This window comes from Marmota flaviventris, chromosome 12 (genome assembly GCF_047511675.1).
Source record: "Marmota flaviventris isolate mMarFla1 chromosome 12, mMarFla1.hap1, whole genome shotgun sequence".
In the NCBI taxonomy this organism is placed as follows: Eukaryota; Metazoa; Chordata; class Mammalia; order Rodentia; family Sciuridae; genus Marmota; species Marmota flaviventris.
In genome coordinates this window covers 97,376,914-97,443,827 of record NC_092509.1, presented here as the reverse complement: position 1 = coordinate 97,443,827, position 66,914 = coordinate 97,376,914, and the positions used below count along the sequence as shown (strand labels likewise).

General features: G+C 48.0%; 1 protein-coding gene, 1 non-coding gene and 1 pseudogene across 2 annotated transcripts; 2 read left to right on the top strand and 1 right to left on the bottom strand.

Annotated features, from left to right (window-relative positions):
• Nucleotides 1-284: 284 nt before the first annotated feature.
• On the bottom strand, nucleotides 285-386 carry LOC114092497 (U6 spliceosomal RNA). Its single transcript, XR_003582752.2, has one exon. It is a non-coding gene; the product is annotated as a U6 spliceosomal RNA (small nuclear RNA).
• Nucleotides 387-18,286: 17,900 nt separating this feature from the next.
• Nucleotides 18,287-56,114, top strand: Qsox1 (quiescin sulfhydryl oxidase 1). Its single transcript, XM_027934879.2, has 12 exons — nucleotides 18,287-18,608; nucleotides 27,068-27,168; nucleotides 36,672-36,717; nucleotides 37,214-37,316; nucleotides 40,206-40,296; nucleotides 41,975-42,120; nucleotides 43,656-43,790; nucleotides 45,956-46,085; nucleotides 48,720-48,842; nucleotides 49,532-49,679; nucleotides 52,293-52,472; nucleotides 54,310-56,114. The coding sequence occupies exons 1-12, from the start codon at nucleotides 18,338-18,340 to the stop codon at nucleotides 55,071-55,073; spliced, it is 2,238 nt and encodes a 745-aa protein (XP_027790680.2). The 5' UTR covers nucleotides 18,287-18,337; the 3' UTR covers nucleotides 55,074-56,114.
• Nucleotides 32,885-35,855, top strand: LOC114092306 (large ribosomal subunit protein uL4-like; annotated as a pseudogene).
• Nucleotides 56,115-66,914: the final 10,800 nt, after the last annotated feature.

The window sequence follows — 66,914 nt, the reverse complement described above, 5'->3', positions numbered from 1 at the left end:
GTGCCGGGAAGCCGGGAGGGGAGCAGGAGCTCCTCAGAAGGAGGGTGGGGAAGGCCTTTCTGGAACACAGCACTCAACCTGAATGATCTGAGATGGTCTGAGGGAAGAACGTTCCAGGTAGAGGGAGCGGCATGATGAAAGAGGACCAGGGAGCAAGGGAGCGGGAGGAGCAGGGACTGCCCTGTACAGCTGGGCCCCAGAGGCCCCGTGACAGCTTGGGATTTATTGAGGTACCTGCCACCTTGGAGTGGGAGAGTGACGTGACCAAGCTGGGTGCAGAATGATTTTTTTTTTTTAACTTCACGAATTTGCATGTCATCCCTGCTCAGGGGCCGTGCTCATTTTCTCTGAATCGTTCCCTTTTTAGTGTATGTGCTGCCGAGCAAGGGGCGAGTGTGAAGCAGACAGAGTCGGGAAGCCGTTGCTGGAGAGGCAGTGACATGGCTGGGTGAGCTGTAAAAGCAGGGGTGTGGACGGTCACCGGTGTCTTCAGAGTCGGGGTCACCGACCTGCTGTTGGGATTGGGCGGTGAGGGAAAGGACTTTGGCCTGGGTTCAGTGGCCTGTGTGCCGCCGACAGAGACGGGAAAGCCGGGTTGGACTGCCTCACGACGTTTGTAGATCCAGGAAATTGGCAGCAAGAAGACAACTGCAGCCTGTGGTGCTAAAGAACCTTCCAAAAGGGGGCCTGGGAGGGTGACCGTGCCAAGGGGAAAAGGAGCAACCCTGAGGCAGGCGCCAGCGGGAAAGACTGCGGAGAAGGGAAGAGACCACATTATGGGCATTTAGACCTCACTGAAGACATGTTCCTCTTGTCAGTTCTTTGGCAATGACGTGGCCATCATGCTGGCCTGAGTGAGTGGCAGGAGGCAGGTGCCTCTGGTGAAGGTCCACTGGCCCCTGTGGAGAAGCCTCCCTGGGAGGCATGAACTAATTGAGGCACTTTATCAGAGGCTGCTCCTGTCCTGATAGGTTTAGGAACTGTAAGGTATCTATCTACCACTGAGCTACCACCCCAGCCTGGAGCTGAGTCTTGAGGGACATTTCACCCAGGCATGGTGGGTCTCAAAAGTCTCTCTTCCCTCTTGTGCCTGGATTACCCCATTCTCATTCAGCCTCTCCCTCCTGGACACTGCTGACCTCACCACTCCAGGTTTGCTTCTCAGACTCCCCAACAGAAGCACTAGCAAGAGAGGCTACTCGACCAGCCCTGGGTTGCTGCATGCTAAGCGCTTTGCACACACAGGTTAATCCTCAGGTGGTAGACTCCACCTTTCAGGGGAGGGAACTGAGGTTTAAAAAGCTCAGGAGCAGCAGAGAGCTCTTGAGTGACACACCTGGACTCACCTGGGTCTGTTGCCTCTCAAAGCCAGGTTATTCTTCAGAAGCCTTTTGTCCTGTGTTTATTATTGTCCCCTCTCATAGAATCCTGTCCTCGGGACTCAGTACATGTTCTGGCCTGTACAGCTGGGCCTCAGTATTTTGAGGATAACCTCAGTTCTCAGATCGCCACATCCTAAATAAGACCCCAAGAACCCTCTACAGCAAAATTAAAGTCTTTAAATATCTCCCGTTGGTTCTGATTAGACCCAAATCCCTTAGCACAGGCTGCAAGGTCCCACACTCTGGCCGGTGTCCTTACCACACACCTACACTGTGGCCAGCATCAGGAGCACTTGGGCAGGTATTAAAAATGAACATGTTGGCTGGGGATGTGGCTCAAGCGGTAGCACGCTCGCCTGGCCTGCGCGTGGCTCTGGGTTCGATCCTCAGCACCACATACAAATAAAGATGTTGTGTCCGCCGAGAACTAAAAAATAAATATTAAAAAATCCTCTCTCTCTCTCTCTCTCTCTCTCTTTAAAATACATTAAAAAAAAAAAAAAAAGAACATGTGGAGCCACTATTTTCCCCAGCCTCTGGCCCGATCCCTTTGGGATGATTAGTAGTGATGATAAGCAACATGACTATTTACTCTTGCTAGTCACAGTTCTAAGTGTTTTACATGTTCACTTAACTCACAAATTACTACCATATGAAACAGATACTATTAGTAGACCTATTTAAGAGATGAGATGATTGAAGCCCAGTACGGGTAATTAACTTGCCCAATATCATCAGCAAGTAAGTGGTGGAGCTGGATTTGAATCCAGACGATCAGATGGAGAGCTGAAGGTTGTGTCTATCCACAGAGGTCCCCTGGCATTAGTTCTCAGGTCCTGAATTTGGGGGCTTGCTTCCTGCTGAACACAGGCTACCAAAGCCTGACTTCTAGGTGTTGCAGCAGAGAACAGAGAAAACCAAGTCTGGACCAGGACCTTCAGAGACTGTCAGCCCAGTTCAGACTGTGCAAGTGCAGGTGCAGTGCTGGTTTGGTCCCACCCCTGGAATTCCCTCCCCACCTCTGCCCAGGTAGAGCAAGGGAGGAACGTCAGCTTCAACATCCGGTCATTTAGAAATCCCCGGTGATTTCCTCCTCAGCCCCACCCACTGTAACCTCTTGGCAGAGATGGATTTCATAATCAGTTGAAAGGAATCTTTATTTCTCAATATGAAAAATTAAACTCTTGTCAAGGAACAGTCTATATATAGCCACTAAAAAGTACCTAACCTAAAACAATTTGCATGTCTGTGAATTTGTGTGTCTGATGGGTGGTGTGATTATTATTAGCAAAGGGGGAAGTGGCAGATGGCACCAGTTGCAGGTGGAAGAATTTTAAAGAGGAGCAGAGAATTTTGAAGGTGGCAGCTTGGCCTGCCACGTTCCAGGTCTGCTTCATGAATCTGGCTAGGGGTATTGCAGGCAGAAGTTGCCAGTTATCCCTTCCAATTCAACTCTGCCCAGGACCCAGCACTTACCATTAGGAGTTATTTGCTCTTGTTTTGGTACCTATTCATGCCGGGTTTTATGCGTAGGGAGAGAGACCCAGGTTTGCTGGAAATGATGGAGATGACTAATAATGGAGCCCCCAGGGAGGAGCAGTCAGAAGTCTGACTAGGAGTGGACAACCACTGGGCAGAGCCTCATCTGGGAAGGGACATGTGACCAGAACACAGAGCTCCCCAGGTATACCATGGCAAATGAACCCCGAGCCAGGCTGCCTAGGCCCACACCCTAGCTCAGACCCACCCCAACATGTGTGGGGTCTAGGGTAGGACAGATGGAGGCCACAGCCATCTGTCTAACTAAGGCATTTAGGAAATCTTACTTATCAAGCAAGCCGAGAAACTGTTAAGTAAAACATGTTTTACCCTCCTGCCTTGACACACGTGCCTCATAATGACATGGAAGACCAGGTTTAAATTAAAAGTTCTGGCACTCCGCTGAGCTCTGGGCCTGTCTGAAGGGTATTGGAATGTGGGCTCTGGCCCATGGCCTATGAAAGCCTTGCTAGGTCGCTCTTTGAAGACACCCTGCCCACAGTGTGGACATGAGGCCTGCATATCTAAGCTCTGTTCCCACCTTTCAGAAAAGCTTTCTGGTGGCCACTGTTCAGACCCATTCAGATGGTGCCATCCACCCACAGGAAGATGGCTTCGGGCAAGAGACAGACTCAGGGCCATCTGGGTTGGCAGTTCCACAGCCCCCAGTTCCAAGTGTGGCCTGAGGGACAAGGGCTCTCCCTTGGCCCTGAGGGGAAGTACTCCACCTAGAAGGCTGGAGAAGGCCTCTTTCTAAAGCTTGAGGCCCAGGGCAGGAGCCCTCCTGACTGGGTCTAGGTAGGTTATGGCTGCCACTTCCTTATTGTGAAACTTTGAACTAGTTAATTAATCTGTCTGCACCATGCTTTCCTTGTCTGTAAAATCAAGATAATTATGGTAAGGAATAACTGAGGAATAAGTGAGCTTATTCAGTATGGGTGAAGTGTCTAGAACAGTACTTGGCAAACAGTAAATGTTACATAATGCAGCAATTAAGTGTGATTATTATTTGGGTTTAGGCATCTTTAAAGATGTTAACAGATTGAGAACTAAAAAAGATTCATTTCTTGACTAATGATGGGCAAAAACTCTTCCTGGAGACCCAGAAAATTCTTTCCTCAGGCCAGAAACTGGAAGGGAGTGGGATAGAGGGAAGGCGGACACTCACTGCTAACCCAGTTGCTGGGCAGGTGCTTTTCTAGATTCCAGGTAAGGAGAGTGAAGAAGACAGACAAAGCCAGAATGCAGGTGATTTCTAGAAAGTGGCAATGACCCTCAGCTGACAACCTGCCAAGACACAGGACCTCAGTCCTATAACTACAGGGACTGAATTCTTCTAGCAGCCTGAATGAGCAAGGAAATGGGTTTTCCCCTGTAGAGTCTCCAGATGGGATCCCAGCACTGCTAACATTGTGATTTTAGCCCAGTGAGACCCACGTTGGATTTCTGACCCATAGAACTGAGAGAGTAAATATGCATTGTTTTAAGCCACCACATTTGTGGAAATTTGTTACTGAAGCAAAAGCCAGTGAATACATGTAGTTTCATCTCAAAGCCAAAGAAAGTGCCTCAAGGAGGAGGGGCCCTCAGTCAGGTCCCAGCTGCTTGAGGTTGAGTAAGAGGAAGGCAGATGTGAATAACCACGTGATGGGGCAACACCGAGAGTGCTGTCACCTTGAAGAGCAGTTTCAGTGGAGCGGTGAGGTCAGAAGCCACAGTGGAGTAGGGTGATTAAGTGGAAGCAGGATGCAGATGACCCGACATAAAGCTTTGTTATGAGAAGTGGGGGACAGAGAAAGTTCATCCAGGGTTTCCCATTGTTTGTTTCAGTGGGAGACAGAGCATATCTGTTTGCTAAAGGAATTGATCTTGCAGGGATCATGCTGGGTTTTATTCACAGGATGGGGGTCAGGAGTAAAGTCTTGTGATGCAAGAGGGACAGGAACCCAGAGCACCGTGGAGGGGTTGATGGGGTCGCACTGGTGGGAGGAAGGAACTGGCGGAAGACAAGGAAGGTGAAGGAGCCCAGGCGTGTGAGGTTCATAGAGTGCTGGCTGAAGGAAAGAAAAGGAGTTCCTGCCTGGGGGCTTCTGTTTTGTATTCAAAATGACAAAAGTGAGTGTGGAGAAGGGCTCTGGGGAGAGCTCAAGTATGTGGGAGTTTTGAGGAGAGAAAGATGTGAAATGGTTGATCTTGGGGCATGGGAGACAGCCTGGGGACAGAAATGGAGCAGTACTGCAGCTGGAAGGAAGTGGCCTTTGTTGTCTCTCTTCTCTCCATGGCCAGGACTACAAGTGGTCTGTTGGGTCCAGGTCAGGCTCTGGAGGATGTCACCTACTGGACATGTAACCCAGAGCAACTTGCTTAGCCTGCCAGAACCTCAGTGTCTTCAGCTGACTTCCTCAGGCCGGGCATGCTTGCCCCACCCACTCCCATCAAAGGTGCACATGTGCCAGAGGGGTTCTTGAACTGTCAAGCATTGTCCTAGAGGGGGTCATGATTTTCTATGGATGGGGTCCATCCTGTAACACCAACTCAAGGAAGGTGCCGATTCCCAGAAGGCTGGAGATGAGTGCAGAGGCAGAGCATCTGTATAGCTGGCCACAGCAGCCTCTGCATTCTAAGATCACTGCTTCCAAAGCATGAGCAATAACTTCCACCTCCGCCCAGTCCCCAGGAGGCCTGAGAAACTCCCTGTTTGAGTTTCTTCTCCCAATACCTGGGCGAAGGTAACACAGATCTGCATTAGGCTCGCTCTCCCTCGGGACCTCCTCCAGCCATAACATGTGCAGCTGTTACCTGGCTAGACAAAAGAAGGGGAACACAGAGCTGGATCCTGCTCCACCACTGGCTGAATGTCTGCCCTCCAGGGTTGCCCTGGATCCGGCAGTATGTCCTCCAACTTAGATTCCCTGCAAAGGCTCTCTGGTGGTTAGGTCTTGTTGTGTGGATAGCGTAGGAAAGAATTTTACAGAAACTAGATGAATAAGCCACTCTGTGATCAAAGAGAGGTAGCATTCTTCCAGTGGAAAATAGGGATTGGAGAGTTGAGTTCTTTGTCCAAGGTCTGACACAGGTCAGCTGAGGACCTGGGCACATTCAGGTCTGTATGACTCCAGTCTGTGGTTTTTCCTCCATTCAGCACTGCCTCTCTGGTCCAGCCAGCCTGCCTACTGACTAGGAAAGGGAAAAGGAGGGAAGGACCAGCACTTCCTGAATGCTGGTTTTCCAGGGCTCGTGGTCTTTCAGGATGTCGGGGGAAGGTGTCCCTCTGGGCTGAGTGTCTCTCAGCTTAATAGTGAGAGGCTGTTCCATATAAACCCCTGACACTCAGAGATCAACAGGAAGTGGGTAAGATCTGGCTAGAAGTCATGCTGAGTTCAACATTTGATCTGGTCACTAAAGACCGAAGGACCAAGAAAGTAACACAGGAGCAGACACCACGTTCTCCTTTCCAAACACTTTCTCTCCTCTTCTCAATCCTCTAAGTCCATGAATTAATCTCATTTCTCCCCCAAATGGGAAGGAGTAGATAAAAGAAAATTATCCAGGGATGAAAGTGCAATAGAACTCCTGGCAACTTCAACTTCAGTGTTCTAACTGGGACATTGAAATGATGAAGAAAAGCATGCAGAACAAACTGGATATGGGCTAGAAAGAGAACTAAGCACACATCCCTTCCGATATGTTTTCCACAAACACTTTGCTTCTATGGTTTACCACATGTTGTATTTCTTCACACATAAGCTGGCTCTGTGGCACCTGTGTGGACTTGTTATAGTGTTCAATGCCAAGGTTCTCAAAAGGAGCTAGGGAGGAACAGAATATTGAGTCAGAACTTTTCTCTGACATAAAACTTTATGTTTGAATTTTAATAAATGAGAACAGAGACTGCATTGATAATATTTCTTTGTATTCATGGTGGGATCTCTGGTAGAGGTGTTGGTTCTCTTTCAAAAAAATTGTACATTTGTGTATAGCTATGGTCATATAAATTGGCACAGTACTTTGGGAAAGTACAATGAATGTCATGAACTACAAATTGTTTTATACCTTTTGACCTAATGAAGTTTTTGAGGACAGAAATACAAATACTAAAAATATGCATAAGTGTTTTTTGTGCGGAGAGGGTGCTGGGGTGCTCAAACCTAGGGCCTTGTGCATGCTAGGCAAGAGCTCTCCCGACCAGCCATACCCCAGCCCTGCATGTGTTTATGACAATGAAACATTGAAAGCCATTACAATATTCAATGTCTGGAAATAACTGAGTAATCTGTTATCCATTCATAGAATGAGATATTATACAACTACTATAATTAGTGGTGTGCTGAAGCCAGTACACACTAGCTTGAGAGAGTCAATGGCGAACATTCTTCCCAAATCCACATTCAATAATGTCATGTCAGTAGCATGAAATCAGCCATGGCTGGAGCATTAACACCAGGGAAATTGGCAAACATTACCAATTAGGGTTCGCTCCCATCCCCAGAGAGCAAGCTGTTAAACATTTTCCAGCACACCACTGGTTATAGGATACAAAGTTATATGTATATTATTGTCATAATAATGTTAAAAAGGATATGCATAAATATGAGCTATAGAAGGGAATATATATATAAATTATAAAAAGATTATCGTGAAAAAAATTTTTTCTTTTGTTATAGCTCTGTTTATTGCTATAGTCTTACTTATATAAAAACAAATTTTAAAATGTTTAAAGCTGGACTTCTGCTTTTATTCTGAGCAAGTAAAATAATGTGGATTCATCTTCTTATAATCTTGGGCTGGGACTGTAGCTTAGTGGCAGAGCACTTGCTTAGCATGTGTGAGGCACTGGGTTCAATCCTTAGCACCGAATAAAAAACTAAACAAATAAAGGCATGCTGTTCATCTACAACTATAAAAAAAATTAAAAAAAGAACTATAATCTCCAAGAGTGCAGGGAATGACCTACATTAAAGAACTGCATACAGACGCTGGAGAGTTAAAAAGACATCCGGATTCTGGGGAAAATCAACACTTGGAAGAGAGAAACAATATGTAATAAATACCCATTGTTATAACAGTTGGTTTGAGGGCAGGATGGACTTGGCACCATGTGAAGAGTAGCTAAAACTTTGATAGAAAATCAGGTATTTTCTGTCCTGATGATCAGGGGACAAAGGTTAGGGTGCCTAAAGCCATTGGAGAATGATGACAGAACTCCAGAAAATCAAGAAGGGAATCCCAAATTTTGTGTGTAAACTCTGCCCAAATCTCTGGCTGCCTCTGAACCACACATATGTGTTGCAGATTCAAACCAGATTGGGCTAGAGATGATAGAAGAAACAAACTGATTTAGGGAAGACAATGTGAGGCACAGGGAGAAGCCACCTCAAGCCAAGGAATGTCTGAGACTGACAGAGCCTGAGCTAAGAGACAGGCCTGTAACACCTTCTCCATCACAGCCCTCTGAAGGAACCCACTTGTGGCCTCCAGACTGAGGCTGTAAGTTCCTGTGGCTGAAACCACTTTGTAGGTGGTTCTTTATTACAGCAGCCCTAGGAGACTACTTCAGTAAGTAAACAAGGAGAAAGAGCATTGGGACTCCGTTTCTTGACTCTTTTCAAGGTACCACAGGGAAAGCATATGAGAAGAAAGAGTAGCATGAACAGAAGCCTGCAGTAGGAACCAGCATGGCTTTACCCCTTGGGCATTGTAGCAGGCGCACCCTGGCCAATGGGCTTTTCTAGATCTTAAAATAATACCTGCAGATGGGGGTGGGAGGAGATCCACAAAATTAATATTAATAAATGTTTACTTATTTATTTAGTTTTTCAACTGAATTATTTTTAAAGGCATTTTTTTGGTTTTCATTTTTTTATTCTGTTATATATGACAGCAGAATGTATTACAATTCATACTACACATATAGAGCACAATTTTTCATATGTCTGGTTGTATATAAAGTATATTCACACCATTTGTGTATTCATAGATGTATTTAGGGTAATGATGTCCATCTCATTCCACCATCTTTTTTATCCCCTCCCTTCCCCTCTCACCCCTTGTCCTATCTAGAGTTCGTCTATTCCTCCCATGCTCCCCGTTCCAACCCCACTATGAATCAGACTCCTTATTTCAGAGAAAACATTCAGCATTTGTTTTTTTGGGATTGGCTAACTTCACTTAGTATAATATTCTCCAACTCCATCCATTTACCTGAAAATGCCATGGTTTTCTTCTCTTTTATTGCTGAGTAATATGCCACATTTTCTTTATCCATTCATCTACTGAGAGGCATCTAGGTTGGTTCCACAATTTAGCTACTGTGTACTGTGCTGCTACAAACCTTGATGTGATAAATATCTATTTAAATGGTATAAATATAATTACCTGTTAAATTTATTCATCATAAAAGTTGATTATATTTGAAGGTGATTCATTGGTTAGCCTTTCTCACTTTTGATATGTACAATAGTTGCTGGGAAATCACAGCCAATTTTAAAGGAATCAATTTCCAAAACAAAATTCTAAACATTGCTTCCAAAGTTTTTATTCAGAAAAAAAATAAAAAGACTTGAAAGACATTTGGCACATTTAAATGTGGTCGATATGACATGAAGAGGGGCTTCAAAATTAGGGCCAGTAAAGTCTTAACATAGCCTGGGTGGGCACAGTAACAATACTCCCTATTCTTGGAAAATCGCCCCTTTTTCCTTCAACCATGTAGTTCTGGTTGGGACTGCCATTTACATTGCTCCTCCTGCCTCCTGTGGAAATGGGCACTTTGCTTGGGATGAGCCAATCATGACATCCCATCTCCGTGACTAAGGAAAGACACATAACCCAAGCAGGCTTTTTTTTTTTCCCACTGTTTTTGTAACTAGGGTCAGGAGAGGCGTTCTGCCTTTTCTCTCTGACCTCAAAGATGAAAACATACGACCAGAGTATTAGCCTTTTGGAAGCAGCCAGGCTGACAGGATAAAGCCAATGTAGAGAAACTAGAAACAGAGAGAAATATGGCATCACGGTGCAAGTCTAGGTACAGCTTTCCACCACCTTAGATTTGGTTCTTTGAGGCAGTCGATACCCCTTTCCTGCTTTAGTTAGTTCATTTAGAATCTTGTTGATATGAGTCCTGCCAAAGGTGCTCCTTTAGTTAGACAAATCCCAGAACCTTAGGGAAACTTTGCAACTGACCAAGAGGCTCAGATCCTGTTCCCCTGAGTTTGTAAATCCCCTTGAAGTTCTCTTGCTTCCTCCACCCTCTGTCACACTGGCTCCAGCTTAAAACTCTGGATCTAACATCCATGATAGCATTACTAGGATAGGGTAAATGTCAAAGACTTAGCCAGAATTCCATATAATAGCAAGGAAACAACATCAGATAATAAATTACAAAACAAACAAACTTCTGCAGAGTAGAAGTCTTCGGCTAGTTGGCTTCAGGCCCCCAGGCCTGTTCTATTGCATGAGTTATCTTGACATTACTTCATTCTAATCCTGAAGATGTGGCAAAAACTTTTAGCAATCCAACCTGGATTCCTTGCTTCCTACCCATTAGTCTGACCCTGCATGGAAGCATTTTTTCCTAAAATCATTTTTTAATAAAAATTAAAATGAAGCATATGAAATTGATCTATAGAAGCCACATAATCCTAATCAAAATCCCAGTAGGTTTCAAAAATTATTTTTTGACTTAAGAAGTAGACAAGCTGATTCTAAATTTTTTACGGAAATACAAAGAACTAGACTAGACAAAATGAACTTGAGAGAAACAAAATATGGGATTTCTACTAATTAAAGAATTACTATAGCAGTTACTCAAAAAGTTAACCAGAGTTACCCTATGACCCAGAAATTCCAATTCTAGGAATATTTTCAAGAGAATTTAAAATGTATGTTCATACAAAAAACTTGTACATGAATGTTCACAGCAGCATTATTCATAATAACTAAAAGGTGAAAACAACCCAAAAGTCTACCAATTGATGAATGGATAAACAAAATGTGGTTTGTTTATTTCATGTAATACTAATTAGCCATATAAAGGAATGAAATACTGATACATGCTACCTCATGGATGAACACTGAAAACATGATAAGCTAAGTGCAGTGGTGTGTACCTGTAATCCCACCTACTTGGGAGGCTGAGGCAGGAGGATCATGAGTTCCTGGGCAACTTAGCAAGATACCATGACATCATCTCAAAAAAATTTTTGATGAGTGAAAGAATCCAAACACACAAGGCCACATATTCTATGATTTTAAGTATATAAAATATCCAAAATAGGCAAATCCATTGAAACTGAAATTGGATCAATGGTTTCCAAGGACAGGGAGAGAGGGATAAGGGTAGTGATTGCAGATGGACATGGGGTTTCTTTTTGGGGTCATGAAAAAGTCTGGAATTAGGAAGTGGTATTGATTATACAACTCTGTGAATATACTAAGACCCTCTGGTTTTATTGTATACTTCACAAGGGTGAATTTTATTGCATTTGAATTCTATCTCAATTTAAAAAGAATAACCAAGTTGGGATGTGGTGCATGCCTATAATCCCGGCGACTCGGGAGACTGAGGCAGGAGGATCACAAGTTCAAGGTTAGCCTCAGCAATTTAGCAAGGCCCTAAGCAACTTAGTGAGACCATGTCTCAAAATAAAAAGGGCTGGGGGGCTGGAGCTGTATTTAGCTCAGTGGCAGAGCGCTTGCCTGGCAGGTGTGAGGCACTGGGTTCGATCTCTAACACCACATTAAAAAATAAGTAAATAAAACTAAACAAATAAAGCCATGCTGTCCATCTACAACTATAATTTTTTTTAAAGGGCTGGGGATATGGCTCAGTAGTTAAGACTCCTGGATTCAATCCCCAGTACCAATAAATAAATAAAATAAAAATAATTACATATAGCTACAGTAATTAAAACAATATCATATTGGTATAGGGATACCAACACACACACACACACACACACAAAAAAAAAAAATCTATTTTAATGGGATAGATCAATATTACAAAAATAGACCTATACAACATGGTAAATTGATTTTTAAAAAATCTGTAAGGTAATTCAGTTACATAAAGGTAACCTTTTCAACAAATGTTGCTAAAACAACTGGATATTTGTATGCAGAAAAATGGACTCTGACTCCTACTCTCATACACAAAAATTAACCACAAATGGATCAAAGACCTAAATGTAGAAGGTAAAACTAACAGATAAGAAAGTCTTTGTGGCCTCAAAGTAGGTAAAAATTTCTTAGGACACAAAAAGCACAAAACATAAAAGAAAAAAGCTGATAAGTGTGACCTCATAAAAATGAAAAACTTTTTTTTAAAGAGACACCATTAACAACAAATCAAAGAGCATTCTTCTGTCATGTATAACTGATTAGAAGAACAAAGAAAAGAGACACCATTAAGAAAATAAATATGCAAGCTGTTAGCTGATAGAAAATGTTTGCTGAATATATATCTAACAAGGACTTGCATCTTGCATATATATGTATATGTGTATATGTACATATGTAAATAGAACTTTCAAGTTAATAACAAGATAACCCAATTTTTAAAAACAAGCAAAAGATATTTAACAAACAACAACAACAAAAAGATTTAAGAATAACCATGAAAGGATGTTCAACCATTAGTTATCATAAAGATACAAATTAAAACCCAGCTGAGATGCCACTCCCAACCTACCAGATGGATAAACATTTTAAATGATTGACCACAACAAATACTGGCAAGCATGTAATATAAGCAGGACTCTTATACAGTGTTAGTATGAGAACTTCAAGAAAAGATCTGGCAACTTCTAATATTAAATTCACACCAACCCATGACCTAGAAATTCCACCCCTGAGTATTTTTACAAGAGAAATATAATATACTTTTATTATATAAAAATAATATATATTGTTAAAATATATACTCATATATTGTTAAAAAATGTAAAAAATATATACTTACATATTATATAAAAACAGATGTAGAGGAATAGTCATATGATAGCCCCAAACTGGACATAGTTCAGATGTCCACAGGAGAATGGATAAACTGTTGTGTATTCACGTAGTGGAATTCTGTGCAATAAAAAAGAAAAGAATTACTCTATCGGTTCCTCAAAAAACTAAACATAAAGTTACCAAATAACTCAGCAATTCTATTCCTAGGAATGTACTCAAGAGAAATGGAACTTATGTTCACACACAGCCACAGGCACACAAACTTGTATGTGAATATTCCAGCAGCATTATTCACAATAGCCAACAGCCCAAGTGCACAGCAGTTGATGAATGCGTAAATGCTAGCATAGTTTTTTGAGGAACTGCAACAAGGAGAATCTCAGAAATATTATGCTGAGCAAAAATGGCTAGACATAAAAAAAGATCTAGAAGAGACAAAACTAAACTATAAAGATAAAAGGCAGGTCACTGTTTGCCTGGTGACTTGGGGAGGAAGGAAGGTGTTCTCCTCCCAGCCTCAGTTGACTGCCCACTTCCAACCTGTGTCTGCCCCCACCATACACACAGGCAGAGTACAGTTTCTGACATGGACTGACATCATTAATACCTACCTTTTCTTCAAGCCATTTCTGAGAGTGCTCTTATGAAAAGAAAACAGTTTATAAATTCTATCCTTCACAGAAATAGTGCTATACTTAAATTATATGTGTGTATGTATTTGTCACATGAGGACCATAGTATATACTGTGTCTTGGCAGGAAATACTCTAAATGAGGACACCTACCCCAGAAGCCTAAAGTTCTCACAAAGAAATCTCACAGTATCACACTGTTGGCAAGGTCTCTAGGGAAGATTGGGCACTCGTCACTCCAGCAACTCAGCAAAGTGGCCATCTTGCCTTTGCCTTCAGGCCCCATTTGGTGATGTATAGGTTCCCAAAAGGCTCTGCCCCTGCCCCTGGCCAAAAATCCCAGACAACAGGCCTTGAGCTTATACCTTTTTTAAAAATATATTTTTGAGTTGTTGATGGACTTTATTTTGTTTATTTGTATGTGATACTGAGAATCAAACTCAGTGCCTCACACATGCTAGGCAATCGCTCTTCCACTGAGCTACAACCCCAGCCCAAGCTTGTACCTTTGTACCATCATTCCACTCTAAATAATTATCTTCCTTGTGTGTGGGTGGGAGTGAGGGATGCCTAGTCCCTCTGACTTGTCATAAGGTGACCTGGGGCAGGGAAGCTCTACCTGAACATGGGCTCTGTCTTAAACATTCCTTTCACAGACATCCCCTTCTCAATACTTGTTCAATGGCTATGCCATTCCCTTGTTGTGTGGCCTTAAACAATTCCCTCTACTTTCCTGGGCTTCAGTTTCCTCTACAGATATAGAATAAGGCAATCAGACTAAGTGTGAACAGGAAAGAATGAGGAGCTGGGAAGGAACTGCATAGTTACCTTCTGCTTGCTCTCTTGGGTGGTCAAGTAGATGTCAAGCCTCCCCCCAGCCTCACCCCAGGAGAATCACAGAAGGATGTTCAGAAGTGTCTGTCTTCCACTCTTGTTTCTAAGGCCTTGAGGACCCATGTTTAGGAACTCTAGGTACTGTATTCTCCATTCTCACCTCCTCTAACCTGCATAGCAGACGCCACCTGCTATGGATAAAATCAGAGCCCCCTCACCCTCTGCCTTTGATTGGGCTTGGCCAGTGGAGGCACTGGTGAGAGATCAGAAGACTGGAGGAGAAAGAGCTGGAAGTTATACTTTCCTGGTCCCTCCCTGCTGACCTGTGCTTCTGGCAGCGATGGCATTTTGTGGTTACAGCTCTATCTGGGTGGCCCTCTTTGCTCCAGTTCTCATTGGTTTTCATTGGTTCCCTTCCTTTTTCTCCTCTGGTCTGGAAATGCTAAAAGGACTTTTTGCTGTTGCCAGTACCCAGGTCAGTTCCCTTTATCCTGCACATGCCTCTAATTATCCTTCCATCAAACCCCTTTCAGTAAACCCTTTGAAGCATTCTCTTTCCTGCCACACTGATACCAACTCCACTTCTTTTCCAACTTTGAGAATTAGGATTCTAACTGTTCCCAGCTAAGAAAAGTGCTATGGTTAAGGTATGGTTTGTATTCAAAGTTTCGTGTGTTGAAATTTAACCCCCAATCAATCTATGGTGTTGGAGTGGAGCCTTTGGAAGGTGATGGGAATTAGATAAGATCATTAGGGTGGAGCCCCCATGATTGAATCCTGGTACGTTTATAAGAGGGAGAGGGACCAGAAAAGATATGCAAACATGTTTCCTGTCTCTCTCCATGTGATGCCCTGTGCCACCTCAGTACTCTGCCAGCAAGAAGGCCATCACCACATGTGGCCCCTGGATCTTGGACCTCTGGAACCAAGAGCCAAAATAGACCTTTTCTTTATATCTTACCCAGTCTATGGCACTGTGTTATTAGCAACAACCAAAAAAGGATTTTTTTTTTAAGTTTCATCTGGAAGACTCAGAAGACAGTGCCTTCTCTGTTGCTGGGTGCTTTCCTCCAGAGGCACCCCCACCCAAGGCTCTTTCTTTGTGCAAATGAGTAAGCGAGTCATCTAATACTCTGATACCTGGTGACATATTTTACCAAATATTCCTCTGTTACTCATCCCAATTATCTGTATTTATGTACATGCTGCATTCCTCTTATCATCTATCTTATTTTTCTGGGGTGGCAGATTTCCAAAGTCCCTCTCTTATTCATGCATCACACATGGATGATTCACAAGTGGGAAAGTCAACAGGGTTCCTGCCACCTCAGTCTCATCTGTAAAATGGGATAACATCAACCTCATAGAGTCAGCGAGAGGACTAAATGAGTAACATCTGTAGTGCTTACAGTGGCAGGTGCAAAGTATTGGCTAAGGCTGTTATTATTCTCTCACCAGAGTCATCTTGGCTGGCTTTCCTAAGATTTGTGTGTAGTAAAGGAGAAAAGAGGGCCTGGGTAGGAATTTGTACTTTTCCTCTTCTGTTCCCAAAGCTTTCCTTAGCACCCCATCCCCTTCTCCACACTCATTCCTTGTAGATTTCCTTTTTGTCACTCCTTCAATCCAAGAGGCTCCAAAAAGGACAATCAGGATAAGCTGAGATTCTTCTGCAAATTCTAGCCCAATGGTTTTGTTGGCCCTGGGAGCATGGAGTTTCCAAGAAACCCCATATACCACAGAACGTGGGTGTTACTCTAGGCCACCCGTTGGCTTGCTCTTATCTGTTTAAGCTTCCTTTCAGGACTGTTTGAATAAAGGCTTCCAAGACTTTAAAAAGTTAAAAATCCCTGATGAGGTATTAAAACTTCAGAATTTACAACGCTTCATTCTAATCTTCTTTGGTTCTTCCGCCAAGGAACTTTCTCTACTCCATTCAAATAGTCTGTGTTATTTTACATTTCTGATGCTCCGATAGAGACATGTGAACAAGCAAATCTTTGTGTACTTATCTGGTATCTTTCCAAGGCACTCAGCCTGTTCAGGAGACAGTTTTCTTAATTTTAGGCCCCCAGGGAAGCAACTACAACACCGTTTAACAAGAGTCATTCAAAGGTACTTTTTACTGGCAACTGATCCCAGCTCCTGCATTACTTCCAAGTCCTAGAATATAAAGTTACTAGTTACTAAATGACCTTGGGCCAGGCCTGGTCCCAGTGGCTGCCAGGAACAAGGGAAGTAAGGCCACGGAAGCTATACAGGAACTAAGTCCTGGGGAGGGAGCTGGAGAACCCAGCAACTGCAATTGGCTTGAGGAGTTGGAGAGGTACAAACACTCCAAATGTTATAATTTTTTAAAACTGAGGTAAGAGGAACCCTTTGGGGTGATTTGTTCCCCTTCTATCAATGCCACTCTCTATAGGGCAAAAAGCCCATGGGCCAAGGGTATGCACACACCCAAAGCTCTTGTCCCTCACTCCTCCTTAGAGCATACTATAGGTACCTGAGGCCCTAAAACTCATTGCCTCTATAGCCCACAGGCCAGCATCAGGAAAACAGCCTGCATTGGCCTTTTCCCAAGGTCTAGCTTCTTAAAGAGTAGACAAGGAGGGGATTGTTGTGGGAGGTGTGGGTGAAGCTCAGATATACAAACAGGATGTTCTAGGTGTGAATAGAAGTGTCCTTGAAGTATGTAAGAGCCGGATGCAAAGGAGAGGAGGAAGGTTGAAGGTCAGAAACTAGTTACCCCCAAAGCCACCATATCAAGTGTACATCTCGGAGGAGTCCAAGAAATCTAAACTTTTATTTGGCTTTCCAGATTATTTGCAAAGTATGGATGTCAAGATAAAAGGATAGAAATTTTACATAAGTTGAGTTTGGTTTATAGTTTTTAAATGTGTAGACATATAATATGTAGGTCTCTATTTGTAATACTGACTCAGTTCCTGCAAATATTAAGGGTGGGCCTTGACCACCCTAAAATGGCACCTCTTTTGTCACTCCATTCTTTCCCAATAGTGTATTTCCTCATTACATTTGTCATCATCCGACCTTCATTGACTTGCTATTCATCTCTTTATCCCCAGTGTACTGTAAGTTCCACGCCCCGAGAGTCTCTTCTGCTCCTGGCCTTATTCTTGGCACCAAGACAGCACTCATAAACGTGGAAGAGATGAACAGTAAATCTAGTCTCAGGACTTATGGGTGAGGTGGGCAACCAGCAGACAGGGAAAGGTCACTAGCGACAACCCTGAGGGGCACCTGCTCTTCTCAAAAACTCATAATAAATCCGCTGACCACGCAAACCCCTGGCACTCAGGAACATAGGTTAGAGCTCCCGTTACTTGTGAAGGAGCAGCTGAGTGTGGGGAGGTCTGAGCGGGGTGAAGGGACGGGCGCGGGGTTCCAGGGCAATGGGCCAGCGCAGCGCGGGGAGCCCCGGGGTGTGGGTGCCTCTGACCCCTGCGGGGTCAAACACTCGGAGACCGTCCGATTGCGTGGCCCTCTTACCCCCCAACTACTTCGAATTAGCTACGTCACACTGCTTGTTGGGAGACCCAGAACTTTCCAGGAACCGAATAAATCGGCACCATCCATTCCAACCGGCTCCTCTTCCATCGGTACGGGGGCCGGGAGAGGCCAAATGACCTCCGAGCCCCCGCCGCGACCCCAACTCCGGGCTTCTGCTAGACGGGCACCTACTCCTTTCCCCTGGGGATGGGGCTCCTGGGGCCGGGCTGCGCTACTCGCCTCCTCGGACCTGAGGCGGCAAGCGGGCTCGCGCCGCTCTGAGGCCTCGGCAGCTAGCCAGGACCACGCTCAGCGCCGGGTTGGCCAGCAGGAGAAGCCCCAGTAGCGCGCCGGGTCTCGGGGCGGGGCCTGAGGGCCGGGGGCGGGGCCACGTGGCTCCGCCTCGAGGGCGGAGGTCCGAGGTGCCGCGGCGCAGTCCGACAGCGACTGGTCGCAAACTTGGGTGCTGTGGTGGGCGCCGCCGCTGAGGATGAAGAGGTGCGGCCGCCGCTCGGGGCCGCCGCCGCCGTTGCTGCTGCTGCTGCTGCCGCCGATGCTGCTCGCGGTGCCCGGCGCTGGCGCGGCCCGGCTCTCGGCGCTCTACTCGTCCTCCGACCCGCTGACGCTGCTGCAGGCGGACACGGTGCGCGGCGCCGTCCTCAACTCCCGCAGCGCCTGGGTGGTGGAGTTCTTCGCCTCCTGGTGCGGCCACTGCATCGCCTTCGCCCCGACGTGGAAGGCGCTGGCCAACGACGTTAAGGGTGAGAGGCCGGGGCCGCCCCCCACCTGCCGGCCGAGGGCCCTCCCTTGGGCGCGTTCCCGCCTTCCCACCCCCGGCCCGCCGCGCCCTGCCTGCCCGTCGCACGCCCGCCCGCACTTGAACATCCTTCAAGCGCTTTTTTTGTGCTTTTCCTCTTGGCCCGCATCCGGAGCTTCTCTCCCTCTTCGCGCCTGCGGCCCCCCACCTCTGCTCGCCGCCATCGTCCTCTGCCAGGTTGCTGCCCCCATCCCTGCGAGAGGGGCTCGCTTTTGTTCCTCCTCGTGCTTCTCAGACATTTCTTCCAGTCCAGCCCGCGGCAGCCCCCTTGCCCCAGGACCCCTGTCACCTTCCTGCCAAGTTCCTACCTGCCCTGGACCTGTGCTGGGGAGAAAAGGGAACTGACCTTCACTCTGCCGCCCCACCACCGTCCTCCACCCCTTCAGCTAGTTGACACAGTTGGTACATAGACTTCCTTTCTCGTGGTTATCTTTTGAGTGGGTGTCTTCACCAGGGAGTTTTTCTGTCTCTGTTCCAGGCCTCTCCTGACCTGCTGCCTCCTGCTCCTTAGCTTCAGGGCCACATCCACATCTCTCTTCCTTTTGACCAAGGACCCTCTCAGACCCTTATGTTTTAATCCCATGAACCCAGAGGCCTGAATGGTTTGGGTTTGGTTCTTATTCTGTGTTCCATTCACTGGCCTGGGCACTTTTCCCTAATTTCAAGACACATCGGTTGTGAAATCCACCATTCCTTTAATAACAGCCTGAGGAATGGGTGAATAAGAAAATGACTAAATGGCCAGGCAAGGTGGATCACACCTGTAATCCAAGCGGCCTTGGAGGCTGAGACAGGAGGATCGCGAGAAGCCAGCCTCAGCAACTTAATTAGGCACTAAGCAACTTAGTGAGACCCTGTCTGCAAATAAAATATTTTACAAATGGGCTGGGGATGTGGCTCAGTGGTTAAGTGTTCCTATTTCAATCCCCAGTACCAAAAAAAAAGAAAGACAGAAACGATTAAATGTATAGAGATTTTAAGGTGAACTCTATTACAAAATGTTAGAATGTTTAAAAACTTAAGACTTAGAGTTGAGGAAATATGATAATAATAGTAATTAATATTTGCTGAGTGTTTATACACCAGACACCTTACTAAGTAATGGACATATATTGTCTCATAGTTTCCTTTCTCCAATTTGATGATCCCTGTAGGCCAGGCATTGTGGCACAGGTTATAATCCCAGCAAATCCAGAGGCTGAGGCTGGAGGATGGCAAATTCAAAGCCAGTCTCGGCAACTTTGTGGGATCCTGTCTCAAAAGTATAAAAATGTCTGGGAATATAGCTCAGTGGTAGACTGCCTCTGGATTCAGTCCCCACTACTGCAAAATAATAATAAGTAAAGATTCCTGTAGTATCACACATCTGCCTAAACCAGACAGTAGGTTCTGGGGTGGGGGCAGGAATGGCGTAGTGATCCTGATTTGTTTCTGATTTGTCACCTCTGACTGGAGCTACTTCCTGATTGTGGTGTAGGGCACTATCGGGGTTCCTTCCTTGAAGTGATCATCAAGTGAGAACAGTAGGCATCTTAGGGAATAGGCCTTTCTAGAGAAAGGAGAACTAGAACTATTGTTCCCTTCCTGTGTTATTATTTCTTGATAAACTCAACTAGTTGTAGTGGAATGCACAAGTAGATGTCAGTTTTCTAACAGCCTCTCCCCCTGAGCAGCTGTTCACAAAGGACTTCCTGGAGTGGCTGGATGGAATGATGCATATATCTTTTAATTATATGTTCCTGAAAAATAATCTTTTAACAAAATTACAAACACTTTTACCTTCAATTTACACTTGCCCACATGCCTCTCTGGTCCATCTCCTGTGTGAGCTGTTACTAAACTGCCCTTCACACAACCTGATGAGGGAAGGAGGGAGGAAGAATGTGGGCCACGGAACTGGAATACATAAAGGGAGGTTAATTCAGGGGACATTATGGACCTGAACATCATAAAAGTCCCCCAATCAGTTTCCACTTTGAAGCTATAAGAGCTTTTTAATGGCTGCAGATGGACTTATTCTAGAAGATTCTTTGATCTTGAGTGTGCTGGAGGGTAAGATTAGCTTCCAGCTGACTCATCTATTTGGCTTCTTGCAACTTGAAGTTTTCCTATGAATTAGACATCCAGATGCTGAGCCAACCTACTTTTGGATGAGGGTTGCCACTTCCAAAGTGGTCTTTTCCCAGTGCAAGGAGTGAAAATCCTTCCCCAAAAAAGAAAAGTAAAAGCCAAATTTAACCTCTTAAAGGAAAAATGAAAGCATCAGTCTGAAGGAGAATCAGGGTAATTGATAGGTAGGAGGTTTCTGTAGAAACTGAAGGTCTCATGTGAGCCATGGGGATCAACATTGTGTAGGGGGAGGTTACTGGCAGAATCTGTCATTGGCCTGTAATGGTGAGGCATGTCCTCCACTCCAGTCCATAGGGGACTTTCCTGGTGAGACCCTGCTGAAAACCTATAAATTTATCTCACCTCATCTCTGTATTCTCAAGTTCCTAGAAAAGTTGGGGTTGTGGACCAGCAGAGGGCTGCTCTCATACCACCCTAGACCCTGCCAGTGCGGCCCATTCCTGCTGCTGTTAATATAAGTGTCTTGGAACAGAAGCTCAGGGAGTGTGGAAGTTCATGGAGGGAGAGAGGAATTTTGCAATTCTGCCCAGTTGACTTGGGGCATTTAATCTGACTGGACAGGGCACATTTCTTCAGTGACTTGGGTGATAGGTTCTCTGGGGCATTTGCTGCCCTGGGGCAAAGCTGTTATTTCTGAGAGCTTTCTTGCCCCTTTCTATTTCAGAGAAACTTGTATATCTTACCATATGTTCCAGAAATGGATTGTGTTTAATTGAGAACTTCATTATTATTCACTGGCTAATCATTCAGCAAATATTTGTTGAGTCAGAAATCATTGTTTACTTTGCAGTTGGGGCAGTGGACTACACACAGCAGGAAAACTGGTGTCAGTACGAAGCTGTGTTTGAAAATGGCAGAAGGAGTGGTTCATTTTTTATTGAGGAATTCATGAAAGGAAGTAATCACAGAGAGCTATCCTGGTCACCAAAGTCCTTTATTCAAGCAATTATTTATCACATATTTTTCTTAGCATTTTGCTGAGGGTCTTTTGTGTATTAGGGAAAGTACTGGGGAATTGAACCAAGGGGAGCCTCTACCACTGAGTCATATCTCTAGCCCTTTTAATTAAAAAAAATTTAAAGTTGTGGATGGACCTTTATTTCATTTACATGTGGTGCTGAGAATCAAACCCAGTGCCCCACATATGCCAGGCAAGCGCTCCACCACTGAGCCTACAGCCCCAGCCCCTATTTATTTATTTTTTATTTTGAGACACGTTCTCATTAATTTGTGGAGTCTGGCCTCAAACTTGTGATCTTCCTGCCTTAGCCTCCCAAGTTGCTGGATCTATAGGTGTATACCCAAGTCTAGCTTTCTAATTTCTAATTGAATTCTTATAGACTGTTGTTACACATATCTTTACTAGTAAAAATGTCTGAATCGTAGATCATATCATGATCATTGTCTTTTTGGGGGAACCTAGGAGTACTGGGGATTAAGCCCAGAGGTGCTTTACAACTGAGCATCCCCCAGCCTTTTTTATTTTAAGATGGGGTCTCACTCAGTTGCTTATGGCCTCACTAAGTTGCTAAGGCTGGCCTCAAACTTGTGATCCTCCTGCCTCAGCCTCCCAGATTGCTGGTATTACATGTGTGCGCCATCATGCTGGCTAACCCCAGGCCTTTCTGACTCTGTAGAGCCTGGCAGGAGGAGGAAGAGTACTCCAGGTAGGAGAACAGCATGTGCAGAGCCATGAAAATAAGATTTGTAAGACAAGTTTGAGTGACCATGAGCATGGTTGGCTTTGCCTCCCTTCGTGGGCACAGATGACGCCTCCTACTTGTATTCCTATAGTGTCTAGTGTAAAACCTGGTACATGCCAAGAGTCTACTAAATACTCAATGGTCTGAGCCTCAAAGGATTCCAGAAGAGAATGTGAACAATAGAAGCTTATGCTGGTGCTGTGGCTCCTCTTGACTCAAACCTGGGTTGTCAAGCCAGATGGGAGGGGTGGAGAAGGCATTTTGTCTATCCCATGACCTCACTGCCCAAAAGCCTTCATCAGGGTAGAAGGAAGGGATATGATGGTGACTGCACAGCCCTGAACTAGCTGGGCATGGTATAAACAATTTCTTTCTCCCTCTCCCTTTCTCTCTCTCTCTCTTTGGTACTAGGGATTGAACTCAGGGGCACTTAACCACTGAGCCACATCCCCAGCCCTTTTGTATATTTTATTTAGAGGCAGAGTCTCACTAAGTTGCTGAGGCTGGCTTTGAACTATTGATCTTCCTGCCTTAGCCTCCCAAGCTTCTGGGATCACAAGCATGCGGCAGGTATAGGCTAACTATCAGGAGGACTCCTGAAGACTTGGATTGGGTGTCAGAGTTGAGAACAGGTGGGGTCTAGTCACTGGACCACTAGATCTCACTGGCTCTTGGAGATTTGGGTAAATCTGTCTCTACCTTAATGAGGGGCCAGGCTTGATTGACATTCAGAAGTTACATGGCCATTTTTCTTGTCAAGAGGCATTTACCATCCAGCACCTGAATGATTATCAGAGCTGGTATAGACCATCCATGCTGGCCTGCATTTGACCATGAGGAAGCTGAGGCCTAGAGAAGACACATATGGAGCCCTTGGTACTCCGGCTAGTTGCGACTATGAACAGTCTTCTAACTCTGGATGCAGTGCCCCTTCTGCCCTTGTGAGTGGGAAGGAGGACCCTGCCTGTGCCAGGGGAAACTCCCAGGTACAGTAGAATTCCCACCATGGAATATCCTGTCACTGCAGAGTGTCCCTTTACCTATCACTCCAGAATTCACAGCTCTCCTAGTTTCTCTTGCTTCTGTACCCTTCCCATCTCTATTTCCTATTTACTCTATTAGTAGAAAAATTACTCTGTAAGGCAATAACTGCACTAGTAGTTTTCCAGAGTGGGTGGGTGGTGTATTAAAGTCACCAAACACCTCAGAATGCTCTTGCCTAGATGGCAAAGCACTTAGTTAAATGCAGCTTTGCTTTACCAGCAGGACACTCAGATAAGGCAAATTTAATTTAAATACCTTAATAGGCTTTTATTTATGATTCTAGATCTTGTAGCATCTCATTTTATTAAGTAGAAAGAGTGATCTGATGAGCTGAGCAGAGGAGTGTGGCTTTTTATAGACAGAAAAGGGCTGAAGATGGCAGGAACAGAACAAAACTGGATTAGTCTTCCAGAGTTGCTTTTCTTGTAAACACTAAGCAGAAGGGAACTTCTTATCATGTGGCTAAAAGTGGCCTGTTTGAGGATTTGGCTGTTCTCTTTATTGATATCTGGGAAGGTCAGAGGACAGCTTCAAGTTGATGACTCTATTTTGGTTTGGTCTGTTGGGCATAATGTAGGAGCTCACTCCAAACCAATGGCTTCCTGTAAACTTTATTAACATACTAGAATAATGAATAGCCAGGCCCATAGTGATTATTGTCAAACTGAAGCTTTATTTGTCATTATGGCTCATTAAGGTACTGACATGGGTAGTTCTGAGAAACATTCCTTGGACAGGACTTTTCCTGCTCCTGACTGACCCCAGCTTCCTCCTCCCTTCCCCTTGAAGCTGGGGCAGATCAGAAGAGGCACTTAAGGAATCAAGGCATAAAGAGAAGGAGGCAAAGACAGCTCCAGCATTGCCGTTGCTTTTGTCCACTGCTCAACAGTTGCCCCCATGGGCCCTCCATGCGTATGGGTTGGGAAGCCAATAGAGCAGACCTCAGTTCTGACCTGAGCCCTTCTGAGACCAGCTCAGAGGCTCAACTCCTGAGTTCAGATCCCAGATTCACCATTAATTAGATTACCATGCCCTGTGCATGGCTATCTAATCTTTGTTTTACATTGAGGAAAGCAGGTTTAAAGATAAATAGCTTCTTACTTCCTCATAGGGTTGTTCAGAGCACCAAAGGAGATAAATTTGGCACACAGTAAACTCTATACATTTGCTGAGAGCATTGTGCTCTAAATGAGCGCTGAGCTTAGGCTGCCACTGACTGCTGTGAGTTATGGAGAATGGTATTTAACTAGAAGACAAACTCTTCCGACTATGCTCTTTCTCATGCAGAAGGCTATTGGAGCAAAGAGCACAAATGCAATGACCTTGTGAGGTGGAGAGGACAGTAGGCTTTCCAGTTCAGTTGGTCTTGGGTGAACTGGGAGGCTTCTCAGTCTGTGTCCTCATTTGCAGAGTCAGGGCATGATGCCCACCTCAAGTGGCCGTGGTGGAATACAATCATACAGAGTATGCCGTGGGTACTCATGAATGCCAACTTCACATTCTGTCCTCTTCCAGTCCCTTCAAGGATCTTCATGCCTTAGCAGAAGTGAGTACCAGTTCTGACCTGAGGGTTAGTGGTCTGTACTCTTAGAGGAGGAACAGTTGAGGCCTTTGGTTCTTTGAACACCCTGAGGGTCCTTGCTGGTAGAAGACCACAGAAATTGCTTCTTTTCTGCCTTTACATCTAATTGAGACTTTCTTGAGGTCAGCTGGATCTCTTTTCTGGGTATCCCCAGAATAAGGTGATCAGAGCCCTTAATGCAAATTAGGAGCCAAACTTAACAGTGTGCCAGATAGTCCTAGGAAGTGAACTGTGCTTTCCACTGTCCTTGGTCATCCTCCCTTTGGTGAGGGACACAGAAGAGATCTGGTGTGCTCTTGCCTGTGATCCAGAGCAAATCCCAGGACCTCTAGGTATCAGGCTGTTGTAGGGGAGCTCTTCTCTTCTGTGACCTTGCTGTAGCCTCTAAAGAATATCAAATGAGTGAATACAGGCATAATCACAGGTGACTGACTTTAACCTTACCCACCATCTGGACCCCAGGAAAGACTGAGGCTGGGAGCATAGAGAAAATGTTTTAGCAAGAGCACTCTGCCAGATAGTCCCCTGACCTGAGTCAATTGTATAATTCAGTAAATATACACTGATCATCTATTTTGTGCTGGGTAATGGGATGCTAGGCAGAGGGTGCAAAAACAAAAAGACATTTGGAACTGGGCAGGGTTGTAACTGTGTGGTAGAAACATGAGTGATGCCCCTGAGCCTTGGGCAGAAACAGCTCTTCCTGGGGAAAAACAACATTGAGTTGGACCTGATGCAAGGAGTTTGTGGGGAGCCTAGGTAAGGTGGGCTGCAGACAGGCCCTTTCTTAGGGGGAGTAGCTGGAGATGAGAGAGAGAGCTGTGCTTTCAGGAAAAGAAAAAACTTTGGTTTTCCTCTGGGGAAGTGGTAAGAGGAGGGTGGATGTGTGGGCAGAAGCCAGATCAAGCATTGCTTATGGCGCTAGTCAGCTGCACTGAGTGTTGAGGCTCTACTCCATCTCTGCTTTTCCTGCGCTACTCATGCCTTGTCCACAAGGCTGATCTCTGATGTCCAAACTCTTGCAGGTCTGTGCTCCATAAATTGGTACCAGTAACTGCTGTCTCACAGTTTGTGTGGCCTTTTGTATGTGCTTGCTTTGCAGCTGGGCAGCCTCAGTGTAAGGTGGTGCTTCAGTAGGTGCTCACAGGGCCTCTGACCTGGAATCGGAGCTCAGGGGACCTGCCTAGTGTATGTTAGTTTTTCTGTTTTCCAGACCCTGGTCTTTGCTATTATCTCTCTGCCAGTAAGTTTCAGTGGAGAGAGGCCTCATGGCCTGGGACCTGCTGAGGGAGCAGAGTTAATGTCCTTTCAGACGTTCGCCTCAGCTTCCTTCCTTGCCATTCCTAGATTCCAGATGCATTCCTTCCTCCCCTAAAAATTCCTGCCTCCATTTCTGGCCAGGGACCTGCTTCCTAACACCCTATGCCTGATCCACCCAAGCTGGGCTGATTGCCAGTACCTCTGGCCCTGGAAACCCTGAGGGTCTACTGGGGAATGCCAAGCCCCCCCGAGCCATGCACTCCACCCTTCTGGAACTGATCAGACTCTCAGATGACCATAGGACAGAGGTGATACCAGGGCTTTTTCAGGGGCAGGCTCCTTTCACATTTCTCTCCCGCTCTCCAGCATCTTCCCTTGCCCCCAGAGCAAGAGGGGCAGGCAGAGCATCACCAGCCAGCATTGCCTATGCTATGTAACTTCCACATCACCTGGGCTTCAGAACTGTGTCCTAAGCACAGGCTCTTGTGAGGCTCTGCCTGATGCAGACTAAAGGGAGTACCTCAGAGCCCTCTTCTGATGAAGGTGCGACCTTTCTCATTTCAGCTTTGGGGTCAGGTGCTGTCAGGGTTGGTATGTGGGGGATGGTGTTGTGTGGGGAAGTTAGGTAAGCCGCAGAGTGTGTGCCCGCTTCTTTTGCTTACCCCTGTTTTCTTATCCTTTCAGACTGGAGGCCAGCACTGAACCTTGCTGCCCTAGATTGTGCTGATGAGTCGAATACTGCCATCTGCAGAGACTTTAGCATTTCAGGCTTCCCTACTGTGAGGGTATGTGACAAGGAGGGGGGAGGTGAGGGTGGTGAGTGGCTCCTGTCAAGCATCTCACCAGCTGCTCTGTGCTTCCCTGGCATCTGCCCAGATGCTGCATTTCAGGGGTTCACCATTGCTTCTAGGCCTGAGTTATTTAAATCCCAGCCCCTGGAATAGTGTTCCTCTGCTGGATGAAGTAAATGTTTTAGAGGTGGAGGCAGAAAAGGAAGATTCATTTATTTTGGAAAAGTGTGCTTTTTGTAAAGGAAATGGCCCTGTGTGGGTGTGCTGGGCTGGGCAGATTTTAGCTGCTCTGAGTGAGCTGTGTGTGAAGTGACCTTCACTTCCTCACTCCTGACTTCCCAGCCTTGGAGTTCTAACCTCACTCTGTAAAACCAGGATTCAGCCTCTGACCCATCCTTAGACAGAATCAGGCTCCAGGGGCTTAATTGTGGGAGACCGACTGGCACATGACAGAGTTAATTCCCCTGCTGGGCGATGTTTCAGGCAGCATCTGTGCTGCTAGACCTCCCTACTCTTCTAGGGTTTGAGTGACTGTGTCTTCGTGCATGGGCGTGCCTTCCTACATCCCCATGGGTGGAGCTATGCTCACCTGTTCCTTTGTAATATTATCCCTTGCCCTGCTTGGAATAGAATGTTCCTTGGAAGTGCCTTGTGTGAGTCCCCTTCTCTTACTGTGCCCTTGGGTGTGGCCTACCCAGATGTCAGTCAACCTGCTGACAGCAGACATCATGAAGCTAGACTCAGCCCCTTGAAACCTGACCCCTTGCCTCATTTAAATAGCTTCTCCTCAATAAAATGGGTCAGCACGTGCGTGCTCTCTCTGTCTCTCTCTCTCTTTCTGTGGACCCTTAAGGTCAGAGGAGCCATCACAGCACCCCCAAAGAAAAAGTATTTGTGTCTTTTGTGTGGTATTTTGCACAGCCCAGTCCCCTGGAGTGACCCCTGAGTGTTTTAGTCCTGAGCAACCCGGCACTTAATGTTAGTTCCTCAAAGGAATCCCAGAGACACTGACAAGCCTCGTCCTTATCAAGCAAGGGGTTTGACCTACAAGTGCTCATAGAGCAGCTTCAGCCCACAATGGAGATGCCAGTGCCTCAGAAAGCAGGGATCCATGACACAGAGTTGTCACACCCGAGGCATGAGGACTCTTTCACCCAACTCTTGCAGAAGGAGCCACGAGCTCTCTGATGATGCTTGCCTGCCAGCTTGCCCACCACAGGGCACCAGCAGCTTGATCAATGTCTGAACAACTTCCCAGACTCTAAATTGGAGGCCCAGCACAACCCTGAGCAGCAAGGATGCTGCAGTTATAGTGAGGGCCCTCCCTGGACTCAGGCCTGGCTCTCATCCAGTTAGTTTTCTTCTAAGTGTAAGAGACCAAGTCCAATTCCTTCTTCCTGCTATAAAATGATATGCTCCCCCTCATCAGAATGGCAGCTAAAAAAGCAGTGTCCTCTATAGCCATTAAGAGTAATCAGGAAATGCCTTTGAAAGCTAAAATGCCAAGTTTTGTCCCTGGAACAAAATAACCCTGAGCTCAGGGACCTGGAGTTCTAAGCAGACTTATGAGCTGGAACACAGCCTAATTACCCAGCAGCCTTTATCTCCAGGAATGTCCAGCTCTGACTCCACACCACCTTTCTGTTTCTCAAGGCTAGTGAAGTCCTGCTGGATTCAGGGGTTTCACAGCTCAACAGAGGGCCCTTTCTAAACTATTGCCTCTTAGGGTCAGGGCCCGGGTCCAGGCTCTGAGGCCAGTCTGGTCTGCGGGACAATGCAGCAAGTGAGTAGCTTCTGCCACATTATTTAGAGCTGGTAGGAAAAAGACTGCTTAGCCATCATCAATTTGAAGTAGACTTCCCTGGCAAGGACATTGCTCTGTCCTCTGCCCCATGGTATGTAAGTAAAAATGGGGTGCCTTGTGCTGGGCCAGGGTAGCACTGAGTGGGAAGTGTAGGAATACCAATGTGGCAACAGGAGCTGTCATTCACAGGCTGACAAGGGTGCAGCCACTGCCCAGTACCCTAGCATTGGTATAGTGGCCAGTCAGAACAGCCTGTTGGGGTTCCTCAGGGCTCAACACCTGGGGCTTTCTGTTTTACCTGGGAGAGGCTGGGCCCAGTATGTATGAAGGAGGCAGTCACAGGTGCAGAGGCTCCTCAGCAACCTCCCCAGGTCACGCAGCACACGCAGCCTGGATGCCTCAAGTGATTAATCACTCTCTACCCACCCAGCCGGCTGTGGGAGGGGCTAGGAGGGCCTTAGCTGGTCTTCTTGGCCTTTCCCTGTCTCCAGACAGGCAGCACCTGGCTGGGCCAGTCTGGTAGTCAGCTGTCCATTTCTTAAGCTCTCCAGAGACTAGCGTGGCCTTCCTTGGCGAAGCCTTCCCTTCTCTCCTGAGGAACCTGGTCCTCAGCTTCAGCCAGGGGAAGCACTCAGTGCCCTGGCTTCAGGACTCTAGGTCATGGCCAAGCAGTTTCAGCTGCTAGGGGGTCCTTGCTCTAAGGCTCTGTGCTGTGGTTTTCAAACGTTTTCTAACTGTAAGAAGTCTCTATTTTACATTGTGATCCCAAAATTGGTTTGTATCTGTTGATAAAACAAATTTCACAATGTATATTCTTATTAAGTGCAATATACTGATATTTTCATTTAAAAAAAATACTACGTTTCACTAAATTGATTTTTACAACTAGTGCTTTTTAAAACACTACTCAGATTTCATATCTCCAGAGATTCTGGCCCTTCTAGAGCCTTGTGCACCTGTGGGCACTGTGGCTGGGCTCCTGGAAAGGAGAGCAGATCCCAGAGGCCTGTCCTGCTGTACCTGCCATGTGCTGCCCCTGGGAACTGGAGCCTGACTGTGCTCACTCTTCATATAAATGTTATGGGAGCCCTGAGGACCCATGCTGAGCAGGGGGAGAGAGTGTTGCTGATATCAGTAAGACAGTTCACCATAATTTTCTGGCCACAGTCAGTGACATACCTCACTGACCTTTTCTATGCCTCCTGCCCCTTGTCACCATAAACAGAGTGAGCTTCTACCAGCCCAGCCTGTTTAGCAAACAGCTGGCCCTGAAGGGCAGGCTCTGGCTGTGTCAGATCCCCATCAGACCGGAGCTGGAATCCTGGAAGAAAACAAAGAAACAGGGAGGGAGGGGCTGGTTTGCAGTAGGTTCTGGCTAGGCTACTGAGGAGGGGCCTTTCTCTGGGCCACTGCAGTGCCCCTCTGTGGGCAGTGGAATGGGACCCTTTGTGGCCAAGGGTTGGCTGAAGTGGAGGAGAGGACATGTCTTCCCTTTGCAAGATACCAAGGAGATCATGATGTGGGTTCAGATCCAGTCTCCTCTGCTTTCTGGGTGACACTTGGCCTGTTTCGCTATCTGTAAAAAGGACTGACAATGCCTGCTTGGTGGGACTGTGGTCACACGTGAAGCCAGGCCTTGCCTGTGAAAGTGCTAAGAATGGGTTTTATTTGGGGTTCAGTAAATGAAATTTTTCTTACTTCTCGTTGTCCCCAGGGTGGGGGGGCTGGTGGGTGGCCAGTAGCAGCTAGTGAGGGGATGTTTGCTGGGTGCTCAGCACTGTGGGAGAGGCCAGGTGACACACACTAACTGGCTGAGTGGTCCAAACAAGGCGAGGACAGGAGGAATGGGCCCAGGCTCTTCCTGAGCTCCTCCTTACTCATCAGAGAGGACATTTTGTAGGAGGGAACTTCTGCATGTGTTGAAGGATGGGTGGCGTTGTCTAGGACAGGGGAGGAGCATAGCAGAGCACCACATAAGAGGGAGTGGGGGGTGAGAGTATCCCAAAGTCAGACTCTTTGTGGGCAAAACCGTGTGGCATATTGAAGGGACTTGTTGGGCAGAGGCTTATGTTTGGGGTAAGGCAGGGCAGGGGAGGAAGGAACCCAGTAATGGCAGGTCCTTGAAAGCCAGGCTGGTAGCGTAGATGCCCTATAGAGTGTCAAGTCAGCTGTTATCTTATGTGGCTCCTGCTATGAGGGTGGATGTCAGGGGTGAGGGCAGGGCTCAGAAAGATGTCTCCTCTGTGTTACCTGCCGTCTCCCAGCTACCTTCTTGTCCACAGCACAGGAAGTGGCTAAGGTTGTCTGTCCTCGTGGGCTCACTATAAAATACTTGGAGATCGGGACATTCTTCTGAAAACCTGTTAATGGAAGTTTGCATTCAGTGCCATGGTTGGTCACAGCTGGGAAGCATGCCCATGTGCAGCTGTGTGGTCCCCAGGGAGGCAGTGCTTCTGTAGGTTCCGGTTGGCCTGCCTGGTACCACCTGCTTCCCTGCTTCTGGGGAGAGGCAAGGACCTCACAGGTGCCCCACCGGCAGGAGGGCAGAGCTCCTGTCTTGTGTAAAGAGATGAAAGGGGCAGGCACAGATGCCCTGGGGAAAAGAAGACTCACTCCCGAAGGCTCAGTTGCCTGTTTCCAAGGGGTTGTGGTGGTTTCCTGGGGCAGGCACATGCTTCCAACAGCTACTTAATAAGTAGAAAAAAAATGTGTCCTGACTAGATTTTCACCTGAGCATCCAAGGTGATCAAAGTGCAGAGTTTGTGTTCAGCTGAACAGTCTGTTGAGTACCTCTGTGTGCTAGATGCTGTGCAGGCTCGGCAGGGCTTGCAGAGATGAATGCATTCTGTCGCCTCCTGGTTGGGTGGAAAATTCTAGTCCTTTGTAGCTGGAGTGTAGGGAATGGGTAGCAGTAGGAAGTCAGTTTGGTTTCAGATTCTGGAAACAAGTTGTGGAATGCTGTAAATTTGGACCTTATTCATGTGCACTGGGGAGTTAATGGAAGAGATTTGAGGAGGAGTGACATGTTCAGACCAGAATTGTGCCTTAGAAAGCTAACCTTGCTGGCCATGAGAAATAAAAAGATGGAGCATATTAAATTTTCTGACTTGTGAAAGGAGAACAATAGGGACAGATGCAGTAATCTAGGAAATAGGTTCTCACCTATTGGCTCTGCCTAGACAAGGCGACAGGTGAAGAGAGAGAGCTGTTGAAGAGTATCCTGAAGTCAGACTCTCAGAATCTCAGTGGGAGAGGGAGAAGCTGGTCTGGATGACAGGGAGGAGGACCAATTACTGGGTGAGATAAGAAACAGGTTGGAGAAGTAGGTTGAAGGAGGGTGATTCAGTCTTGGTGTGTGTGTGGGTTCCCTGACATCTGTACAGAGGCCACCAAGAGGAACCATAAGTCTAGGACAGGTGAGGGCCTAAGACAGGTGGTTCAGATTGCAAATCAGTTGGAGAAAGTAGATGATTTTGGTGAGGGAGAAATGATGGGCATGTTCTTGAATTATGTATTCAGTCACTCATTGAAAGGCGTAGACTGCGCCCAGCACCACACACACACACACACACACACACACACACAAAAGGCGTAGACTGAGCCTCCTTTTTGTGACAGTGACTTCAAGGGCTCGTTAAACACAACAGTGCCACAATCTGATGTGTGGCGGCTGCCAGAGAGCTGGGGGCAGGAGATTTCAAGGACAACAGCACAGGAGAGCAGTCATAGGTGCAGCTAGAAGAGGGTAGCCAAGGAGGGCTGGTCCATGGTAAGCAAAGAGGGGAGGTGGTGGTATGCAAGCAGAGAGAATATCAAGGAAACGTGGAATATCAAGAAAATGTGGCACAAAAAGTGACCCACACCAGCCATGGAGATGAGAAGCAAACAGGAATATCATCAGATACTATGGGGAGACCAGGAATCACTGGAGCAGCCAAAGAGAATGTCACCAGCAAGCTTTCCCAGAACACTGTCAACCAGTGGTGGAGCAGGCACCAGAGCCAGCTGGTTGGGGAACCCAGAGAGAGGTCAGAGAAGTGGGAAGAGGGTTTTGAGATATTTGGCAGTGAGGGGAGGGGAAACGGGAAATGCAGGAGAAGGGAGGAGTCTTCTCTTCACTCCACCTTCCTCCTCTTTCTGTCCTTTCTTCTTTTAAAGTTTGCACTAAAGGGGTCTAGGACAGGTGAGGACCTGTCTTAGGGAAGGGGAAGGATGAAAAAGATAATTGATAGGGAAAAGTCCCCAAAGAGTATGCTGCGTGGGAACCAGAGCTCTGGTGGTGACATTGTTCTAGAAAGTAGAAGGGAAGCTTCTGAGGACAGAAGGAGGGAAGGCAGAGTGATAGTACAGTGGCTAGGAGTGGAAGCAGAGCCTTCCCTTAGCCCCGTACCTCATGAGGGTCCCTTGGAGTCCCTGTGTTCCCCCAGGTAACTCTTAATGCCACCTCCCAGCTTGTATGGTTGGGTCTGAGATTTAGCAGGGGCTGAGGGGGTGCTTGATGAAGGGAAGATCGGTCTCTTTTAAGGCAGGTACCTGCTCAGACTTGGGTGACCTGATGGCTGATGAAGGAAAGGTACTGGTTACCTCTCAGATCTGAAAGTGACAGCTGTAGATATGTGAAGGGCCTACAGTTCAAGGCTTCAGTATGTCAGAAGTGTTCTTCTGCCTGGGAAGCAAGGTGCAGTCTGTCCTGTCTGTAAATACATAAGGACGACACCAAGTGACTGCAGATGCAAAACTTCTATTTTATTTTTGGGAAGCAATGTCTGCCCACAAATGCCTAAACATATATTATCAACTTGGTCTCATGTCACAATTCTGGAATGTGTGATCATTTTTATAGGTATTACGATAACATAATTTTACTACGTCAAGATTTGTTTAAAACACTCTTAAAATATGTGTGGCATGTGTAAATGGATTGTTTTCACTTATGAATAAAAGTTGATATTCATGTTTTAAAAAGAGAATAAACAGAGAGCAAGTTAGGGGCCAGGTGAGGTCAGAAGGAGCAGGAGAAGGCTGCAGCTGAGGAGATGGTATTTCTTTGCAGTCTGTTCTTTGTGTGGGTAAGGGGGGTAGAGTTGGTCTCCAGATTTTAGTTTCCTGCCTACACATGGTCAGAACACACAGTCCTAGCTTATCAGCATTTCCTAGTGTTTAAAAGGAAGAAGAGAAAGGAATAATTATGTCATGCTGTAGTTAACATTTAGTGATTTCTGTATGTACCAAGCACTTTAGATGTGTTGTCATTGAATCTTCACAATTCAAGGTAAGTGATGTCATCCTCATTTTAAATATGATATACTAAGGTTCAGAGAGGTTGATGGGTTGCCAAAGGTCTCACAGAGTATAGCAGAGGCAGGTCTTAAAGATCCCAGGGCCATTCAGCCATCAGCTTGTGGTAAGGCCAGGTGGCTGTGCTTTTAGAGGCAGTGGCCCAAAGTAGCTAAAAGCAGCCCTGAAGTTAAGGGCCTGGAGGCAGAAGCTTCTTCTTTGCCTTCAGGCTCTTCCTCAGGCAGTTAAGTGATTGTCCTTAAGGAGGACAGCTCTGTTCTTTCTTGAGTTAGGAGGGCACAGGCAAGGGCCTTGGCCACTCTATTGCCACTTGGGCAGAAGCCCAGATTCTAAAGAGTTGTCCAGTGTTCTCTGTCCTCGTGCGCCAAGGAGGGACAGATTAGGCCTGGGGTGTCATGTACATGGGAAAGGAAGACAAAGTGATGAATCAAAGTGGCCTTTTTCCTGAGGGAGCAGCTGAGTTGAGAGAATTGTGACCCTCTCCCTTCCCAGTCACGGTGTGTGCTCGACCCCTGACATCTGTACTCTGAAAAGGGGGCGTCATCTGGCAAAAATGTCACTTTGCCTGCTGTGTTCAAGGCTCTAATTAGATCAGATATTGTGAACTTTGTTCACACCAACTTGTGTAAAAACACCAGACAGCCCTGTGCTGTCAGTGAATTAGTAGGCCATCAGACCAGCGCTGAGTCTTGGGCTACTGGCAGAGCTGTGGCTCGAATTTCCAGAGTTCAAGGTGGTGGGAACCACTGTTCTGGCCGGGTGCCTTTGGAAACGTGTAGAGGAGGCCACATGTTTGCTCCAACCAAAACATGGCATCTTTGACACCGTGGAGTGAACACAATCCAAAAGCGCTATGCCATCTGCTCTGCCTTGGCTGCCTCAGCCTTACCAGTGCTGGTCATGTCTGAAGGTCATAGAATTGAGGAAGTTTCTGAATGCCCTTTGATGGTGGAAGATAAAGTTGAAGGTTACAAGACTACCAAGGAGCCTGTTTTGCCGCTTAAGAAACTTAAACCCTGGAATGATGTCAAAAAGGTCTATGCCTCACAACGAATGAGAGCTGGCAAAGGCAAAAGAAGAAACCATCCTCGTATCCAGAGAATCCATCACAGGGGGCCCTGTGTTATCTACAATGGAGACAATGGTATCATCAACGCCTTCAGAAACATCCCTGGAATTACTCAACTTAATGTAAGCAAACTGAACATTTTGAAACTTGCTCCTGGTGGGCATTTGGGGCATTTCTGCATTTGGACTAAAAATGCTTTTTGGAAGTTAGACGATCTGTGTGGCCCTTGACGTAAAGTGCTTCCCTCAGGAATAACTATAACCCCCCTGTTCACAAGATGATCAGTGCAGACCTCAGCAGAATCTCGGAAAACCCAGAAATCCAACAAGCTCTCAGGGCACCATGTAAGATTCATTGCAGAGTCCTAAAGAAGAATCCATTGAAAAATCTGAGAATCATGTTGAAACTAAATCAATATGCAGAGACTATGAGCCGGAACCCCATTCTTCACAGGCCAAGAATCACAAACTCCAGGTGGGTAAAGCAGAGGCAGCAGCCCAATCAGATTAAAAAAAAAAAAAAAAAAGATCCGAAGGGGGTTGCAGGCAAGAAGCCTGTGGTAAAAAAGCAGGAAAGAAGGATGTTGGTGTTAAGCAGAAGCAGCCTGTGGGGGAAAAGGCTGCACCTTCCAAGAAACCAACAGCTGAAAACAAACCTCTTTTATTCCATAAGATCAAATAATTTTGGATAATTTATTTTGAATAAAGAACGGATCACAAAAAAACAATACAAAGTGGGCTGTGTGTGACAGACTTGTTCCCCACCCTGTGGTAGGTCCTGTTCTGGAGCCCCTCCCTTCATTTACCTGCTGTGGCAGGCTGTCAGTGCTCTGTGATGGGACACCAGCCTGAAACCCCTTTCCCCAGACAAGGACCAAGGACAGACTGACAGAGAGGAAAGCTGACATTTTCTAAAGGGCATATAAAGTGTTTTCTTCGTATTTTTTTTCACATGAGTCTAAGGAAAAACAGCAATGGTTCTTCACCACTTGCGTATATAGTCATGTGTGAGCACTAGTGCTTTATGTAAAGAGCTTGTCTCTAGTGAGGTCTGTGAGCTGTCACCTCCAGCTTCCGTGTGTGCTTCAGCATTGTGGGGGCAGGGATTAGGTGGAGGGTAATGGAGCAGGGAATCAGTGTCCAGCCTTCAGAGAAGAACCTGCTGGTTTTTATTTTACAGATGAAGAAACTGAGGCTCAAAAAAGTAGTTTGTCCAAAATGATCCCAATTTATAAGCAGCTGGAGTTTAAACTGGGTCTGTCTGACACCACTCTTGTCCTCTTTGCCAGCATGAATTGCTGACTCTTGCCTTTGTGTTTCCTTTCAGTTCTTTAAGGCCTTTTCCAAAAGTGGAGTTGGAACAACGTTACCAGGTGGGTGTCCTGGCTCTGCCACAGTGTGCGTTATCAATGTCTTGCTCTCCTTGATTCCCCCTTCTTCCTGGCCTTCTACTGGGTGAAGAGTCCCCAAGGGAAGCCTTATACATTTTCCTCTGTCAGCCTGGAAAAGACCCTAGGAAAACCAGGCTGTAGAAACTCCTTCAGGTGTGACCCATCCTAGGTTTGGGGGTGGGACGAAGGGCACCACATCTCAAGAATAGCCTTCATGTCAAAATGGGGTTGGTATCAGGGCAGACCAGACAGCCCCTGGAAGAGCCCTCAGAGGCCAGTTTGCAGGGGACTCTTTCCTTCCCTCTGAGGGAAGGGGCTCCTTGCTTTGCTTCAGGTCACAAGAGGAGCCCCGCTCCCCAACTTTGAGATAGGACTGTATGTGTCTCTCTCAGGACTGGGCCCTTGTTGCTGAGTGAGGCTGGAAGGGCACAGATCTGTTCTTTCCTAACTACCCGCTCATGCCTGTTTTCATTTACAGTGGCTGGAGCTGATGTGCAGACCCTGCGGGAGAGGCTCATTGAGGCCCTGGAGTCCCACCGTGACACATGGCCCTCAGCTTGTCCACCACTGGAACCTGCCAGGTATTTTGGGCTTGGGGAAGCTGAGCACAATGTGGGCTGGGTCCTGCACCTGGGAGCAAGAGGGTGGTGTGCCGCAGTCTGGCTGGGCACAAAATCACGAGCCACCACACACCTTGTAGATTCAAACAGCAACTCTTTATTCTCGAACTATCACCGGCACTTTACACACACGTTCTGGGCAAATCCACGTTCTGGGCAAATCCACGTTCTGGGCAAAATCCACACACTCCACCGGGCTCTGAATCCCAAATACTCTCTGAATCCCGCGAGAACTCAACGGGAACTCAAGGAGTGGGCCTGCCTGAGGCAGCAGGATACGCCATATTCCCAGCAGGGTATACCTTAAACCTGGAACCGCCCTAAACCCAAGGAGCGGGATACTCCCTAATTCCAGCAGGATACACCCTCAACCTGGATCCGCCCTGGTCCTTGAGCAAGGTCACCTTACATGCAATGTCACTGCAAATGACCTGGGTCATGCCATGTGTCAAACCTACTTGGCAATGGCTCTCAGCAGTGGTGGGAGCCCTAGGGCAGGGACCCATGTTGATTCGTTGCCTGTGGGGCAGACTCACAGTTCATCAGAGCCCAGAGACACCTGGGAGAGACTGTTGCAGTTTCCTCTTGCTGCAGGTTCTGAGGCCCTCTGTTCTTCAGCAGCAGACTGAGGGGCCAATGGTCCATTCTTCTGGGTGGGAAGGAGAGGACAGGTGGGGGATCTCCAGGTTATACCTGTTGTTCCCTGCCTGTTCTCAGGAGTGTTGGAGGAGCAGCTGGATTTCACAGGATCTAACCCAGGGAAGGCCACTGACAAAATTGGGGGTGGACAGGAGATCAAATACCATTTAGAAGAGAGGGGAAAGGGGCTCAGAAAAGTAGGGGGTTTGTCCCTATGAATAGAAGAGGGCTGTTTTTCTGAGTGGTGGCTGTGACTGGGGTAGGGAGCAACCTTGGCTCCCTGTGCCACAGAGCATCCGGTGTGGTGGCTGGTGTTCTATACCCACCTGCCAGGCAACCTTCCATGTTGCCTCTTTCTTAGGAAAATTAGGATACTGCAGTGTTTGTGGTCTTGCACAAATTCTCCCGTAAAAGGAGACAGGCAGACTAAGCACTAGACCCCCAACTTCTGGATGAGAACTGAGGATAGGATAATGCCTACCATGGGGACTCTTGCCAAGAGGGAACAAGTTCAGGTACCAGCAGAGACAACTGAGAGAGCCCAGCCTCCAACACAGCAAGCTCCTGGAGCTGGGAAGGCTGCTCAGGGCCAGTGTTTGCTTGATGCTTTCTAGGCTTGTGTGCTGGTGTCCTTCAAAGCCACAGCCCTGCTGAAAGTTTGTGTTTCTAGTATCAGTTGGGGTTAATCCAACTCACAGTGACTGCTTTATCGTCTCTCCCAGTTCACCCTCCTCCCAGAGGGCCTTGTGGAGACCCTGGGCTGCCCAGCATATGATCCTGATATGGGTTGGGGTTTCTCAACCAGACCCCATCCCTTTGGGAAATACCTCCGCCACTCTGATGCTTCCTTCTTCATTTCTTGATGATTGTGTGTCTGTCTCTTACACACATAAGTACTTCTCCCATGGTGCATTTTTTAGCCCTGGGGATCTCCAAATAACAAATTGGCCAAATCTCCCATCTTCTCTCCAACTGACCCTCTTAAGCCACCATTTTCAGGCAAAGGTACATGGTGAAAGAAGTCACCTTTTCTAGGAAGCTGAGGATTTGCTCTTCTGCCAGCTGTGGGCAGGCTTAGGGACATAGTCTGAGAGGCTAGCCACCTGATGCTACCCCCGGAGGCTGTGGTATCTGTGACACCTCTTTATCCACTGAGTCGGGTGCACTCTGACTCCCACCTCTCTGGCATACCCAATCGTCCTGTCATCAGGCTGGGCTCTGGCAACAGCCCCATGTTGCACCTCTCTCTGGGGCTGATTGCTGCCATGTCCTTGGATCCAATAAAGGGAAATGAAGTGCCAAGTTGAAGATAAAAAGATGTGGTTGCCTTTTCCCTGTGACTTCTCACCTGTCAGCCTCTTAAACATGCATGCAATGTTGTTGTTTTTAATTTTTTTTAGTTGTAGTTGGACACAATATCTTTATTTCACTTATTTATTTTTATGTGGTGCTGAGGATCGAACCCAGTGCTTTACACATTCTAGGTGAGTGCTCTACCACTGAGCCACAACCCCAGCCTGGAATGTTTTTAATAAGAATAAGGAATCAAATCATTTTTGTATTATTTTCTATTGAGACAGAGTTTTTAAAACAAATTATAGTATACTTCCCCGATTGTGGGGATAAAATTTGCCTTTTTAATCATTTCCACCTGAGAAAGCTGGGCCTCAGCTTTCTCATCTTAGACTCATCTTGGATTTTGTTAGCTTGGAGGTCTCCTGCACCTAGGACTTTCTGGTTCTTTGGTTCCCCTTTTTGCCCACTTCTGAGAGGAACTTGCAGTTTTCCCACTTGGTGTGACTTTCCACAGGATCAAGGCTCGTATCTGATGGGTTCTAATCACCATTCTCCTAGGGGAACAGTAAAACCATGTCCAGTAACCCTGGGCCTTACCCAGAACACAGTGACATCTGGGTCTCAAAGCATCCTTGCCAGTCCTTCCCAGCCTGCCTCCTGCTCACTCCTGACTCCTAAAATAGGAAGAAAAAACCAAAAAACCCAAGGTGGTTCTCTGAAGAACCAGAGTAAGGTAACAGGGGCAGCATCCTTTGAGACCAAGGGTTTGGCTTTCTCTCGCTGCAGGACTGGCAGAGGGAGAAGAGTCTCCATGAGCCACAGGGTAGTGTGGCTGGACTTGCAGCACTGCATTGTCAGTTATGCCTTGTTCCCACTGGCTGTGGAGAGAGTGACCTCCTGAGTTGTCTCTTGCAGGCTGGAAGAGATTGAAGGATTTTTTGCAAGAAACAATGAAGAGTATCTGGCCCTGGTCTTTGAAAAGGAAGGCTCCTACGTGGGTAGAGAGGTGAGGTGATGCCTCTGTTTTCCTGCAACTCTGGGATAGCTGCTGGGAGGAAGTCCCAGTTCAGAAACAGCTTTTCCTGCCAGCACTGGGATCTTGGCCTTTTGCGTTTCTTAGTCTGGCACCAGCCTGACCCCTGCTGGGGGAGATGGGAAGTGTAGGAGCTAAGCCTTTCTGTTTAAAATCTCTGTTCATTCTTAATCTCCTTCACTGAAACCAAACATAACTGAAAACTGCTGCTTTTCGAGTATAGGAATAGGTTGATGACATATAGCTGCTGATCACCACAACTAGCAGACCACCAAATATGTCCAGGATCACATGGCTGGTAAAGTAGAACACGGCTTTGGCCCAGGTCTGTCTGGTTTCAAAGCCTGTGTTTTGTTTTGTTTTTTTAAAGAGAGTGGGAGAGAGAGAGAGAGAGAGAGAGAGAATTTTTTAATATTTATTTTTTATTTCTCGGCGGACACAACATCTTTGTTTGTATGTGGTGCTGAGGATCGAACCCGGGCCGCACGCATGCCAGGCGAGCGCGCTACCACATGAGCCACATCCCCAGCCCAAAGCCTGTGTTGTTTCCACATTGCCCCAGCCACATAGAATTGGAATAGAAAATTGGGGAGGGGGAGACATTAGAGATGGCCCAGTCCCCTCATGAAGAAATGGTGTCCTTTACCAGGCGGTACAGATTGAATTTCCACTCCATCATTTATATGGTATGTCTTTGGTCAAGTTATTCAACTTTTTCAGCCTCATCTCCTTGTCTATAGAGTAGTGATGGTTATGTTTCTTCCTAGCATAGCTGGACAGTTTAGGTAACAGCACATGGGTTAGTAGCCAGCACATGGTAGGTGCTTTATAAAGCTCTATCCCATTGTCTAATGCAGAGAGCACCTGCTCTGCTGTTGGCTTGTGGACTTCCCTGCAAACTGCCTGGGAGCTTTTCCCAGATTAGAGTGGGAGGCAGTTCAGGGAGATAAGACCTGAAGGGGTGATGGGGAACACCATGGTGGTCCCAGATGGCTCTCCTGCAGAAACAAGTTGATGGTGCTCTGGATCTAAGCCAGAAGCTCTCAGGGCACTTCAGCTCCTCAGAGAAAACACAGGGAAGAGGGAGGTAGAGGGCAGCTTTGCTGAAGGAGTATCCAATTCTCAGGGTTCCCTGTCCATGCCTGGGGCCAGGCTTGTTAGGCAGGTGTGATTGATAGACGCTGATGGGAATCAGCTCTTTTCCCCTCATCCCGAGTTCCCATAACCAGGACAGGGCCCCATGGATGGAGCCCGCAGTTCTGTGTTCATGCAGTCATGCTTAGGAGGGTGAATTGGAGAGGCAAGACGGTGGTATGGCTGAAAGTCAGGTTCTGGAGTTCAGGCCCATGTTAGCCGTGGGACCTAGAGACATGAGTCACTTCTGGTGGTTCTTCAACTACAAATCGTTTTTAAATAAATACTTACAAAGTGCACCACCTCTTGGGTGGTGTTTGGCACTTGTTACCTGTGGGCTGGAATCTTGTGGTGGCACAAGACTGTCATTCTTCACTATGGTCTACTCTTAGAAAGGCTTTGAGTCTGAACAGAGTATAGCTGCCAACTGGTGCCTACCCAGCACTGAACTGGGACTCAGCCCCTGACCCCCTTTACCCAATGGCATGGCCCCTCAGATGTCTTACTGTCTCTGCAGGTAACTCTGGACCTATCCCAGCACCAAGGCGTGGTGGTGCGCAGGGTCTTGAACACGGAGGGCAATGTGGTGAGCAAGTTTGGTGTCACTGACTTCCCATCTTGTTACCTGCTGTTTCGGAATGGCTCTGTCTCCCGAGTCCCTGTGTGAGTACTTTGTCTCCCTGCTCTCTCTCCCTCCTGTGCTCCTTCTGCCTGTTGCCTGCTGCCTGCTTGCCTAGAGAGGACACAGCCCTAGCAGACAGATCCTTTCTCCCTGGAGATTCTTTGGAGGACAGGAGGAACACCCTGCAGGAGAAGCAGATGTCTGCCCTCTGTGTGGGACAGGGCCCCATGGCCTCCACAGCTCAGAGGTCCTGCCACAGTCCTGACTGCTTCTACACCACCCACACCCAGCCTGTTTCCCATCCTTCCCTATCCGTAGACAAACTCATTGGCAGGCTTCAGGCCTGGCAAGGACTCAAATATGCTTGACCCTCCCTCCCTTTGGTTTTCTAATTGCAGAAAAGTTCATTAGGAGCCAGACAATAGCCTGTTCCAAAATGCTGAGAGAAAACAATCAGGCTAGCCTCAGCCCCACTGTCAGGCTCTTGCTGCTGAATGGCCCGTTAAATGGCGCCAGATGGTGCCTTGGTGCCCTCCCTGGGCAGATGATTGATGTCACCCTGGCCCCACAGGCAGCAGCTCGAGGGCAGGGTGATCCAGGCTCGCCTGAGGTGCCCAGTGAGTTGCCCCTCGGGGCCATTAGTGCCATCCTACACTGACACTGGGCATGGTGGACACTTGCCCTTGCTCTGGCCCAGATCACCAGGCAGCTCTGGAGCAGGCCTGTCAGAGACTCAGGAAGCATGATGGCCACAGGGGGATGGTAGGGCTAGATTCTGGGCAGGCCCAGAAAGTGCCAGTCCTGGTGGGGACAAGAAGCATTGTTTCCTCACTTGGAGTTGGTGGAGGGGAAAATTGTTTGTGACGATGCTGTTCCCAAGCCATCTGCTCATCGATAAATGCTGGGCCAGGACAGTGGAGTGGAAAGCAGAGTTTCCTGATGCCAGCTCCCATGGGCACTGCAGTGCACTGCTGCTGGGCATGGTCTTTCTTCTGCCCCGTGGCCTGAGCCTGGTGAGGGAAGTTTGTGCTCAGGTGAGGTTTCTTGCCCTTGAGGACTCCTCTGTATCAGAAGAGAGAAACCAAGAGATTTGGAGGATCCTGGCTATTGTTATTAAGATTTCTTAATCATTTATCAAACTCCCTTAACTTCCTCCAGAAGAAATGCCACCTCTTGACACCTCAGAGCAGGCTATGAGGGGGGCTGCCTTGAGGTTGGTGCCTTCTGGAGCCTTGGGTCTGTGGGGAAGGGAGTCAAGCCCAGCCATCCCTGTCCATGGGCAGGACTAACACTGTGCCCAGAGGGGCCCACTTCCCTGCCAGGTGCCTGTCCCACTCCCTCCTGACCTGGCCCTCCTGGATATAGCTGCTTTTCCAGATGGTTTCCTGCAACAGTCTGGTATCCCAGAGGCTTTCCCTAGTGTGCAGTGAATGGGAAGGTTGATGTGAGGCCTGGGAGTCCCACCTTTGACCTCCAAAACAAGACAGAACCAAGTTTGTAAACTTCTTCATAAGCCTTTCTGTCACCCTGCTTCATTCTGACATTGATCAGCCTCCCTGTGCCCTCTTCCCCACAGGCTGGTGGAATCCAGGTCCTTCTACACTGCCTACTTGCAGAGGCTCTCTGGGCTCACCAGGGCGGCTCCCCAGACCACAGCTGTACCTACCATTGCTGACAAGGTAGCACCCACGGTGTGGAAATTGGCCGATCGGTAAGGCCATGTCCTGTTCTCCACTTACCCCCTCCCCCTCTGTGACAGACACTGTCTTGCCCGTCCAGTTGCTGTCATAGGTGTAGCATCTGCTGTTCTGAGCCTATGCTCCCCCATCCCTAAGGGCTGGTCTTGGCCTTTGGGGGTGCCCAGCTGCTGGCCATGCATAGGAGAGCCTTGCTGTGTGACTTAGCTAGTGGCCTCAGTGTCTGCTGACTGGGCCCCATGCCGTACGTATGTAGAGACTGCTGAATAGCATACATGTCCCTCACAGTGGAGGGAATACTGTCCAGCGCCCACCTGGCTGAAGCTAAACTCTATTCAAGAATAAGTAGATCAGCTTGGAAGGATACTCAGCGGCCTGCAAACCAACTCCCCATCCCTGCTAGGAAGATGCCCACCTCACTGGAATGCCTCTGGTGTCAAGGAAAAGTAATTTTTCCAGGTAGTTCATATCTTTGTGCATGGTTATAAGCATGAGAAAGCTGCTATTATCTCTTAAGCTCCTTGGCTTTGCTCCTGTAGTAGACATCCTGTTTGCTGGTCAGGGAGATGGTGCTGTGGACCTCTGCTCTGGCACCCAGATCTGTACCAAGGGGAAATATCTGTGTAGCTCAGAGCTGGGTCAGGAAAGTGACCTCCATGAGAGGGCTGAACAAGAAACTTGTGGGAAGGTCCTAGAAGGGCTTCAAGAAGGAATTGCATCTAGCATATGGGATTTAGGGTGGTGAGGACCAATGGAGAGGTTTTTAGTAATAAAGGAGAAGGAAAGAAAAACCAAGAAGTGGTAGTGGTCATTATGAGCATTCAAGTTATGATTATTTGCTCAGAACATAAAACAAAGCTCAACCTTTCACTGATGGTCTGATGAGTGAGCTAGAGAAGTTATGATTATATGATAATTATTACACATTAGTATAATAGCTGATGTGCCCAGCTCTGTGCTGGGGACCTTCCTTACGTTATCTCATGCAGTGAGAGTTCCTTCTTGAGGCAGAAACAATTATGGAGAGGAAAACTGAGGGCCAGGGACACCAGAGTGGGCAGAGGGGACTTTTCCCTGAGAGGCAGTCACCATGCTGGCCTGGTTGCTTGTCTTGTTGATGCTGTGCACCTATAGGAGGCAGATGAATGGAGTGATTGATTTATGTTCCAGGTGAGGCCACTGAGGCCCAGGGAGGAAAGCTGAGTTGCTCAGGCTCTCAGAACTAGCTCGCCCTAGAGCTGAGGCCAGAACCAGGTGCCAGGAGGCAGGGTAGAGAAGCAGCCAGTGCTCGAGGGCCCTTCCCATCAGAGTCCTGAGCTGACCCCAAGGGAGCATGATGGCATGGGGTGACGCTACCATCTGGATCCTTCAGTCCCTCCCCCCAGGGCTGGAGGAGGTTAGAAGTGGGGTCCCTTTGAGACCTGAGATGTGGCAGCTCCGAATACATCACAACTCCTCCACCACACCAGTCCCCAGTCTTGGTGACAGCTAAACCCTTGGTCTCTCAAAGAGGGCCCAGCTTTTCCAGAGCTCTGTGTGTGCACTGTTGTCCTCAGAGGTCTTTGCTCAGAACACAAAACGAACGAAGCTCAGCCTTTCACTGATGGTCTGATGAATGAGTCAGAAAAGAGGACTGGGGCTGGGGATGTGGCTCAAGCGGTAGTGCGCTCGCCTGGCATGCGTGCAGCCCGGGTTGGATCCTCAGCACCACATACAAGCAAAGATGTTGTGTCCGCCAATAACTAAAAAATAAATATTAAAAAAAAATTCTCTCTCTCTCTCTAAAAAAACAAAACAAAACAGGTTTTACTGAGTTCTCTTTAAAAAAAAAAAAAAAAGAGGACTGATTCTGGACCTGGATAGGAGAAGTCCCTGCTCCCTGGCAGGAGCTGCTGAGAGAATTTTACATCTTTACTTATATTTAATCTTCTTAGCAACCTACCCATGAAAAATGTATTATTGTTCCTATAATACAGATGAAGAATTGAGGCTCAGAGAAGTGAAGTTATTCACCCAAGCTTGCTCATAAAATTGCTAGCAGAGCCAAGTGCTAATTTATAGGACTCTGTGACCATTAGCTATGCCCTTCCTCTTCTCTCCCTCTATTCCTGAATGTTCCTCCCTATCCCAGGCCCTGTGATTAATTCCCTTTTCACTCTGCCTTCCTCTGGGTCCTCAGCTCCAAGGTCTACATGGCTGATTTGGAATCTGCGCTGCACTACATCTTGCGGACAGAGGTGGGCAAATTCTCAGTCCTGGAGGGGCAGCGCCTAGTGGCCCTGAAAAAGTTTGTGGCAGTGTTAGCCAAGGTGAGTGGGGCATGGCTTCCCTTGTCTGTAGTTCCTGATGTGATTAGTGTGCATGCCTGCAAACCTAGTTATGCCAGCCCCTCCTTGTAGGGGTTCAGGATCTGGACCCAACAGCTGCCCTAGCCTACCTGGGCTGCTACCCTCTAGTCTCAGCCATATCCCACACCAGTACCCCACTGCCAGGGCTAGTCCATCCCATGCATGGGCCAGGTGGAGCACAGGGACCAGCTGTTCAGTGACTGTCATTCTTCCGCCCACCTACCTAAATCTTGTGCCTCACTTGAGCCCCAAAGTGTGGCATCTCACTCCGTGTTGGGGTCACTGGGAAAGTAGGACCCCTGGGATACCATAGTGAAAAAGAGAATTACTTTTCTTGTCTTCCTTCTTGTCTGGCCAAGGGTCCAGGACCCTGGCCTTAGCACTGCCTGCCTCTTTCCTGGGAGGAGGCATGCTGATTAGGATGGACTTCATGCCCCAGGGATGATGCCCCAGGGGCCTCAGAGCCCGGCTTCTTCTCATAGGGGCATTGGGCCATCTCTCCCTGGCCACATCCCTCTGGATTCAGATCCACTGCCTGTGCTGACCAGCTTAGACCCAAGTGGCCATTGCTGAGTCAGCTTTGGTGTGGGCCCCTTTGGGTTGACTGTTGGTTTGGCCACCCTAAGCCCTGGACTGCTGATATAAGCTGCCCTGCTTGACACAGGTCTGCAGCCACTGTGTGCCTCCCTTTGGGAACTTCCTGTGCCTGCCCCTTTTTCTCACCTCATCCAGAATGGCACTGAGAGGACCCTATGAAGGAGATTGTAGCCCAAGGCAAGATATAGTCTTTGGCCCTCATAGAGGTTCATGCAGAATTAGTCCATTCCAATAATGGAGACCTTTCCTCAGAGGCCTGAGAGCTGCCTGTTCCTCACCTCTTTGAGGCCTAAGGCAGACGGCCTGGCATTAGAGGGAGAATGGTCTAGGGCCATTCTGTGTGCCAGCTTCCTGCCAACCCTGAGAGGAACCTGTACATGCTTCCCCAGTGAGCCTCAAGAAAGGAGGAGGATGGCACCCTCTCACTGAACACAAAGCTGGTTTTCCGTTTGGCCCTTGTTGGGGCGGTTTGCAGCTGTATGAGGGGGAGGATGAGCCCCAGAAAGTACCTGATATGGGCAGAGGCTTCAGCAGCCCAGCCTGCAGCAGGTGCTGGAAGTGAGTTTGTGAGGAAGGAGCCCTCCCTTCCCAGAAGCCTGTGCTGTCATGGGAGTGGCTGGCAGGACTGGCCACTGGGTGGCGTGTGGTCACCAGGGTTGCCCTGCTCCCTGTAGTCCAGAGCCTTTTACTTCATCCTTTCTTCTGACACTATGGCTTCAGAAGGCGGAAGGTGCCAAGCCAAGATGATGGGAAGGTCAGTGAGGAATTCTGACTTTAGCTGGGACTCTGCATGAGCCCGGGACCCTGTGTGCAGGGAGCACGCGAGGCTTGATTTTTTCCAGCCACTTCTCATAACACTTAAGGGCTTCCTCAGAGAAGGAAATTTGTAGTGGATTTTTCTGTTTGGTTATCATTCCTGTCTCTAGGAACCTTCTCTCAAATGGTTTTCTTAGCTTTTTTTTTCCTCTGCAGGTTTCTCAGGGTCATTGTCCTCTCCGTATGTCTCTGTGTTTTTTTCTTCCCTATTTTTAATTGGTGCATTATCGTTGTACATATGGTGGGGTTTGTTGGTACCTATTTGAACATGTACACAATACGACGATATAATTGAGCAGTGTCATTTCCCAGTATTCCCCTCCCCTCCCCTCCCCCTCCCCAGTTCCTTTCCTTACTCACTGATCTCCCTTTGATTTTCATGAGATCCCCTCACCTTTTTTTTTCGTTTTCCTCTCTCTAGCTTCCACATGAGAGAAAACATATAACCCTTGACTTTTGTGATTTTATCTGACCTGCTGTACTGCTATGTCCCTCCTTCCTGTGTCCCATTTGTACATACATGCAAACACACACACACTCACACACACACACACACACACTCACTCTCACTCCTCCCTGGAGTCCTTGTGGCTTTAAAGTGCTGATACTAACAAGATTTGAGTTGACTTATTGTCAAAGTAGCTTTTCATGTTCCTCAGAGACCATTGGGAGTTACCATCAAGATTTGGATCTTGGCTCTAGGCCCCTGCGCTGGCCTATCCCCACTGGCAACCAGTGGAATACAAATGAACAATCTTTTGCCAACCTTACCCGGTGGGTCAGTCAGCTGCCCCATCAGAAGACCAGCTGAAAAGAGGACATGTGGCCCGGGTTCCCAGCAGCCTTGAGATGTGGCACAATGCTAGGCCTTCCTCCCAGTGGAGGCATGCGGCATGAGGGTCAGCACGAAGGCCTGAGCCTTCCTGGGAGAGACCTGCAGGGCTCATCTCCACTTAGGCTCTCCTTTCTCCTCCCCCTTTCTCAGACCTTAACCAGGTGCCCCAGAGCAAAGGCAGTAAGGAATCCATGTTTGTACTTTAGGTAGAATATTTTCTTGGTGGTTTTGGAATGAGAAGAAAACCCCACCTTAGCCCACATCTAATAGGCCCTGCCCTCTGCAGGATTGTGAGACTCTGGTAGAATTGCTTTTCACCTTTCGATTTTCACCTGTCCTCCTCACAGTATTTCCCTGGCCAGCCCTTGGTCCAGAACTTCCTGCACTCAGTCAATGACTGGCTTAAGAGGCAACAGAAAAAGAAAATTCCCTACAGTTTCTTTAAAGCTACCTTGGACAGCAGAAAAGAGGTGAGTCTAGGGGATAGTGAAAACCTTCTCCCCAGGCTTGATACTTTTGGGAATTCAGGTGGTGAGCACTGTAATCTCCCACCTCTTCCACCGTTGGCATTCTGGTAATCTTTACATTAATACTTGATAGACTGCTGTTTACTGAGCCCTACACATATATCTCAATTAATCCTCATAAATTAGTGGAAGGTAGATTTTGTTCCCATTTAGCAAATGAAGAAACAGAGATTAAGAGAGGTTAAGTGAGTTATCTGGGATCCTGTAGTGCTGGTTAGTGTTTGGGCTAGGATTGAAAAACGGAGAGGCACCAGAGTTTCTAGCTGCCACTGTGCACCACCTTCGAGGTCGTTGCCCTCCTTGGCATTGCCTCTGCAGGACTACCTCTCTAGGCTTCTGCACACTGGATCACTACAGCCTTATAATAAATGCAGACCTTTTAATAAATAGAGTTTAGGGTGTCAAAGCTTGGGGGAACCTGTTTTTTTACACATGGGGAGTCGAGGCTAGGATGAGAGTGTGACTTCGTTTGTGTCATCTGCCACCATGGATGGGTGGCTGGTGGGAGGACAGTGCCAGCTCTGAGGCGGTCTGTGCTGAACTTGCAGTCTCCTGGAAGCGTCTTTCTTAACCCCTGTTCCCACCCTTTGCTCTCCATCGTGCACTCACTCACACTCGTATGTGCTCCTTAGGACACTGTTCTTGCCAAGAAGGTGAACTGGGTTGGCTGCCAGGGGAGTGAGCCACATTTTCGGGGCTTTCCCTGCTCCCTGTGGGTCCTCTTCCATTTCCTGACTGTGCAGGCAAGTCAGCAAAGTATAGACCACTCGCAAGAGCCAGGTAAGTCCAGGGTCTGACCCATGGCTGTGCTCCCCTTGCCTTGTCCTGTCCTCCCAGGGATAGGAAGCTGGCCACACACAGCCAGCATGGAACTGGTCCCAAATTGAAGGACTTTGAGAATTCACCTAGTCTGATCCCCTGCCTCTGAGATGATACCCCTCAGACTGGGGCATGAGGCTGCTGCTTGGCTTTGTTAGGGCTTATAGCTTGCTTTGTTTTTAGTCCTCATGAAGCATTTGTGATGCTGTTTTTTACACTCTTATAAAGAAAGAAGTTCATCGTGTCTGTCTGTTGCAGTCTACAGAACTGATACTGTGCCTTGTGAATAATGTGATTGTTTCCCCCTGAAAAATAATTTTCCTGAGGAAGATGGAGAATCACATTTCCCCTGCTACCCTGCTCCGTCCCCAGGCCACACAGCTGGGCTCTGGTGATCTCCATGCCACACACCTGCTTTTAACACTGTATGGGTGGCCATCCAGTTCAGTACACATCTCCTGAGAGCCAGGTTTAATCAGGCACTGGCTCCTCTTGGAGGGTCCATAGAGACTGTTGCTGTTCTCAGTGGAGGGTGTGGCAGGGTAGACAAGGGCCCTGCTGCGTGTCAGGGCTGAGAGCCCAGGGAGAGAGAAGGGGGACCCTGCACTATTGGAGGGCAGGGCTTCACAGGGGAGGAAGAGCGAGGGAGATGGGTGGATGGGGGTTCAGCTTGAAAAGAGGTGCTCCCGGACAGGGGGAACAGCCTGCTGGAGGCAGAGTGAGCTCGTGGGAAGCCAGAGTCAGTGGATCTGTCTGTCCATACTTAGGGAGGATCCCCACAGTGCCAGTCACTGCCATAGGTCCTAGTTACACAAGAGCTATGAGGCACTAAGTCCCTGCCTTTAGGGTCCAGTAGTCTAGTGACAAGAGTGTTCACTCCAGGGGCAGTAAACAAAATTAGATCACTTGCAGTTAATGGTGAAGGCTGTGAGGAGGACAAAGCAAAGCGGTGTGCGCAGGGTGCTGCGTGCAGACGCCCCAGCTGGGGAGGTCTTCTCTGAGGAGGTGCCCCATGCTGAGATCCTCATCAGAGGGAAGCAGGCATGGGCATCTGGGAAAAGAACCTTCCAGGCTGTCTGGTCGGCTCAGGCAGCCGTGACAGATGCCGCAGGCTGGGTGCTTGCAATTCTGGAGGCTGAAGTCCAAGATCAAGGTGTGGCAGGCTTGGCTCCCTCAGAGACCTCTCTCCTTGCTGGTGGTTGTCACCTTCTGTGTCTTCACATGTCTCTCCCTGTCTGGCTTCAGAGTTCCTCTTCTTATGAGTACAACAGTCCTATTGGACTAGGTCCCACCTCAAACCTAATTTTACCTTAATTCATTAAAGACCTGTCTCCAAATACAGCCACATTCTGAGGTACTAGGGCTTCGGCTTCAAAATAAGACTTCTGAAGGAACACGGTTCAGCTCATAAGACAGGCTTAAAACCAGGCATCGGTGCAGAGAACAAGCTTGTGTGTTTATAGCACCCAAGAAGGCCAGGGTGGGGCCTAGGAGTAAGGGAGCTGAGGCTGAAGGGGGCAGGCAGAGGAGGTGGGCGGGTGGGCATGGGGTCCTTGCTCAGGGTGGGTTTTCAATCATGGATTCCCATTAAAGAAAACCACCAGACAGTTCCACAGGGGAGTGGCACAAATGAGCAATGCTCTAGGGAGGCTGCTGGGTGGGCTACTGGGTAACCAGTTAGGAAGCTGTGGATGTAGTTCCTGGTGTGCCGATGGAAGAGGTGGTCAGGCTCAGGAAGGGTTTGAAGGAACAGATGGGACCTAATGATGGACTGGAGGAAGAGGATGGAGTGGGCTTCAGGGCTTTGGAGCCTGAGCCCCTGTGGATGATGGTCATACGAGCTGAGTAATGGGAAGACTTCAGAGGGGGGAGCAAAGTCAGGGGTCTGGCATATGCCTGTCAGTCGTCTGAACAGAGGCGTGCACCAAAATAAGTCTTCAAAATAAGACTTCTGAAGGAACACGGTCCAGAGTTCCTGGAGAGATGAGGATGGATTAATTTCGTGGTCACTAACACGTAGAGGACAGTTAAAGCCTCAGGGATGGATGAGCTCCCTAGTGGGAAAAGAGAGAAGAGCACTGAAGAAGGAGCCCTGGGCCCAGCACCACCCAGACTACCACTAGGTGTGCAGGAGCCGGCAAGAGAGTCTGAGGAAGGGAGGCCATTGAGACTTCAAGAGGACCTCCAAACAGCGTTTCAGGGATGAGGGTATAATCAGCTGGGTGAATGCTGCTGGAGGTGGCACAAGATGAGACTGCCTCTGGCAAGGGGTGTTTCAGAGGATGGCACAGTGATGGCTGAGGAGTGTAGATGGTGAGGGACTAGATGGGTGACCTTCAAGGAGACCCGGGGCATAGGAGTTTGGGAAGAGGTGGGGTCACCTCTAACGTGACTCCTGGAAGGGGAGAAGTAGGCAAGGAGAGGCTGAACCCTTGTCACACAGGTCGGGTATCTGTGAGGAGATGACTTCGGCAGAGCTGGGGAGGACCGGCAGTGGGGAAGGGAGCCGTGGTGAGGCCTGCAGGGGCAAGCACCCCAAAGGACCCTGCGCATGGCATTCCCCTCTCCCTGCAGCCCCAGGCCAGGAGGTCCTCCAGGCCATCCGGAACTATGTGCGCTTCTTCTTTGGCTGCCGGGACTGCGCTGACCACTTCGAGCAGATGGCTGCTGGCTCCATGAACAGGGTCCGGAGCCCAAATGAGGCCGTTCTCTGGCTCTGGTCTGGCCACAACAGAGTCAATGCTCGCCTCGCAGGTAAGGCAGGGCCATCTCCCAAAGCTGCAGGCATCTATGGTTGGGAAGCAGGTACTTCAGGATTGGGGGCCAGAGATGGGGGACTCTCACTGCCACCTTGGTAACAACTGTGCTTCTCAGCTCACAGAGCACTTTCACTGCTGTGCCAGTTCTGCCAACCAATGCTGTATCGTTAAGAGCCATTTTCTAGATGAGAAAACTGAAGTTGTGACACCATAAGACCCTGTTCTTCCAAGAATATTGATGTCTTTCCCCTGCACTAGGGCCCCTCTGTAAGCCTGTCCCCGTCTCTTCTGCCTCCCCTATCTTGCTTTCTGGCTGGTGGCACCTCACTATAACTAACAGGGAGGAGAGAGCTGGCTTTTCCACTCCCAGGACAGGACTCATGATAGAGTGGGCTAGAGAAGAGACAGATGCTAGGGATTGGTTCCTACATGGGCGGCCTTGGCTCCTACTTCCTTACGTACAGTGCTTTACTTCCCTGTGTGCTGGAGTCTGGTGGGTCCTACAGGCAAAAGCTTTAAATTCTAAGGACAGCGGGTGGGAAGGGAGCCATCTGTGGACAGGAGGCTGCAGTGTGTGGAGAGGAGTGTTTGGCTGTGACAGCCCTGCCCCCTGCCACCCACCACCCCCCCCACCCCGAGCAGGGGTCTGGGGGTGGAGCAGGTTAAAGGAGCTGAACAGAGCAGGTGCAGGCGCCTGCACTTGGTGTGCTCTCCTGGGGCTTCCTGGTGGACTTAGAAGATGTGTGCCTGTCTTCTCCACTGCCCCTTCCACATGCCCCACCCCCTGCCACCAAGTGTTCCATTTGACCCTCCAGCCCCATCGCTCAGCAAGCTCCAGCTGTTGCTGGAGGACTGGGATCCAAGCCCCCCCCCCACCCCCGCCCCGCAGGGACCAGGAGCAAGTGCTCTTTCGCCCTATCTGGTGGGATCTTTTCAGATCCTACTGACAGTTAGCAGGTACATACTGCTCATTGTGCCTGCCTAATCCTGATTGGTTGCTGCATCCTGGGGCTTTGCTTACTGATCCCTCTTCAAAATAACCATTCCGGCATTCCCATCACTTGCCTCTGCAGCTGTCTCCTAGCAGTCCACAACCTCTTTTCTTGTTAAAACTGTCAGGAGAGATGCTTCCTACAAGAAGGATGGGCTTATAGGCATCCCTGAGTAGTGCTGGGCCTGAATCTGGTGGCAGGCCACCTGGGGTCCTCATAGCTACAGCTCCACACTCTGCCCAGCAAGTGCCCCCAGGCTCCCCACACCTGCCTCAAGCTTCCTGCCTGCCTACCCTGAGGCTGCCATGTAGAAGGAGCACTTGTGGAATTGCCCTGAGCAGTGAGCTCTTACCTTAAAACATCTTCCCTTTAATCATAAAAAGTCATAGAGTTTCACTGTATAAAATTTGGAAAATTTCAGAAAAATGGGGGAGAGGGGTGATAAATACTAAAAATGGGGGAGAGGGGTGATAAATCTGTTTTGTACCAGAGTACAAAACAGATCATTCCAAGATTTTTTGCCCTTTCCATGTCTGGTCCAGAATGTAAATGGGCAACAGAACCACAAAGGGGTAAAGTGGGCCAGGTCACCCCTGGGAAGTGGCTGGAACCACAGAGTGCCCGGTGTGGTGGGCGGGAATCCTCATGTGATGGATGCCAGTCATTGGGGACTGTGAGCCAGGCTCTGGGGGCTTTCCACCTGCAGCTGTCACCTCAGTCCTTTGGAAGGCATGGTGAGCCCTTTTTGCAGAAGAGGAAGCTGCTGTTCTGAATGAAGGAGGTCTGGGCTCCTGGGCAGGCCCAGAGTCACAGCCTGCCTGTGTATGTTTCCCTCCCCAGGTGCCCCCAGTGAAGACCCGCAGTTCCCCAAGGTGCAGTGGCCACCTCCTGAACTCTGTTCTGCCTGTCATAATGAACTCAGTGGGGACCCTGTGTGGGACCTGGGCGCCACCCTCAACTTCCTCAAGGCCCACTTCTCCCCGCAAAACCTCGTTCTGGACTTTCCTACAGCTGGGCCAGCCCCCCGGAGGGGTGCACAGAGTTTGGCAGCTACCCCAAAGCTGGGGGTGGGAGTGCTGGAAATGGTGACCAGAAATTCAACACTGGGTCCTGAGCAGGCTGAGCCCAAAGAGTCCCCTGGAGCTGCAGTCCCAGATGTCCCAGCTGAGAGACCTGAGGCAAGTGGCACCCCAGAGCTGCCTGCTGGCCTTGCGGTGAGCACAGCTGCTCCTGAGCACATGGAAGAGCTCCAGAGTGGCGTGCTGGAGCAGCCCCAGGAGCAGCGACATTTCAACAAGCGAGACACCAGGGAGCTGTTGGCTGGGGCCTGGGCTGAGGAGAACCACAGAGGCCCTGCAGCACTGAGGCAAGGAGGCCGAAGCTCCAAGCAGCTAGCCCGCATCCCTGAGGGGGAGCCAAAGGCTCTAGCGGTGTCAGGCCACGGCCAGTGGCTGCAGGTGCTAGGAGGGGGCTTCTCCCATCTGGACATCAGCCTCTGTGTGGGGCTCTACTCCCTGTCCTTCATGGGCTTGCTGGCGGTGTATACCTACTTCCGGGCCAGGATGAGAGCCCTGAAGGTCCATGCTGGTCACCCTGCAGCCTGAACCATTCAGCTTGTGAGGGGCAGGAAAGAGAGCTGCCATCTCTTGGGCTCTTCTGGCCCCTTGCCCCCTTGCCTTCTTCCAGCCTCTGCCCCTGTCCAGCCCAGGAGGGTGGGAAGTCCAGGAAAACCAGTTGCTCAGGTGAACCCCCTGGGTCTGCTGGGAAGGAGGGTTCCGTAGACACAAAAGACAGGAGCAGGTCCAGGTGCATTGCCCTGCGGCAGGAGGGCAGCCTCTGGCGTGGGGCTTAGGCGCAAGCCCTGGCCTCTACACCACATTCCTGTTTTCCAGCTTATTTGAAGCCCTGCCTGGTTCTTGCTGAAGCCTCAATTTCTTCTGTTTGGTCTTAGTCCTAAATTGGGGCAAGTGAGCCTAGAATTTCAAAGGTGTCTCATCTAGAGGAGGGCCCCCCCAGGCTGGGTGGGCTGAGTGGACCTCCTCACTGTATTCCAGGGTTCCATCCACCCCTCTCCCTCTGGCACAAAGAGGTCTCTACGCCTGAAAAAAAAAAAAGGGACCCCCCTCAGACCCTTTCTGGCCTGCCTAGCCTTTAGCTCCTCAGATCTGCCTGGGGCTCTTGGCTTGGGATGGGGTTGGGGGGACTGGAGGCTTCTGGAAATAATGCTTTCTAGGTGAAGATGTCTGCTACAAGAAGAGTGTAGGTTGGGGTTGGTGTGGCCTTGCCCCGCTGGGCAGGTGACAGTTGCTGGGCTGAAGGTATGTGGCTTACTTGGTGGCCTGAGGGGGTGGTGGTAGGGTGTGGGGAAGGGTGCTGGATCTTCAATGCCAAGGCACTTAGCTGTTGCCTTTTCCCCATCGGGCTCTACCCCTCTCAGCTGGGTCTTTTTTTTTTTTTTTTTTTTTTTCCCATGCTAACTTTCAGATGTGGAGGGTGCTGGGCTGACAGGGGAGTGTCCTGTCTTTCAGGGTTCCACCTCCCAGGGATAGAGGTTTAAAGGGTCTGAGGAGGATGGGCTGTACACATGCTGATTCCCACTCCCCACTGCTTGGGAGGCTACGGAATAAATTATTCTTGCTAAGCCAGCGCCTGTGTGTTCTTTCACTTGCTCCTTGGAGACCAGGAGCCAGGTCTGGGCAGGATGCATAGCGCCCAACCTTGCCTGTACACAGCCAGCATATAGTTCCCAGCAAGGATGCGAACACGGGAGATGTACCCACAGCCAACAGTGCTCAGGGGCCCTACAGTCTCCATAGGCCTTGGCATGGGCCTGAGTGATGTGCAGCTAGCCACCTGAACTCTCCAGCCCTCCCTGGGACGCCTGCCTGCCCAGGGCCCTGAGAAGGCTGTGTGCACCTGGCTCAGCTCCTCCTGGAGGGAGGGCTTGTTTATCTGGGCTGGCCTAGGCTGGCTGCTCAGTAGGGAGGGGTCTCAGATTAGAGAGCTTGCCCCTAATCCAGCCTGCCTGGTTTTACAAGGATCAGAGCAACTGGTAATGAACCTCATTAAGGGGGAGCAGGAGTCTCAATCGGATTTGGGGTTTTCTCTGTCATCTTCACACAGCTCAGATGGCCTCTGCATGGGTGGAGCAGGTGAAAGGCCAAGGACACCCCCTGTATTGGGGCAGCAGTGGGGGAGGTAGGCAGCGGTCTCCCTCCCTTGTTCCTTGCTGTGTCACCTGATCTCTTTAGCTCCTGGGGTGGTTTCTCTCCTTCAGCTCGGGTCATCCACCTGCTCCCTCCGTCCTGGGCAGGCTATCTAGGACCTGGCTGGGAATCAGAGACCCACAGGCCCGCACATGACCAAGTAGGGTGCAGGAAGCTCCCAGGCACAATAACAAGGACAGGGTTCTGTTAGCAAGTCCTGGATTTTTCAGGGGCCATATTTCCAAAACCAAACCCTGATGTTTAGGACTGGGGCTCTGCTGGAAATGCTGGTGTGGCTGCCCCAGGCAAAGTGTCTGTCCACAGGGCCAGACAAGACACTGGACCTTATTTGGGACCCACTTAGTGGTGTGGATTTGTGTGTCACAGTGAGCTTCTTTTTGCCCTGTCCCAGTCCCTCTGATTGATAGATGGGGCGGGACTCCTCAGCAGAATCGCTGCCTTTCACTTTGATTTCCCCAGGGCTCTGGTCCACAGCTTTGATAAGCCAGCCTGCGACCAGCTGGTCCCCTCCCCAACACAGGCTGCCAAACAGGGACCTGGGGCTCACTGTGTCTTTCTAGGTTGTTTCTCTGTCCCTTAGGAGGCTTCCATGACAGAAGAGGAGGTCCCCAGAGGAGCCCTATAAGCAAAGGCTTCTTTTGGGGGACCCAGACAAAGAAATGAGCCTCTGTCCAACATAACCTCCTGAAGGATTCAGGGACGATTTCCTCAAGATAGCAGCAGAGCTGGGTGGGAAGGGTGAGTGGGTGTTAGCAAGGAAAACGGGGAAGTCTGACCAAAGGCAGAAGGGGGAGCACGTGCCCTGCTCAACAAAGAAAAATGGGAATAGAAAAAAGGATTCCAAGCAAAGGGCTTTCTTTTAAGTTTTAAGGATTAGCTCAATGCCCTGTTGGGCTAAAGGCTGGGGATAACACAGAAGCAACCTGCCCCCAGTGTGACAACAGAGTTTGCCAGGAAAGGACTCCAGATTTTGAGAAGTGTCCTCTGGAGGATGGAGAGCAGCAGGGAGGACATCAGGGGAATGTCTCCCTGGCCCAGGTGTGAGCCAGAGTGGAGGGAGTGGGGGCTGGGTGACAATGTGCAGGTGCACAGGGACCACAGCCTTAGGGACCTTCACTTGGTTCTGCATCTTGTGGGACCAAGCAGGCGTCTGCCTTTGGTCAGGCTCCTCCCTAGAAGTCTTGGCATGAACCAGGGAGCACAAGTGCTGGTGGGCACAAAGGGAGCCCTTAAATCTGGCCTTGGAGATGGGGAGTCAAGTCCAGCCTTCAAGAGAATGGACTCTGGCATCTGACATCCAGGTGTGAGTCCAGCTCCTGACACTGGCTGTGTGACTTTAGGTCCCCTGTCAGGGACAATAAACTACAAAGTTGTTCCATGCTGGGCAAACAGTAAGTGCTCAATGATGGTAGCCCACTGTTTACGTCCAGTTCCTGTCTTACTAAAACAAACTCAAAGGGCCCCGTGTGCTGGGGGTGGGGGGGGGGCCTTTCACACAGGATATTCTGTGAAGGTGTCCCTAGAGTTGTGCCTCCAGGTGCCAGCCCTTGGGCCACCACATTAGGTACTACTGTCCAGGGCTCAGGGAAGGCATTCAGTGGAAATAATGCCACCCTGCTCCCGTCCACCTCCGCAGAGGTGGAGCTCTTCATGAGGCGGGCTTTAAGAAGCTTTGGAGTTTGTTTCTATCTACAAAATGTTTATACTACTGCAGAATCAATAATTACCAGTTTTAATCTTTGCACTCATTTAAATCTCATTTAATCCCCCAACAGCCCTAGATGAAGAAATTGAGGTTTAAGGAGATTAACAAATGTCCTATGCCCTTTATCTCCACCCAAATAAATAAATTTGCCTTTGTTCTCACAAATGGCAAGAGATGGATCTAGGTCTTGAACCCAGGTCCGCCCTCTCAACCATCAAGCTATGATGTACGATTCTCTTCATATTCTGTTCCATTTAGAGCAGTTACCGAATTCTCTCCGAGACTCTGGTGGTGTTGAAGCTGAACATGCCAGTCCTGTTTCCTTCCAATAAGAACATTAAATACCCTTTTGGTTTTCTAAATTTTTAGACTGGTGATTGGCACCTGACTGGAGTAAGTAGACCATATGGGATGATTTCTGAGGTGTGGTGTGTTGGTGGCAAGGAGTGGGGACATCCTCAAAGAAATCCACCTCTTCTGGAGCTCTTGCCCTGTTCCTTATAGAGTGTCCTGTCTAAGGTTCATGGTGGGCTAGATAGAAGAGGGGTCACTGACCAATGGACATGACCTTGGGTGAGCCATTCACTTCCTCAGCCTCAGCTTTCTCACTCATGAAAGGAGGCCACAGACTTAGCTTGCTGCCCCTGTCCAGGCCCCTCTTTCACTGACAACTCAATGGGGAGCTGAGGTGAGGGTTTGCCCTGCAGGGCCCTCCAGGACAGATGACTCCTGGCTGAAGGAGCCACAGTTTCTTGGTTTGTGTCCTGATGGAGGTCCAGGACAGCATGGAAGAGGAAAGCTCTCACAGCCTGAGAGTTTGGGCACAGTGCCCCTAGGCCTCCTCAGCCTACCCCCACTGAGTTTCCTCTCACAGTGACCCCCCAGAGCTGCCTCCAAGCACTCCCCCCCCCTGCCTCTGGACTCCCCTGCCATTGCACTGCCTCTAGGGGGAGGCTGCTGTGGAGTCAGGCCAGCAGGACTCTGGCCCCAGCTCTAAAGCCTAAGCCAAGTCCCAAGGAAACAGCCTGTGCACTCCACCCACCTGTGCCTGCTTTTGTGTCCCCACACCAGGTCAGGCTTCTGGGCATCCAGCCTGACCTCACCTATCCCATCCCGACACGTGCTTTCCCCTGCTCTGCACACCCAAGAGGGAACACATTGTCCCCTCATCCTTCCAGGCCCTGCTGGACCTAAGCCCTCTGACTGACCTGGTAGTGTGGTCTCCTTAATGGAAGGACCCAGCTGTTGGAGCCCTGGTGACAGCTCAGGGTGGAGGAGACCTCCCTCCTCTTAGGCTTGGCCTCTCTGAGGAGTGTGCTGGTGACCCAGAGAGAGTCCTGGGACTGCACAGGGCGGTTGGCCCAGTCTCTGGTCATCCTCATGGTCCCCTTCTAGGATTCACTACTGCCTAGTGTGGGTTGGGGGATGGCAGGCGTGGGTCACAGAAAAGAGTCTGGAGGTCACAGGGTACAGGTGGGGGCATCTGAGGATGCAGGACACAAGAGCCAAGGGGCAGTCTTTGGGGGGGGGGTCAGGAAGACTCTCAGCATCTACATGGATTCCGATTCCAAGGGGTCTACCCAGGTGCTTCTCCAGCAGGACTTGATATCTACCCCTGAGGGCAAAGGTCTTCCCCTGCGGCCACCGAGTTCCTCCCAAAGACAGCAGCCTCTGTGTTGCAGTTAAACTTCTCCACCTCTGCGTCGTGCGGTCTGCCTCTCACCCACCATGAAGGAGCAGCTCGAAGTTGGAAGGGACTGAAAATCTCACCCAGCCCGAATTTGCTCACCATGTCCCCACCAAGTTTTCAGTCCTCTCAAGGTTCTGGTGGTCACAGAGTTCTGCCTTGGGGGCAATTGTTTACCACTGAGATTGACAATATGAATCATTTGGGGGCAAATTCAGCTAAGATCCCACTTTCACACCAAATACCAAAACTCATGCAAAACAACAAAAAAAGACAGGAAAGTTGGTCTGGGGTTGAGGCTCAGTGGTAGAGCACTCACCTAGCACGAGTGAGGCACGCCATCCTCAGCAGCACATAAAGATAAATAAATAAAGGTACTGAGTCCATCTACAACTAAAAGAGATTTAAGAAAACAAAAACACAGGAAAGCACAGCTGTATGCTTCACTTTTCTTTTTCTTTTCAGTTTTTTAAACCTTTTTAACTGATACATAAAAACATTAAAACTGTACATATTAATGGGATAATGTGATATTTTGATAGATATATACACTATGTAATGTTCATATCCATGTAAATGTATCCCTTCTATTATTTCTCTATGGTGAAAACTTCAAAAATCCTTCTTGCTTTGGAAATGCGCAGCACATTGTCCTCATGACTAGTTCACTATCTCGCTGTTTTTGAAAGCATGGAAACAAGGGGAAATCAGGGTGAGACTTCACTCGACATCACTTCTTTAAAAGTAAGTTGAAATAGCAAACAAAACCAAATGGCTTATTGAATATTTAGTAACTGGAAAAGGAATCTAATTCTTGCACAGCAAGCAGTGTTAGAATGAGTTGGGCCTGCAGGACATAGGACCTGGAGATGTCCAAGAAGGACCCATTTCTATAAAATATATGTATATGCTTACATATAATTATAATTAATATATATATATTTTTTATAATATAAATATATGGATATATTATGCCTATAATATAATTGTATACATAAATTTTATATATGATTTTATATATTATATATTTTATAATATAAAATTATACATGAGTATATAAATTTTATATATATATATATAATTAGTCTGGAAGAATATACATCAAATATGAACACTAAGAGGGGTGCCCCAGTAGCCTGGTCCAAGTCTGGCTTAAATGTTGTTGAATTTTCTTGCAACAAAATATGCCTTTTGAAAGGAAGATAAATAGAGCCAACATTTATAGCTCAGTTGGTAGAGTGCTTGCCTTGCATGCACAAAGCCCTGGGTTCAATTCCTAGCACAACTAAACAAACAAACAAAAAGGTAACTGAAAGGAAGATGGATAGGATTAAAGGACCTTAATATTCTATTGTAAATAAGAAAAGCACTAAAGCCCCATTGAAAATAATGAGTCAAAGAACGAAAACCAAATGAAAGTTGCCACTCTTTGCCTATCCTGTTGGCAAAGATTCAATAAGTAACAACAATAATAGTGTTAGCCACAGTGAAGGGAAAGAGAAGTATCTGTTATCTATTGCTGGGCAAGAGTCTCTCCAGAACTTAGGTTTGGAACAATAGTGGTCTTAATTTTGCTCATGAATCTGCAACATGAGCAGAGCTCAGCAGAACAGCTGTCTGCCCATGCAGTAGTGAGTGGGACCACCTGGCAAGTGGGCACTGGTGGTCGACTGACTGGAAGCTTGGTTGGAGCTGAGGGCAGACACCTCACTCCTCTCCATATGGGCCTCTCTCCATGGGATGCCCACAAATGGTGGCTGGACTCAAGGTCAGATCCAAAGACGACGAGGTGGATGTGGGAGCACTTTTACCTCCTATCCTCAGAAATCACATAGCATTACTTTTGCCATCCTTCATCCACTGAGGCAGATACGGTGGCTCCCCCAGGGTGCAGGTACAAAGGTCTGCGCAGGTTCAAGGGGATGTCCTTGGCTACACTGTTTGAAAATGGCCTGATAAAGTTCTGGAAAACCATGTGAGACGGGAGATAATGTTGTGTCCATTTTAAGAAACAGAATCTGCCCCCGAATCCTCTCAGATACTGTCAGTGGAGGCATAAATGGATGCAATTTTTCGGAAATATGTATAGTAATTCATAATGAAATGTAACTGGTAAAATGTCTTAAAAGCCTTAAGAAAATATATATAACCTTTGAACCAGCAATTCTATTTCTGGAATTTATCTTAGGGAAGTAATTGAGGATATTTACTAAGATTTGCTGTATGAGAAATATGTGTAATATCAAAGAATTTTAGATTAACCTAAAGCCCAAAATGGGAGATTGATTAAATTTTGGGACATCGTAACAATGGAATGCAATGCAGACACTAAAAAATGACTTTAATACATACTTTTAAACTGAAATTATTTTTATACCACATTCTTAAGAAAAACAATCAAGTTTAAAAGGTTCGATATAGTGTGTTCTTATTTTTAACAAGATGTGAACACACATACACATGTATTTATGAATATTGAATACATGAGTGAAAATCTGGCATGTATACACCAAAATGATAATAGTGGTTAGTGTTCTGTGGTGGATTATTGCCGCAGTCTGGCTGCAGCAAAATAACCGGGGTGTGACGAACAACGTGTGTAGATTGATACAGCAGGAGTGGGAGCCGTTTATTGCAGGACAGGAGCAGTATTTATACATTCCACACAGCTTATCGAATTAGCATAAACTAGATACATCAGTCAACCAATCAGGAATCTCTACACTTAATGGCTCGGTTTTGTTACTTCTCAAACCACTCCCTCTGGCATTTTGCCAGGCACCATCCAGACTTGTTTACGAACTCTAACATTCCCCTGGCAAAATGCCAGGTGTTATTTTGACTTGTTTACAGACTCCAACAGATTATGAGCATTTTCTTTCTACTTATCTATATTCTTCTTCTCTTTTCTTTACTTTTTTAAATTTTGATTTTAATTTATAACAATACTGGGGATCAAACCCAAGGCCTTGCACATACTATGCAAGTGTTCTACCACTGAGCCATATACCCAGCCCCCATCAATTTTTTTATTAAATATTACTTATACAATCAAAAACACTTTTAATGAACCAAGAACATGAACTGTCAATTCACAAAAGAAAAAATGCAAAGATCAATAAACATATGAAACAATATTACAATATTCTACTTTAATAATCAAAGAAGTAAAAAAAAATGTGCACACTGAACCTTTTTTGAGATGGGGTCTAAATTACCCAGGCTGGCTTGAACTTGTAATTCTCCTACTTTAGGGTCCCAAATTACTGGGATTATATGTGTTACCACTATGCATCCAGCTTGCTAATTTATTTTTATTTTTATTTTTGGTCCTGGGGATTGAATTCAGGGGCACTCAATTACTGAGCCACATCCCAAGCCCTATTTTTTTTTTTTTAATTTAGAAACAGGGTCTCACTGAGTAGCTTAGTGCTTCACTGTTGTTGAAGCTGGCTTTGAACTCATGATCCTCTCTGCCTCAGCCTCCTAAGCCTCTGGGACTACAGGCATGCACCACCACGCCAGCCCTCATTGTTAATATATCATGTAATAATGCAACTTGATGCTGCAAAGGTGATAGTGTAATTTGTAAAACATTTCTGAAAATAAGGTGGCAATATGCATCAACCTTTAAAATGTTTATTTCCTTTGATTGAGTAATACTACTGCTCAAAAATCTATCCTGAGGAAAAAATTAGAGATCCTAAAACCTGGGATAAACTACAAGTCCACTGGCCTGAAGAACTGCCCTCGTGGGTCCACTTCCTCCGTGGCCATACTCTTCACCTCTCCCTTTGCCTTCCAACATGAATACCAAGGGGCAGTTACTGTTTACCATTGCATTTCCACTGGTAATTCATAATTTGCATTGTTGATTTAGAAGAGGGAAAAGTTCCCCTGCACCCATGTCTCCAACTATACAGGTCCTGTCAGGAAAACTGGCAGAGGGCATTATCTGTGTGGGGGTGAGGAATGTGCCCATGCAATGGGTACTCAGGAGAGCACGTCTATGTCTAAGAAGGGACCTCGCTCATGGCACTTATATTTATCTCTGTTGCTTGCCCCATAGATTTTAGTTGTGCCCTGTTAGACTCAGCTGAGATATCACTCCCTCTGGAAAGTTCTCCTGGCCTCCTAAACCTAAACTGGGTGCCCCTCCCTGAGCACCAAGAACACCCTTGGTTGCTCCCACAAGAGTACTTATCTCACTGCAGCAGGGTGACTATATCCTCCACCAGCCCCTGTAAACTCTAGGAACTAAAAATGGTAGTCTTTGTGTTCACTGCAGTCCCTGGCCTAGCACAGTGCCTGACCCACAACAGGTGCTCAGTAACCATCTGATGAATGAACAGGGACACATTCTAGGATCTGCACCTTTCAAAGCATATCATTCATGTTCACACCCTATCAGTGCTGTGCACAGTGCCTTCAACCTCAAAGTGCTTACAAAGAAAGGTTAAATGAGCAACGTTATTAGGAAGCAGCTACACTGTGGAAAAAGGGTGATTTTTAGTGTCAAGAAGACTGGGGCTCAAATCCTGATGGTCCAATTTGCTAGCCATGCAACTAACGTTGGGCAGCCGCTTTTCTGAGCCTGAGATTCTTCATCTGCACAAAAGACCAAGCAGGGGGCTGGGATTGTGGCTCAGTGGTACAGTGCTGGCCTCTCATACATGAGGCACTGGGTTCGATCCTCAGCACCCCATAAATGTAAAATAAATACATTGTGTCCACCTAAAACTAAGAAATAAATATTAAAAAAAAAAAAAAAAGACCAAGCAGGGCTAACGGTGTGGCCAACCATGCGGAGTTTAGAGAGGGAGTTCCTCTGTGTTCTCATGGTTGGCATCCCTGGCCTTCTTTACTGTCATCGTGGGCCAGGGCTTGTGATGGGGGATGAACCTTAGACACCAGGCAGTAGAGGACAACCAGGCAGCACCCCTAGGAGCAGTGTGAGCACTGTAGGGGGCGCTGGGCATGCGTGTCAAGTGACACAGCATCCTGGACACACTCTTATGGGGAGGAGCACCAGGAATGGGGGGCACTTGCCCTGGGGAATGCCATGGGGGGCTTTTCTCTGGAGGCCCAGCACCATTCTTCAAAGACAAAAGCACTTCATGACTTGAAAGTCCTTTATACTCCCCAAAGTCCTTTCTCATCCTTTGTTCTTTTTAAAAAAATGTTTATTTCATTAATTGCTTTGAATAGGTTACACAAGCTCAAGTATGCAAAAACTTCGAAAGGACACCAAGTGAAAGGCCTCCCTCCCAGGCCAGTCTCCCTGCCACCCATTTCTCCTCCCCAGGAGTAAGCAGATCTGCTAGGGACCTCTGTGCTCCTCACACCTGTTCTCTGCCCGGATCAGTGGCACCTGGTTTTTTCTCAGATCCTCCCCCCTCCCCCCCCCCACCCCTCCCTTGAACTTGGCTGCCACTTAGTCTCTCCCTGGGAAGTCTCTGGCTCCTCCAGCTCTCCAGCTCTCTGAAGTCCAGCGCCCAGTCTCATCCCCAGCAGTTTCTCTCCCCTCTCTCCTAGGACTAGAAATCTCTCCTTTCCTATCCTGCTGATGAATTCACCTTGCTCTGATGGCCCTCCTGCTCACTCCCTTTTTTGACTGCTATCTCCCCCCATCCCTTGGACCCCACTCTCTCTCTCTGCCCCATGCTGGGGAAGTCCCTGAACACTGGCTCATAGTTTTGGTACCACCTTTTTACCAACAGGAATAACGGTCAAGTCTTAGCTCTGTGCCCTCCACTGTTGGAAATCAATGTGCTTTTTTCCTCCCTTCTCTTCCACTACAGTCATGGCCCCGTGGCTGGCTCCCTCTGTGGCCTTGGGAGTTCAACTTTTCTGAACCTCAGGGTTTTTTGATTTTTTTTTTTTTTTCCAGTAAAGTAGGGCCAGTAAGATCGAGGCCTGAGGGACAGGGTGGGAATAGGAGCGAGGTCTCTGGTTAACAGTTCTATGGCAAAATGATAGGAAGAGACGACTATAATCAGGTAAAAAAAGAAATGAATGAGGGGCTAACAGTGATAAATGCTGAGGAGGAAATAAAAGAGACATTCTTATAAAGGACATAAAGAGCTCACCAAGGGACAGATGGATGGTCTATGGTTATGGCTGGACAGTGTAAGATTGTAAAGAGGGGCTAGGGCTGGAGCTCAGTGGTAAGCAGCATGCTCAACCGCGCAAGGTTCAATCCCCAGCCCCAAGGGAAAAAAAAAGAGTTCTCAAATTATTCTAAAATCCAGTGTCAAACACTAACCCAAAGTTCACATGGATTTTTATCATCATTTTTTTTTTTTTGGTAGAACTCAACAATCATTCTGAAATTTACATGGGCATTAAAAGTTCTCTGGGTACTCAGGGAGAAGCACCCCACCGAGTCAGTTTTGGGGAAAAAAAGAGCAAAATGGGAGGAGTAGCCCTTCAAGAAATTAAAAACATACTACAAAATGATCATAGTTAATAACTTTAAAAAGAGTTATTTTACTGTAGAAACAAATAAATGGATCCATTGATCGTAATAAAAAGTTCAAAATAAAGATCCATAAAAACGAGGAAACCGCATATATTAAAAGTGGCATCGTAAATCAATGCATTGGCCACTCTGACCTAGAAAGTGGCCATAATATGGACAGAAAGAAGACGGTCGACTGTACACCAAAGAGGGATGGTTTAGGCTGAGAAACCGAAACAAGAAAGATGGAAATGACAAAGCTAATAAAAGAAAACACAGAAGTGGTGGGAAGGTGTTTTGTAAACAAGACGCAAAAAGCCCAGACCCTGAGGTGCCACCCAGCTGTCTCACAATGAGGATTCCTGT

Bases quoted from the DNA above. Each gene is read 5' to 3' on its own strand.
- Qsox1 (XM_027934879.2), top strand. From the start codon at position 18,338: ATGAAGAGGTGCGGCCGCCGCTCGGGGCCGCCGCCGCCGTTGCTGCTG. The intron at 40,297-41,974 runs GTGAGGTGATGC...CTGTCTCTGCAG, and splicing joins GCTCCTACGTGGGTAGAGAG to GTAACTCTGGACCTATCCCA. The intron at 46,086-48,719 runs GTGAGTGGGGCA...TCCTCCTCACAG, and splicing joins TTGTGGCAGTGTTAGCCAAG to TATTTCCCTGGCCAGCCCTT.